The sequence below is a fragment of the Papaver somniferum genome, chromosome 5 (genome assembly GCF_003573695.1).
Source record: "Papaver somniferum cultivar HN1 chromosome 5, ASM357369v1, whole genome shotgun sequence".
Lineage (NCBI taxonomy): Eukaryota > Viridiplantae > Streptophyta > Magnoliopsida > Ranunculales > Papaveraceae > Papaver > Papaver somniferum.
This window is the reverse complement of record NC_039362.1, coordinates 69,924,508-69,996,596: the sequence shown is the minus strand read 5'-3', so window position 1 is coordinate 69,996,596 and position 72,089 is coordinate 69,924,508. Positions and strand designations below refer to the sequence as shown.

General features: G+C 38.4%; 2 protein-coding genes across 2 annotated transcripts; one reads left to right on the top strand and one right to left on the bottom strand.

The window, feature by feature from the left end:
- Positions 1–28,714: 28,714 nt before the first annotated feature.
- On the top strand, positions 28,715–30,074 carry LOC113277506 (protein BIG GRAIN 1-like E). Its single transcript, XM_026526586.1, has one exon. The coding sequence runs from the start codon at positions 28,920–28,922 to the stop codon at positions 29,934–29,936; it is 1,017 nt and encodes a 338-aa protein (XP_026382371.1). The 5' UTR covers positions 28,715–28,919; the 3' UTR covers positions 29,937–30,074.
- An 832-nt stretch (positions 30,075–30,906) lies between these two features.
- Positions 30,907–31,410, bottom strand: LOC113279153. The gene has a single exon (XM_026527858.1). The coding sequence runs from the start codon at positions 31,408–31,410 to the stop codon at positions 30,907–30,909; it is 504 nt and encodes a 167-aa protein (XP_026383643.1).
- Between the last annotated feature and the right edge of the window lie 40,679 nt (positions 31,411–72,089).

The window sequence follows — 72,089 nt, the reverse complement described above, 5'->3', positions numbered from 1 at the left end:
CTTGAGAATTATAAGCATCCTTCCATATTACAAGAAGGATGCTACATTGAGTAGTCATGTTGTATTTTGATGAGCTTTTTGCTCATCAGGAATATTGACTTCTTATCTCTTTCCTTCTTGAAGATTTTCAGAAAAATCACTAGGATTAGTAGAAAGAGATTTAACCAGAGGGAACAAGGAATACATGAACCTGCTGCTTTCCTTGCCTTTTTGATGCTTCGTTTGAGTCTGTTTATGCTGATCTTGAGCTCCGAGACTCGATTATTGATATGAATGAAATCTGGAGCAGACACCTCGGGTTTACTGTCTTCTTTAGAAGGAGATAAAGAATTTGGTTTTTATTTCTTTCTCCTATGCCTTTTTCTCTTCTAGGAGTAATTTAAGGGTTCAGTTGTCCACCCGACATTCTTCCTTCTACAACTGTAGGCATTTTTTTGTCTCAAAATCATAATGTAGAAATGACTGATTAAAGTTTTTTTCGTGGGGTTGTAGTAATGAGGTTCAAACTCTCAGACTTGTGAAGGTGAAGGATTTTTAGATTTAATAAAAATATATACAAAAATATTGACAAATTGGTAGAGAGGTACTGGGACTAATGATTCGGCCAATCTTCATAACATACGGCTCAATGATTTATTCTCAACAATAATCGCTCAAAACATATATGGACTCTTATTTTGCCAAAGTAGATTCTCAAAACATTGATTGTAAATGTTAAGCATGGAACATCAAATCACCTAAGCTAAGCATGACCCATCTAATCAAATAACACCCAATTTAATCAAATCATATTTCAATTAATTTTCAATGCAAAAGTCTTAAAAAGAATTAATAAAATTACCCATGTATGAAGCTCGGCCTCCTCCGTCGTCCCAGTGTTTGGTTCTAACTCCGCATATTGGAAACACGCTCAAAGGAATTTTTCAATGCTCAAAAGAGGTGTAAAAATGATGAAATGGAGATAATAATGAAAATCGGGTGTTTGCAACGTTTATAATTGTTGCAAACACCGTTACAAAGAACGATAAATGAAAAGTGCTGTAGTATACAGAACACTACGACCCTCAAGTGACAGTCGTTGTTACTGTAGTATGAACGACTGTCTCTGGTTGTCTAATGTTCTTCGTGTTCTTGAGTTGCAGCAGCAGAAATGGTGGCTCTGCAACTCGATTTTTCTTCACTCTGTAGCCTCCAAAGCTTCCCCAAACTCTCGACAACCCTTCTAGGACTCATGTATCTCCTATTTATACATTCCAGGCGCATCAAATCTCGCCATTAATTCCTCAAAATCTTCACAGTAAAGGAAAATTATTCTTGGGGATAATTTCTTATTTTCTTTCTCTGCATGCGTTAATTGTCTTGATAATATCCACAATCTGTTGATATGCAACCTAGGAGAATATCTGCACTTAACTTCCACAACCCATGCAGCATCTTTACGTAATTTTCTTTCCAAGTTTAACCGATATCTCTTCTTTCCTGCTTTAATCGAGAATCGATTATCTGGCCAAGTTTGATCGATCCCAACCACCAAAATATCTTCCTATATCCATATCACATATACCCATTAAGTTTCAGCGATTTAATCTCCTTATAACACCTTCATAAATCGATTGGAAAATCTACCAGTGTATAAAGAAAATTTTCCCGCCAAAATTTATTTTTGAATTTGAGAAGAAGGGTGCCCCTTATCCATAGCTGGGGTGCGAATAGCAATTGGGGTGGAAATAGTAATTTTTCTGGGTTCCTCAAGCATATTTTTGGGGCGTTTCCGGTGCATTTCTAGGGCGCTTCCGGCATACTTTTGGGGTACTTCCGGTTCACTGTTTACAGAGGTCCAAATGCCACATTTTCAGTCACTTTCGCCACAAAACCTTATTTTTCCAAAAACACTTACAAATAAATAAAATACCATAATAAGTACAAAAATGGGTACTAACAATATATACAATTGGGCTATATTAGACACATAAATGCGTCTATCAATGACTCATCACAGCATTTCTCTTGATTGCAGACACTGCCTTTTACTCCAGCAATATGCGAGACATGTTTAATTACTTCTTTAGACATCCATGCAAGAATGTTGTGAAGTTTCTCATTCCTCAGTCGAAAACGACATCTTCGTTCAAGATGTCCTTTATTTCCGCAATAATATCAGTTAAAGGATTTGTTCTTGACTGTTCTCATGCGAGCTAAATTTGAAGGAGTACAATCCTTGTTTCCAAAACCGTCGGCTGTTAGTAAGGTTTTTTCCCTTATAGGAGCGTTTATAAGGGAGCGTTTATTCCCTTATAGCCCAGACCACGTGTATCACGATGTTCTTTACATGCTCCAAGCATAGAAGATAATTTTGTAGAGATAGAATTGAATCTTTTCAGATTCTCATCCAGTGACTTTACCTTATTAAGGACAACAACAAGATCGGTCTCCAAATATTTTTCTCTGGCGAGGAGACTGAGTTCTCTGTCATTAGAACAGTTTTGTTGAGAGTCATATGTTGCTTCAGATTCCGCAAGTCTTTCTTTCAACACAAAGAGATTTCGAAGAAGATTATCACATTCAGACCTTTTTGAGCGTAAGTCTTCTTCTCGATCTTTAACGGTAGATTGTAAAAGTTTATATCCACAATCATAACCTTTAAAGAGTTTTCTCATCTTTCTGTTTTCTTGATAGAGAGGTGCCAAATATTTTCTCAAGCAATCTGTTGACCTTTTTTCTTTCAAGGCACGGTCAAAGAGCTTGATATATTGGGAGACTTCCTCATCAATAGTTTGTCCTTCTTCTGAATCACTCTCATATGAAAGATTATCCAGCTGCTCATCAAGACATTTTCCCCAGTTGAAGTCAGATTCAGACACAGAGGCAGGTACAAAAGGCTTCTTAGATGTCTCGGGATTTTGAAACATCTCATAGGAACTCAGATCTGGTGTTGAGTTATCAGAGAGATTACTGTCCATAGAGTCAGATCACTACAAACACAGACTTATGAGGTCTTTAAACGTGTTTGCCTGCTCTGATACCATATGAAAAAGTGGGGGTATAACAACCTCACCCAATATTTCGCTTAACAATCTGTATGGACTAACTCCAATATACTTTTAAGAGAATCAACTAGACAGTCAGACTCAATCTTAATAAAAAGTATATCAAAGAGTTATATCTCAGTTTCTCGATTCAAAACTTACTCAAACAAGTAGAAATCTGTGACTCTAATTGAATACAAGAGAAATTAACTTGAATGGTACCAGAGACCAATGTTCAAGGATCAATCAATTTCAATCAACAACCAAAGGTCGGATTTCCAAATTGATTGATTCAACGCACAACCTGTGATATATCTATTATAGAACAAAATATAATGCGGAAAAGAAATAACACAGACACCAGAAGTTTTGTTAACGAGGAAACCGCAAATGTAGAAAAACCCCAGGACCTAGTCCAGATTGAACACACACTGTATTAAGCCGCTATAGACACTAGCCTACTACAAACTAACTTCGGTCTGGAATGTAGTTGAACCCCAATCAATCTCACACTGATCCAAGGTACAATTGCGCTCCTTACGTCTCTAATCCCAACATGATACTACACACTTGATTCCCTTAGATGATCTCACCCACAGCTAAGAGTTGCTACGACCCAAAGTCGAAGACTTTAATAAACAAATCTGTATCACACAGAAAATTCTACGGTAATAGATAAATCTGTCTCCCACAGAAATACCTACGAGTTTTGTTCCGTCTTTTGATAAATCAGGGTGAAGAGGAACCAATCGATAACCCAGACTTATATTCCCGAAGAACAACCTAGAATTATCGATCACCTCACAATAATCTTAATCGACTAGCGAAACAAGATATTGGGGAATCACAAACGATGAGACGAAGATGTTTATGACTTCTTTTCTATCTTGCCTATCGTAGATATCAATCTCAAGCCAATCTTACGATTGTACTCGTATAATAGATATAACAAGATTAGATCATACAACTACAAGAAAAGTTGTCCGGTCTGGCTTCACAATCCCAATAAAGTCTTTCAGTCGTTAACCTACAGGGTCTCGAGAAGAAACCTAAGGTTAAAGTAGAATCGACTCTAGCTAACACAACTAGTATCACACAGGAAGTGTGGGGATTAGGTTTCCCAGTTGCTAGAGTCCTCCTTTATATAGTTTTCAAATCAGGGTTTGCAATCAACGTTAGCTTAGTAACAAAGCATTCAATATCCATGGTTAGATGAAAACCTGATTAGATTCAAGCTAATATATTTCAACCGTTAGATTGAATCTTATCTTGTTATACACAACTGAAATGTATTTCATTTAGGTTTGAGTAATCGTACCTAAACGTGTACACTTAGTTGGTTCACAAATGTTAACCAAATGGTTAGCCATATGATCATTTTCATATCAACCATATTCTTCTTTACCAAAACTAGTTCAAATGACTCAAATGAACTAGTTAAAGAGTTTTTCAATTGCTTAAATCTTTTAAAGGCACAATTGAAACAAAATCGGTTTGATTCACTTGAATCGATTCATGAACATTATATCCACGGTTTGCAAAGATTGCATTCCTTATAATTTAAATGTTTAAGTTCATGAACTGACCGATTTGATAAAGTAACCAGCTTAAGTATGCGTACGGGTATGCGTACCTAAGCAACCAGATTTGAGTTGGTTTTGGTTTCCAACCTCAGTAGAAATTCACGGGTAGAAAACTTTCGTCAGTATGCATACGGGTACGCATACTTAAGGTGACTGGTTAAGAGTTTGTCAATTCCCAAACTCAACAGATATTCACGGACGTGAACTTCCGCCAGTATGTGTACGGGTACACATACTTAACCTGTCTCCTTCACCAATTTCGTATATACACATATGCATACACTTGGTTCACGGTTCATGGATTTATACACTAATGTGCGAACACACTATATATGCTTGTATCCAAAGATGGTTACATAATCTCAACTCTACGCTTCAATCATTGAAACATTCTTAGACGATGTTATATAGTTTTTTTTCACTAACTATTTTTCATCAAAGCGGTTTTCAAGATATTGAAATGTCAACATGACTTTCGTCACGAGTAAAGATGAACTTGGATAAAGTGAAAGCTTACCAACACATATTTCGAAAAATAGATAGGCGAGTTAAACTCGGCTCGAAATAGCAAATGTGTATAATTGAAATGTATATACTTATACAACTTTTGTATCAAGAGTAGGATATAAAGTAGATAGACTTTTGAGTGATAAATAAGTTCAAGTCTCCACATACCTTTTAGTCGATGAAGTTCTACTGGTTCCTTGAGTAGTTCTTCGTCTTCATATGATATTCGCGGTGGATTCTAGAGCTCAACTACACTTAACTATCCTAGTCCGAGACTTTAGATATAAGTAGACTAGAAATCAAGACATATAGTGTTGACAACTAAATTTGATAAACAAGCTTGAGATAGCAACGCTTGCGAGTTCGACCGAGCAATGCTCTTACAGTATCTTGGTGGTAAAGACCTTAGAGTTTTACACACAATATCCTTATCTGAAGTAGTTTTTCCTAAAGCGTAAGAGGCATTCACTATTTCAGAAAGTTTTTGGTCAAACTCATCAAAGGTATCTTCTTCATCCATACGAAGGTTTTCCCATTTAGAAGATAGGGTTTGAAGCCTAGCTTCTTTTTCAGAGGCATTCCCTTCAAATACGACATTAAGAATATCCCAAGCCCCCTTTGATGTTTTACACTTGGTTACATGATGATGAAGGTCTCGATTTAAAGCATGAATAATGGCATTCAATCCATCGAAATGTTGCTTCGAAAGCAATTTTCTTCATTACTGAACTCTTTTAATTCCTTTAGTCTAAACTCAGTGGTTGAGTTATTGACTAGAATTTTTGGGTGTTCATATCCATCGATAACTAAAACCCATGTGTTAAAGTCACGAGATTGAATAAATGATTGCATTGCCATTTTCCACCATAGATAGTTTGAGCCATCAAACCCTGGCGGTACGTTAACTGAATCAACCATTTGATTCAAAACTTATAGCTTGGATCACGCCAAACATAGATTGTTAGGTCTTTTCGTGTTTGCCTGCTCTGATACCAATTGAAAAGACGAGGGTACCCAAATACACCACAATCTTTTTATTTGATCACAACCTATCCAATATCTACAGTGTATAAATCTCTTGGAGCAACAATCACTCAAGGAATATTTCAACACGGTGTCCACTTGAAATAGGGTTAGTCCGGACTGGACTAACAATACGAGAATATCAAAGTCAAGTGGAGAAATCCAATACAGTTTGTGTGATCGCCTATGGATATGAAATCGAGACAATACTACGACAAAGTTTTCACTTGATAACCAAAACCTTATAAGATAAATATCAAGTTTCTAGTTAACGTACAAGTGTAATTACTTTAATTATAATATAAAACCAATTATAATGCGGAAATAAAGTAAAGCACACACCAGAATTTTGTTAACGAGGAAAACAACAATCTTGTGGAAAAACCTCGGGACCTAGTCCAGTTTTGAATACTCAATGAATTAAGACGCTACAAAAAGTAAACCTGCAACTCCGTGTAGACAATACTAAGTAAAATAAAATCGTAGTTACTCAGCTTCAGCAGTATTCTTGTTTTGATAATATCTAGCAGAACCGAAGTTCTCAATAGATATTTGATACTAGATATCCTAGCAGAACAGTCATTCTCTTTAAGACTAAATCTAGTATACCTTCTTAATGGTTCACAACAACTTCTTCTTCAAATATTCAAAGTCTTCAATCTTCGATTTAATCTTCAAAGTAACAACCTGCAAAAACAAACTTGAGTCCTTATTGATTTGTCGCACAGAGCGGAGTCTGTTAACAATGGAAAATCAATGAATCTATCTTACGGATCTAGAAAACTTAGATCCGTAGAAACGTTAAATCTTTGATCTAGTTTGAGTGAGCCTTATATCAGAAGAGAAGGTTCTCAAGAATAAACGAACTAGGTGCAATCAAAGATTCAACAACCTCTAGTCAATCAAATCAATAATCGAAAACTAAAATAACACCGCAATCATCTACTTTCCCACCAACAGTATTCGTAAAGCTTCTTGATCCCACAGAAGTCTTTAAAAGAGCGGTCATAAGAGATTTTGCCTAATTAGGGTACTTTCCTCTCCGGATAGACGCCTCCACCAGTAAAAACACGACAAGGTAGTTTTGCTGGATCTTAGGACAGTTTTCTTGAAATGCAAACTTCAGTATTTATAGACAAGGAAGTTTGGACACTAAGGAATTTCCAAAACCGAATATTCTCAAAGATATGCAATAAGGGCAAAATCGGTTTTCATAATTCCTGGAAATGCTTTGTCCAAATATTGACCAAAATCTCAGTAGAAAATCTCCAACTAGTAAATGCACACTAGTAATTTTTATTTTCTAAAGATATGCATTTTAATTGTTGGAAATTAAAATCATACAAAACTAAAAACCGTAATTAAAAGATTCTGAATTTATTTCGACCCGGGATTCTCCTTTACCTATTAAGGAATATCTTTGAACAATAAAATATAGGAGTTACTGCACATGTTCAAAGTATGTCGACATCGTTACTTTGTAAATCCGTTTTCATATTTACAATCTTGGAACCGATTTGCCACACTTGTAAACAAGTTTAGAATTGGTTCATCTGACTTCCAAGAACTATGTGATTGATTATCCTATCAAATAACCATTAATGGGTTTCACGGTTCTACCTCAAAATAAAGTTTCAGTTCTACCTCCAAGTGGGCACTAGGATCGGTTACACTTGTTACCATAATATGGCTAACTAAGTACTAGGATTGGTTACCATTTCTTATGGTAAAACTTGTGATCGGTTGACCAGGTTATATGATCGGTTACACCAACTTACTAAAACATGTTAAGCCTCTTACAAGGATCGATTACACTCTCTCTCTCTCTTGTGATCGGTCACACCTCTTACTAGGATTGATTACCCAATGGATAGTATTTAGTCACACCAATTTCAAGATATTGATCTTACCATCTCAGGTGATTACTTAAGATCAGTTTCACTAATAAAAGTCATACTAATACAAAAGTCAGGCCTTGTGAATAGTTTTACAAAGATACATAAACAAGTTATGAGCAGTTATACTAAACACACATATTGGTAATTCAAAATATTTGCAATGAATAACAATACCAATAAGCCTAGTGATTTCCCTTTCGATTCACAAAACAAGTTTATGACTTTACTTCCTTTAAACGAATGTAAAACATTGTTTCCTAGGACGAAATCTTCACCCATACCCATACATAATCACAATAGCATTCATACGATTATGTCGATGTCTTATATACGAAGTTCAAAAGATAGACGTTATACTTCGTAATGTAATTCCTTAATACTATGTCTAACTAGAGTATAATATTCACAGCTTCGCAGTTATGTTTTCAATATGCACGACTTAAAAGATACATTAGGGAATGAAACAGTTCAAGTCAAATATTACTAACCTCAAGTGGAAGGATGATGTCGTCGTTGTAGCTCCTTACTTCTTCACATCCTTCAAGTCTTCACGTAATACTTGTAATATCTCATATCCTAATACTTTCAAGCTAACCTATACGAAGTTGACTCTAGTAAATAATCAATCGACTCTTTAAATGAGTTTTGGTTAACTAAAATATGATAACCAATCTTGACATACCAACGCTTGGTGGGTTCAACCGAGCTATGCTCTAACAGTAGTGGAATCCTCATCTCACTAAATTGAAGGTATTTACATTGATTTTAATGACTCGCTATGAAGCACCGACACACCAATATTGGTAACGTGTCCGCGTTAGACGCACGTCAGACATAAGACGCGCGTAGGACACCGACATAACGCGCGTGTAGAAATCCATACTTCATTTTACTAGTTGGGTAGCCTGGTATGTTAGAAAAATTAGTATAATAGTTAATTTTTCCACCGGTTGGCTGAACTAGCGGCATAAAATTGAGTTTTTTTCATGTATTTGCGTGATTAATATATTTGATATACTATAACACTATGATATTTGTATATAAAATTTATTTAATTAATATGTACATAAACATGTCCGCGTTGGTGATTTTGAATTTTGTGGTCCCAGTGTCCGCATCGTGTCGTGTCCGTGTCATTGCTTCCCAGATGACTCGCAATTGCAACCTTTTATAGACAGACAAACTTTCATTTATGATAAAATCCCAAATCAAACTTTCATTCATTGATTTTTGTGATTTTTGTGTATTTGATTTTTGCATTTACAGAGTCACAGTCCGCACAGTATCATGATGAAGACAATGTCGACTTAGAAAATCGATATAAAATTCATCACAATAATATACCGACATTTGGTATTCCCCCAATATCCATCAACAGTCCACATTTTGTAGTTTTTCTCGAGCATGCCGACTCATTTTTTCGACTATGCCGACTCATTGTGTGGTGTATGTGTCGACATAGAATCTAACCTAAAATTCAATACCGACTCATAAGTCGTCACTGTATTCAATTTGATTTCTATACCAATAGAACAATCGACATTGAATTCATCCTAAATATCTATGCCGACAGCTCAGTCGGCATTGAACCCATCATGCAATTAATGTCGACAGAGACATTGTAACTAGAGAAGTTATGAAGAAGAGAAGAAGAAGAGTCGGCAGTTGTGCAAATAATGGGGGATGCCAAAGATAAAATAATTTAGGTTTTTTTAGTTTTTATTAGGATAAAGAGCAGTATTGATATTTCATCTTTAAAAAAATACCCTCTTAGCCAAAATTCAGCCCCATGTAACCGTTAGTGTCTCCAATTTGTGGGGATATCCCCCAAATTGTGGGTTCTTTTGTAAGGCTCAACATAGTCATGCAAATTATATTGCGGGTTGGAAAAGGTTTTTATTTTTGATTCCCGTTATTATCCGAGAAACCAAATTTCATACAAAAACATGATGTCTTCTCTTAATGCCACTGGCAAAACTGGCCACATGACTATTGGAAAAGCTCTAATCTCTAATGACAAACACAATGACATGTTAAACACGAGTGTCATTGGGTACTGACATATTTGCGGGGAAAAGTTAGGCAAATTTTGAAGGTGGAAACTGGATTCGTAAAAAGTCACCGACATCTAAATTTCTTGCCCGGCTTTGAAACAAACCCGCACTCTCGGTTCTCACATTAACCAATGATCTACAACTGATTCAAAAAATAAATCAAAGATTCTTTTTTTTCCTCGGAAAATGGGTCATTTGTCCAAATATTTTTAAAACATGGTTCTAATGGACGAGTAAAAATTAGTATGGATTAAATGGACACCAAAAAAATAGCAAGAATGAAACTGGATTCATCCTGGCTTAAACTTAAAAAAGAGCGAGGATGAAACTGGATGCATCCTGATGTTAATTAAAAATAAGAAAAAGTATTTGAAAATGGGTAGGATGAAGCTGTTTACATCCTGACTATTTTTACATTCTCGTCCATTTAAACAGTATCAAATTTTACATGTCTTTTTGTAGATGGGGCGAAACGATTTGCTGGTTTTTACGGAATTAAGGAGACGACCGTACGGAGGAGACTCCTTGAACCGAGCGAAATTTTCAACCTCACACAGATGCACTGCAAGAAGGGAGTGCTTTGAATTCGAGAGATCAGTCTGTAGTACTCCGGCCTAAACCAAGACAATGGCCGTTCCAGAGTAAATTCGTTCACAAGAGAGGATGGGTCGATCTGTAGGAGGGAAGCTGAGAAATGTGTGGAATCAATGGTAATCAAAGATTGTAGGTGTGTTATGTATTCTGAATAAGATAAGTTCTGAATGATTGAATCTCTGTTGAGAGTGATTACTCAGATGTTGAGTTGTTAATCTCGTGTTGTCTGTTTGACGTGAGATTCTTGTATATTCAATCATGATTCAGAGACTTATTTATATTGCTGGAATTGTAGACACCATGATCCCATAAAGTGTGACAGTTGATGGAATCAAAGAGTGGGGAAATGGAAATCGTGTTTGAAACCAGTTGCTCATCGTGCGGAGACTTGGTCGATTTTCCATCCACTACTTTGTTAACTCCTTCAACTGATTGCACGACTTTCTCACATTTCATCGTGCGTATGAAAACACGTGCGTATCCACTACTTTGTTAACTCCTTTATGGGACGATGAGTCCATGTATTTTCTGAGTTGAACATGATCTTACAAAATGTCCTGAGACTCATGAATTGAATGTGCCTGTTGAGACAGAGGTATGATTCTTAAGTAAACGTTGATAGTTAAGGTGAGCAAGTATTGCTCATTCGATGAATTGTTGAATATTGATAGTTGAACCAATATTCCTTGGTTTGAGCAAATATTGCTCATTTGAGCAAATGTTGATCATTTGATGAATTATTGGTAGCGTGACCAAGATAAAATATTAATTTAAAATACTGGTAATTGAACCGAGCATAATTAATAAAAATACTGATCATGAGATCGTCGTAAAGTTATTGGTGTTTGAATCTGGAATTATGATCCTTGGACTCAGAAACCCTAATTCGATCAATTGATGACCAATTGATGGTTTATTTGAAAATTAAGCATGGAATGAAGGAGGGACCGGCTACATGGGATCATGTATCGGCCATGTAGCGCCCATATGCTCGAGTGAGCAAATACCAAGGTCTCTTGAAGAGTTGGTGATTTTTTGATGAAAGAATGATTAAATGCTGGTTTAATCATTTATTAGAAAAATGCTCGTCTGAGCCTTAGGTGATAAAACCTAATTAATTATGAAGAGGTGAGGGATCGACCAAGGGGTCATGAAACCGTCCCTGGATGGTCACGGGATCAAATGACGATCACTCTATGAAAATTCCAAAATTATTTGGAGGAGTTTTGGACCTAATACGTGCAATTAGGTTAAATCATGAAAATACGTGGGACCGGATCCTTGCGAGCCAAAGAGCCAACCTTGGTCGGTCAAGGTAACATGCTCACGTCGTCAAAATGTTTGTGTCTCAAGCCTGAGAATTTTTATATTTTCTGGCGTGTGTTTGAGCAACCATTTGAGAAAATATGACAAAATCAGGGTTTTGCTGAAACTGAGGAAACTTCATGAAATGAAGGAAAATAATTATAAAATGAAGGAATGATGAGGCGTGGGACCCCTGAGGCCAAAGCATGGTCGGCCGTCCAGTGACCACGGTCCCATGGTGCCTTTTCCTAATTTTATATTATTTTTCATGATTTTATGAAAATATCATGAAATCAAGGAGTTTGTTGAAATTAAGGCCTTGAAGTGAAGGAGTTTCCATGGGATCAAGGAAACAAATAATATTAAAATAATAAAATAAGGGCGTGTGAGACCGGCTTTGAGCATGGTCGGCCGGCTGGGGCCAGGTCCCGTGCGTTTCCCTAATTTTATGTAATTTTTGTGTATTATTTCCATGATTTGAAAGAATTTTCATAATTTGAGAGAAATACCATGAAATCAAGGAATTTCATGGGATCAAGGAAACCTAAAATAATAATAATAAAATAAAGAGACGTGTGGGACCGGCTAGGGAATGGCCGGCCGGCTAGGGCCCGGTCCCACGAGTTTCCCTAATTTTATATTATATTTTTCATGATTTTATGAAAATACCATGAGATTAAGGAGTTTTCATGAAATTAGGGAAATATTAATAAAATAATAAGGAACTATGAGGTGTGGGGCCGGCCGGGATCAAGGCATGGACGGTTGGCCAATAAACACGACCCCACGATATTTTTCCGAATTTTATATTATTTCCTTGGTGCGAAGGAAACACCATGAAACTGAGGAGTTTCCTCAAAACGAAGGATATTTGTTCAAATGAAAGGATTTTCATAAGATCAAGGAAAATAACAAAAATATGATAAAATATAAAACTGGCATGGGACTAGCCACAGCACGGCCGGACGGCAAGTGGGCCCAGCCCCCCCATCACCTTGGTCAATATTTTATTATTTATTATTTTCTTTCCTATTTTGCATAGGTTCATCGTTTCGTCGTATTTTGAAATACTCGTTCGTGCGTTCAGGTGATTGTTAGTGCATCATCGTCGAGTACACTTGCACCTTTTGAGTCGGGGCTTACTCGAAGGTAACTCAGACGCCCGTATGTTGAATATTTATTACTAACCCATGGAATTCTACTGGGAAGAACCATAGATTGAGGTAACGAAATATTACGAAAATATTTGAATATTTTCAAAAATTCAGTGGATGAATACAAGAATTTAGGAATAATTAATTGATGGATCTATACTAGTACGATCGTCTAGGAGCATTAATTATTCTGAGCGACATGAGCTAGTTGAAGCGTCATATCCTTTATATAGTCAGGGAAAACTGTTGTTTGTATCCTGAAGACGTTATTGCTCTATACTAGCAGGCAAGCTGTCTAGGAGCCGTCCAATCTCGTGATTCTATATAGAAGTAATTACTGAAGTGTTCAGTATTCATGAGATATGCCGTTGCCTAGAAGAGAGACTACATATCTGCATGTACTCTGAGAGACAGTATTCTCAGTCAGAGATTCAATGAGAGACCCGTGTCTCGATACTCGCGTCTGATTCCTGGATCAAAAGTTCGTATAATTATGGGTTTACGATTTTATCCTTTGTCGAAAATCCACCATCTATATTAAGTCCCCTGCTTAGTGAGGAACAGTCGTGTTCCTCAGTCAGCATTAAATGGTGATTTTCCGGTTATAACAATATAAGTAATTGAACTTAATCGTAAGTTAAGACGTTACCGGATTTCTGATAGTACGAGCAAACCACGACTTGAATGAAGACCCCAGTGGCATGATATAACATCGTCTAATGAGTATAAATTGGTGTTGAACCGCTGATTTGGACGACGGGACCTTGGTCGTTTAGGATTCGCGGGGTCGGGGCCGATAAGGAAATCCTTGTGAAATTAGGTTTTGGAAATAAAATTTGATATAAAAGGGAATTAATCCTTTTTTTTACTTCACCTAAACCGACCACCACCTTCATAATGCCTTCATCACCTTTACGCCAGGGACGAAGAAATTTTTGCCGGAGTTTCCAGCGTCGCCGACCGTCGCCGCCACCGTCCGACCAATTTCCGGCCGGCGCCGACCAGGTACGGATTATTTTTTTATTTTTTTTAAGTTCATAAGATTTCTATGAAGTGATCATGTTTGGGTTATATATACATGTGCATATATATGAGTGTGAGTTTTGTTGAAAAACCCCTTTTTCTTTGAAAACGTATGTTTGTTTGATCGTTAGTTTGAGAAACTAATAAAAATCCCTGATTTAGGAGAGATTTTTTTTTATACATAGACCGAGGTCCAGTGATAAAACTTTGTTTATCATCTTTCATGAGAACCAAGGTTTTATCATAAAAGGAGTGAACTTTCACTAAACCGAAATAAACCCTCGTTTTAAAGAATGACGATAGCACGAAGGAAAAGATTTCTTTTTTATATATAAGATCGTGATCTGTCTACGAAAAATATCTTTGTATACAAAACCGTGACATGCTCACGGATTTTTTTTTTTTTGCGTGAGTTATCACTCACAAAAATAAAAACGTGAGTTATTTTTCATGTTTTGTAAACATATATTTTCAAAAACCCAAATTTGATTTTGAGTAATATTCAAAGTAAAAAATTATTTATGATGAAATAATGTTTTAGTTTTCATAATTCCATGGTGAATGTTCACACAATAGAAATGTTCATGAATTTATGAAAATATGAGTTTCGTTCGTTTTTTGTAGGTTTCGAAGAGACGAACGATTTTTGAGATGTTTAACTCTCGCATTACTATCACTATTGTTAGCGGAATCGTGAAAAGGTAAGAGTTAACAATTACTATTTTGTAGATGATAGTATTTCCATTTGCATGATTCCATCATCTTGTTGAATTTCATATCCGGATGATGTAATGAAATAGAATGCAGTGTGAATTTTACAGCTACTCCGCAAAGATGTCCAACTCCCAGGATAATGACGCTTCGAGAGATGAGATGTGCGTTGATGATGATATCTCCAGAGATGAAACATGTATGGATGAGACTTCCGTTGGCGAAGAAGAGGATGAAGCCCCTGGAATTAAGAATGTCCCGAATGTGGATGATGCATTTTTTGAGGTTCAGAAGGAAGCTGAAAAACATCTTAAATCTCCAGCGTATCGTCTTCTGATAAATCCCAGAAATGTTACTCAGAAGAAATTGGTGACTCCTAAGACAATGATCCGGTTTTTCCTTGAACGAGGGATCTTCTTCGCATCAATCATAGAGTTTAATCTTTCTCGACGAACTTTGGAAAAATTCTCTGGATGGGCAAGACATATGCTGGGTTTCCCTCATGTCAGGGCTATGCTCGATCAGGCACAAGTGATGAGAGCTATTCAGGCTTCTGGAGACTTATTCATTTTTCATGATGCGAGAGGTATTGTGGCTCTACTTGCTCGTTGGTGTATTCCCACTCACACCTTCATATGTAGATGGGGATAGTTTATCATTACCTTAGAGGATGTGGATGCTTTGATGCATCTCCCAATCACGGGAAATCTCCTTGGGGATCTTTCATATGAGGAGACTGCAGTTTCTAACATCCTGACAGCTGCAATGGAGGAAGTGAATAAGGCGTCTGGTAATAAAGGATGCTATGCTCACTGGTTAACACGCTGGTGGGTAAAAGACGAGGTTTCTGATAGTCCCATCGGCGGTATGTTACCCATTGCTGCTTTCTTATGTTTATGGCTGTCCAGAGACATATTTGAAGACAGTGTAAACTTGTTGAAGCCCTTCGTGATCCCCTTTGCTATCAATATGGCTCAAGGTGAGCAACTTCCGATAGGTAGCTTATTCCTGGGTTCTTTGTATTCTAACTTGGACTCCTTGATAATAGACTCCAGTCTGTCGAATGGCTTTATGAAGATTGAGTGTTATGCCAACACGATGTTTCTTCAAGCTTTGATATGGGAACACTTCAAGAACTATGCACCTATTCCACGTAATATTTTGCAAGGACCGAATGTTGATGCTCGTCACATCTTCTATGAGAAAGATAATTCCAGGATCATGCGCTGGTCTACAACGCATCCCCGGTCTAAAGCACGCCTCATTGATGTGTTAGATGATGAATCTGAGTTCAACTTCCGCCCGTGGGTGTCATTTCCTGCTTATGTTTCTCAGCCGACAACTTTCAATACTGGAGAGAGTGTGGTTCTGACGTCTGGTGCGAATCTGAATGATGGCGAGAGATCTTTCATGTTGAGTTGCACCCCCGGTCATTTGCTATCGGCCATGTATGAAGATTTTTCAGTGGAGGACTATAACATTGATAGGGCGGCTCGACAGATGGGTATGGATCAGTGTGTTCCAACTATACGGAGAAGGAAGCCGTCAGTTGAGCAGCTTATGACTCATTTGGACCATACTCATGTGGAAGGAAGTAATTACTGGTTTCCTTGCTCCGAGAGATTTGTGTATGTAACTCCAGGTTATGTAGACTTTTGGGATCAACAACTTGAGCGGCTGCATGAATTCGTGATGGTTGGTCAGCCTCCAGTGAAGGATCCCCATTCTACTGAGATGATTTCTGGTCGACCAAGATTGAAGTATCTCTCTGGTGATAAACGAAAATCGTCTCCAGGATGTTCTCAGGTATGTTTCTTCATACAATCTTCATGAAATTATGAGAACTGTATTCTAATTATGTTACTGAATTTTACCACAGGAAGGTCGTAATTTAAGACCTCGAATCCGTGTAGATTTCTCAGAAACTAAGGCGATTGTTCACGGCGGAGAAGGAAAGAACAAAATTTATAAGTTGTTACCTAATATCATAAAGTCCCCAGTTGGTTCTTTGGTGAGTTCTCAGTATTTCCCTTGTTGTGACTTTTTCTCGCCCGCATTATTAGGATCATGAAACCAATGTTGTTATTCCGTTGCAGAATTTTACTCCATCAAGTATCGGCGGTCTTCGGTTTTCTGCTACTGAGCAAACAATTCCTGATTTGAGCGATGAAGAAGAAGCCATAAGTATTTCTTCGCATATTCAATTATGATGCTTTATAGATAAAATGTTTATTGTTGAGGATGTATCCAGGAGGATGTCGTCATGGAGACAGAGAGTGCTGATACCCGGCCATCCTCTGAGAATAGAGACGAAAGCACTTCCAAACATTCGGAGCCGAATAGAAGTAATGAGCCTTTTGTCGTTAACACGGACAATCCCAATTACTTGAATACTTCGGAGACCCCCCAAGTAAGTACATATCCTGTATCCTATTCATAGAAGTATGAAAGTGCTGATTTATGAATGAATGAGAATCCATGTGTATACACGAAAGACTTAGTCAAAATTCGTCGTCAGAAAATTCAGAACTCAGTTTTTTTAGCAAAAACGCCGTAAAACCTTCACCTGGAGTCGGATTTTCATGATATGCATATGCATATTCAAGCCCGGAAAATTTCCAAGCTTTTTTAAAGAAGATTTTTAAGTTTTGATCACGTTCAGGTCCTGAAAAAGGCGAAACAATAAACTCCCAGGAGACTTTCAGAACTTTTTCAGATGGTATGTTGCTCAATATTTTGACCACATCTCCTTGCTTTTTCATCGGATTGTCATGAAATTTTGACACTCTGTAGAGTACATCCATACTAAGAGAATGGTATATAACCCATCCTCAGTTTCCTTGTATATTTATCCCAGTTCGTCTTTTAGTACAGAGCAGAGTACAGTTTTTTCAGACGAGGTTACCGTAAAATGTATTTTCATGACTTTCATGCTATTTGATCGTGTCTTGGGTGTATAATGATGAAATTTGTTGGTGTTGCATTGCTTATATACTGTATTTTATAATTTCACTTGGTTTCATGCTTAAATGACTCCAACCTCATGTAATCTTCGTATTAGGTGTCAAATACCGAAGTTGAGGATATTGAAACCAATGAGGATAACTCTAACTGCCCTGGAGTAATTGATGAAGAAAAAACCATCCCTGCACTTCAAGGCCATGAGAAGGTTGTCACTGAAGTTATGGAAACCCAGATTGTTGCTGCTTCAGTGATAGAAGAAACCGAAACACCAGTAGTGAATACTGAAGAAACTGTTGCCCCGATTGTAGAAGCTGCTCCAGTAATTGAGAACCTTATAGTGGTGCATGAATATCCAAGTGAAGGAGTTTCTTTTGATCCTCCATTTGATGCTTCACTCCCGTATCATGAACTAGTTGGTGGATTCAGCATTCCCATTGGATATGCAGGCTTGTACGAGAAAATATGGAAGAAGTTTGGTCATCTAATTGTTTACAGGGATCCTGGACGTGCTTATCCTTTAACAATGCAAGTAGGTATTATCCTGCGTGTCGTAAGTGATATATGCACTAGGGCCAGAAATACTGTGACTCCAGATATACTCTTTGATTGGGAGTTTAACTTGGAGAATTCAGAAAGACTTGGCTTCAATGTGAAGTGGCTTCGTAAGCAAATGAACGCTATCAAGGACTCATGTGAGAACAACATACCCTTTCACAATGATGCTGTGATGGAGAAAGAAGACAAGATTGCCAGACTGGCTGAAGAGTTGAACAAGGAGAAGGTGGCTTTGCAGGTCTTGAAGGATGCAGAGGAGCGAAAATCCTTTTTTGTTGATTTTCTTTGATTTCCATTTCATAATCTCTTGAACTCCTGAACTTCTGAGAGATGTGAGGTTTTTATTTGGGTTTTGATATTATCTGGTTTTGGATTGGTAGATGGTTAAGGATTTTCTTTTGGATTTGATAGAGATTTTCTTTTAAGAAATATGAACTGAATTTTGATAAATTGCTGAATTCAAATACTGATTGCAAGTATTGCAAACGTTTTGGAGGAATTGAAATACAATGAAAGAAAATCCTAAATGCCAAATCCAGACGCCATGAATGCTCAAACGCCCAGTACCTCAAATTCCTAATAATTTCAGACGAACGCCTTAAGCCAATTCTCATGAATTACTGGCAGGGTTCTTCCCTGTGTTGATTAATTTGTAGTATCCTCCGGTTATGGATTTAGCAACCATAAATGGTCCTTCCCAATTGGAGTTTCTTGCAGAGTGAAGACTGCATTGAACTACTTTGAGAACCAGGTCTCCTTCATGAAATTTGTTAGGTTTGGTCGACCGCGCCTTGAATATCTTTTGTTGATTCGGAATTCCTCGTGTGATGAGATTCCGTGGTTGTGTCACATATGGACACTCGTGCAGAAAGGAGTATCCTTCGTAATGTCTGTCATGCTTAGCCACATCCTCCGCAATGAATATTTTGATTGGATGATCAACTTGAAGAGATTCTGGACCCAACCATTGGGTGAAATATTGTTGTGGCGAGATTATCCACTCATAGCATTTTGCAATTGCTAAATTTTTTTAGGAGTGAAGCCCTTGGACCAAATAAGCATATTTGAAAACTGACGATATGGGCGCATGAGAAGGAATAAGACTTGCCTGAGTGCGAAATCTCTTGACGAAAGCGTTTGGATGTTCCTCAGGCTTTTGTGTGAGTTCTATCAAGGATTTGACCTCCTCCAGATACTCGAATGGTGAGATATCTTCTTTTTCTTCCTCCGAGTAAGAGGTTTCTTCAGCAGAGAGATGTGTAATTGAAGGTGTCAGTGTCACCTTCCCATCATGAATCCATGTGCGTCCAAGAATCATATCATATCCTGGATCTTCTCGGATTATGTAAAACTTGGTCTCAGTGCAGACCAATTTTTCTTTGACTTTGAGGATGACGTTGCCATACGCATCTCTGGAAACTCCTTCGTCATCTCTGATTTCCATGGGGGCATGAGTAGCTTCCTGTCGAGTAATGCCAGCGGCTCTGAGATTTTTCGAAGGGATGATGTTGACGGCAGTGCCGACATCAACAAATGCTCTCTTGAACTCGTTTCCTTTGATGTGAACTGTGGTGAGCAATCCCCAGTCATATATTTCTTTGTCCGTTGCTGGAGGCTCAGTGAGTGTCTCTTGAATCAAAAAACGCTTGCCTGACACGATGTGGTTTAATGTAGCAAACATGTCTTTCCTTTGAACTTTTGATAAGTATAGCAATTCGCAGACATGCTCAATTAAGGATTGAACTGCTTCTTTGACGGGAGGTTCATAGATAGTAAAGGTTCTGACTGGAAGGGGGTTTCTGTGTACTCCTTCAGTCCCCAAGTTGAGTTCTCCCGATTCGACCTTTTCTGTAAATATGTGCTTCAAAGTTTTACAATCACTTGTAGGATGGCTGACAAATCTATGAAAGCGACAATACCGAGGATTTTCCATGGCCTCTTCAGTTGGTTCCTTCTTGACATACGACAACTTCATTGCACCATCTTGAATCCAAGCATCCAGCAATTCGATAACTTCTTCAATGGAGCAAGGGAAATCAGGTGCTTCTGGATCTTCCGTGTGTTGAGGAGGAGCTTGCACGTTATCCTTCTTTTGCGCCTTTAAAGGGGTCGAGGAAATATGCTTACGCTGTGGTTCAGCTTTCCGTTTGATCCCTTCCGCGACAACATTTGTGGAAGGTTGAAGGTTGTATTGTTTGTTGATTAAACGTCTACTTCTGCCTCTAGCCTCTCATGGTTCTTCAGCTTTTGCAGCCTTAATCCTTTCTAATAGAGCAGGTGCAGTGGTTGCCGACCTCTTGGCTGCTTCATGGAGTTCTGAGAAAGTATGAAACCTGAGATTCTCCAATAAAGCTCTGTAGACTGGAATCATTCCGTTGATGCATAAGTCCACAAGTTGTTGCTCCGTGACATTTGGATCATGGCAATCCAACGCTTGAACTCTGAACCTTTTCACATAATCGTTAGGATGTTCGTTGTTCTTTTGAAACATCCTTCCGAGATCAGAGAGGGTAATTTGCTCTGAAACGAAGAAATACTTCCTATAGAAAGCATTAACCATTTCTCCCCAACTGTTGATAGTTCCTGGTGCGATGTTGTTGTACTAGGTGTATGCTCTGCCTTTCAAGGATTTTGAAAATTCTTTGAGGCGAACAACATGGTTATGCTCATGTTCACCCAAATCTTTCAGGAACCGAGAAACATGTTCCCGAGCATTGTCGGTTCCGTCGTACAAAGTAAAGGTTGGAGAGATATAACCTTTTGGAAGAGGAATCCTTTGCGTAGCAGAAGGGTATGGAGGCTGGTGACGATGTACATGTGGGGTCTTGTCTTTTCCACGGTTCTCCAGAAGGCGTTCCAAATCTTCCCGAGCGATGAAGTTTGATGACTCCTTCGGTGAATCGTCCGCAGCTTTGCAGACTTCATCATCATCTACTGTGTGAATCGGAATTACCTCAGGATAAGCGTCTGAGGATTTTTCCTTCTCTTTTCCTTTTCCTTGGGTCTTCCCTGACATTGTATCAGTGAGAGCCTTCAGTTGATTAAATAGCTCCTTCTGTGTTGTAGCCATATCTGTTTGATTCTTTGCAAGAGTCTCTTGCACTTTGATTGGATCAACAATGGTAGGTGGTGGATTTCCTCTGACTTCCTCAGGGTGTCGGCCGAAAAAAGGATGACCCTCCGCGTTGACGTGAGGAGGAGTAACATCACCACCGTCAGTGTTAGAGGCCGGAATCGTTCCCGGGATATCCTCGTTGTCGTTGTTGTTGTTGTTGCTAGTGCTAGCTCCGTTTGCGTTGGAACTTGTGACTAACCCAGACCTAAGACCAGCCATCTTGTGGAGTTGTGAGATTGAAACCGAGAGAATGATCACCCACTGTGGTCGCCAATCTGTAGATGGGGCTAAACGATTTGCTGGTTTTTACGGAATTAAGGAGACGACCGTACGGAGGAGACTCCTTGAACCGAGTGAAATGTTCAACCTCATATAGATGCACTGCAAGAAGGGAGTGTTTTGAATTCGAGAGATCAATCTGTAGTACTCCGGCCTAAACCAAGACAATGGCCGTTCCGGAGTAAATTCGGTCACAAGAGAGGATGGGTCGATCTGTAGGAGGGAAGCTGAGAAATGTGTGGAATCAATGGTAATCAAAGATTGTAGGTGTGTTATGTATTCTGAATAAGATAAGTTCTGAATGATTGAATCTCTGTTGAGAGTGATTACTCAGATGTTGAGTTGTTAATCTCGTGTTGTCTGTTTGACGTAAGATTCTTGTATATTCAATCATGATTCAGAGACTTATTTATATTGCTGGAATTGTAGACACCATGATCCCATAAAGTGTGACAGTTGATGGAATCAAAGAGTGGGGAAATGGAAATCGTGTTTGAAACCAGTTGCTCATCGTGCGGAGACTTGGTCGATTTTCGATCCACTACTTTGTTAACTCCTTCAACTGATTGCACGACTTGCTCACATTCCATCGTGTGTATGAACACACGTGCCGTAGATGATAGACACTTTTTTGTGTCTAAGTTGTCCTCAATTTTCTATATTGTTAGCACTCAATTTTGTACTAATTTTGGTATTTTATGTGTTTGTAGGCATTTTTGGGAAACAAACATTTTTGGAAAAATCGGCTCGAAAAGTTGTCTACAGCACCCCCTGAGGACATTTGCTATGCGGACTCTCACTTTGGTTAAGGGGCACCTCAATTACTAAGGGGCACCCTAATTACTATTTACACCCCAGGGGCACCAACTGCTATTCACACCCCCATCTCTGTTAGGGGGAGGTCGTCCCCTTCATTTGAGTTTTCAGTTTGGCGGGAAACTATGTGCATCAATGGCAGAATTTAGGGTTCGCGTTTTGGGCAGAATTGAAGGAGACTCAATGGATGAAATTTCATGGGAAGACCTGTTTAGGCTTAACAGGCATGGTATGATCGACGTTCTGAGTTATAATTGGCTGGAGATTCAGATTGAAGAAGTCAGGGATTTGCGTATTTTTCTTTTAAAAACCCGATTATCCCTGTTTTGGATTTGGAGGAGTTTTAAGGAGATTCAACGACTGAAGTTGATTAGGTTTGTTCCTCTGAGTGTAACAGACGTCGTACAGTCGTTCAGTTCAGCTAGATTTGACTGGAGAATTTGTTAGAAGTAAAACAGGGCAGTCATACACGGTGGCTTTATTCTCGGGATTTTGGTGATATTTTTGGGTAGCTGGCATGTGGATAGGCAGTGTTTTGCTCCGACTGATATGAGGATCAACGAGTATGGCGTGTGTAAGCCTCCAATATACGCATGCATTGAAGAAAAAGGAATAAAAATATAATCCGGAGCTGGCAGAGTTAATGAGGATTATTCGGATTAATGATCGAAGATTTTTGATGTTGTCCAGTATATATGGGCTGCTGGGATGTTGTAGAGGGGGATGGAGAGTTTGGGAGAGGAATAGAGCACCACAGAGTCGAAAAATCAAGCTGCAGAAACTCCAATTCTGCTGCTGCAAAGCTGAAGAACATGAAGAACAGACTTACCAGGACAGCCGTTTTCCAATAGTGACAACGACACTTAGCCGTGGGTCGTATAGCTACAGTGGTTGCGACACATAGAAGCTACAACGTCAGTAACAGTTTATTGTTGTATCTGTCACAATTATAATTGTTACAAAGGCCCTGTTTTATACCTTTTCTCCTTGCAAACACCTTTTTAAGCAATGAAATGAGTGTGTTTTCACCATGCGGAGCTAGACCCCATCACTGGGACAACGGATGAATCAACTTTTCATGATTATGGTAAATGAATTAATTCTTTTATTGACTTTTCCATAGATTTAATTGTTTTATGATTTCTATTATTATTTGTTATTTTGTTAGATGCCGCATGCTTAGTTCTAAATATTTTAGATGCGTCATGCTTTTAACTTACAAATAATATTTTACGAAATCTATTTTTGGCAAAGAACTAGAGTCACAACTTATTTTGTTTGAGCTATATTGTCTAGAGTTAATGACTGAACCATAAAAATATGAAAAGTAGTGGAATCCCGCGTCTCAGCGTCTCTTCATCTTGTGACAAATTGTGTATATATATTTTTCCATATTTTCTTTATTAAGTATTAAAACAAATTCTCAAGAAATCTGAGTGAACGAATCATCTTATTACAACATCATTGAAAAATACCATCAGTAGACCGCCAGACCAAAACCCTATTTAATATCCCCCTATGTGACACGATTGACGTCTCGTGGTTAATTAGTCAGTTGTTGACTTCATGACTTTATGGGACGATGAGTCCATGTATTTGCTGAGTTGAACATGATCTTGCAAAATTGTCATGAGACTCATGAATTGAACGTGCCTGTTGAGACAGATGTATGATTCATAAGTAAACGTTGATAGTTAAGGTGAGCAAGTATTGCTCATTCGATGAATTGTTGAATATTGATAGTTGAACCAATATTCCTTGGTTTGAGCAAATATTGCTCATCTGAGCAAATGTTGCTCATTTGATGAATTATTGGTAGCGTGACCAAGATAAAATATTAATTTAACATACTGGTAATTGAACCGAGCATAATTAATAAAAATACTGATCATGAGATCGTCGTAAAGTTATTGGTGTTTGTATATGGAATTATGATCCTTGGACTCAGAAACCCTAATTCGATCAATTGATGACCAATTGATGGTTTATTTGAAAATTAAGCATGGAATGAAGGAGGGACCGGCTACATGGGATCATGTATCGGCCATGTAGCTCCCATATGCTCGAGTGAGCAAATACCAAGGTCTCTTGAAGAGCTGGTGATTTGTTGATGAAAGAATGATTAAATGCTGGTTGAATCATTTATTAGAAAAATGCTCGTCTGAGCCTTAAGTGATAAAACCTAATTAATTATGAAGAGGTGAGGGACCGACCAAGGGGTCATGAAACCGTCCCTGGATGGTCACGGGATCGAATGACGATCACTCTATGAAAATTCCAAAATTATTTGGAGGAGTTTTGGACCTAATACGTGCAATGAGGTCAAATCATGAAAATACGTGGGACCGGCTCCTTGCGAGCCAAAGAGACAACCTTGGTCGGTCAAGGTAACATGCTCACGTCGTCAAAACGTTTGTGTCTCAGTCCTGATAATTTTGATATTTTCTGGCGTGCGTTTGAGCAACCATTTGAGAAAATATGACAAAATCAGGGTTTTGCTGAAACTGAGGAAACTTCATGAAATGAAGGAAAATAATTATAAAATGAAGGAATGATGAGGCGTGGGACCGCTGAGGCCAAGGCATGGTCGGCCGGCCAGTGACCACGGTCCCATGGTGTATTTTCCTAATTTTATATTATTTTTCATGATTTTATGAAAATATCATGAAATCAAGGAGTTTGTTGAAATTAAGGAGTTTCCTTGAAGTGAAGGAGTTTCCATGGGATCAAGGAAACAAATAATATTAAAATAATAAAATAAGGGCGTGTGGGACCGGCTTTGAGCATGGTCGGCCGGTTGGGGCCCGGTCCCGTGCATTTCCCTAATTTTATGTAACTTTTGTGTATTATTTCCATGATTTGAAAGAATTTTCATAATTTGAGAGAAATACCATGGAATCAAGGAAACTTAAAATAATAATAATAAAATAAAGAGACGTGTGGGACCGGCTAGGGCATGGACAGCCGGCTGGGGAATGGTCCCCACGAGTTTTCCTAATTTTATATTATATTTTTCATGGTTTTATGAAAATACCATGAGATTAAGGAGTTTTCATGAGATTAGGAAAATATTAATAAAATAATAAGGAACCATGAGGTGTGGGGCCGGCCGAGATCAAGGCATGGCCGGTTGGCCAATAAACACGGCCCCACGACATTTTTCCCAATTTTATATTATTTCCTTGGTGCGAAGGAAACACCATGAAACTGAGGAGTTTCCTCAAAACGAAGGATATTTGTTCAAATGAAAGGATATTCATAAGATCAATGAAAATAACAAAAATATGATAAAATATAAAACTGGCATGGGACTGGCCACGGCATGGCCGGCCGGCCAGTGGGCCCAGTCCCCCAGCACCTTGGTCAATATTTTATTATTTATTATTTTCTTTCCTATTTTGCATAGGTTCATCGTTTCGTCGTATTTTGAAATACTCGTTCGTGCGTTCAGGTGATTGTTAGTGCATCATCGTCGAGTACACTTGCACCTTTTGAGTCGGGACTTACTCGAAGGTAACTCAGGCGCCCGTATGTTGAATATTTATTACTAACCCATGGAATTCTGCTGGAAGAACCATAGATTGAGGTAACGAAATATTACGAAAATATTTGAATATTTTCAAAAATTCAGTGGATGAATCCAAGAATTTAGAAATAATTAATTGATGGCTCTATACTAGTACTATCGTCTAGGAGCATTAATTATTCTGAGCACATGAGCTGGTTGAAGCGTCATATCCTTTATATAGTCAGGGAAAACTATTGTTTGTATCCTGAAGACGTTATTGCTCTATACTAGCAGTCAGGCTGTCTAAGAGCCGTCCAATCTCGTGATTCTATATAGAAGTAATTACTGAAGTGTTCAGTATTCATGAGATATGTCGTTTCCTAGCCGAGAGACTACATATCTGCATGTACTCTGAGAGACAGTATTCTCAGTCAGAGATTCGATCAGAGACCCGTGTCTCGATACTCGCGTCTGATTGCTGGATCAGAAGTTCGTATAATTATGGGTTTACGATTTTATCCTTTGTCGAAAATCCACCATCTACACTTTTTCACTCAGGAAGTGTTGATTTTGGTCTTTTTAACCAATTTTGTGTTTTTTTTTTGATTTAGTACAACTGGGCTTTCTCTGCTGAGCAAACCCAGCCAGCTAGACCAGTCCCACTGCTGATCCAATCCCCATATCCTAACAACATGATTCTAGACGGAGAAAATAGGGGATCCCATCTCAGTCGGAAACATATCTTATGTTTTTTTTTATGCTGCTTTCCAGAATGCTACAAAAAAATTTGCTTATGGAATTGTTCAAACTGATAATTCAAGTTGCATTCTTGACTTTTCGGGAGGCACAAGATGGTGTTCAAGTTCAGAAGAAGCAGAGTCCAGAGCCTGTAGAGAAGCTGTCAAGTGGATGCAAGGATTCGGAGATGAAGGAATAGTTTTCCTCAATGACAACAAAAATGTAATTAGCAGTATGAAGAAGAACAATTTTGCGGTTGATTGGAGGTCCAAAGCAGTTCTGCAGCAAGCCTTAGATTATAACAAGTTTCTTCCTAGTTCTTCTTTCGTTTTTATTAAAAGGAAATGTAATTTTGTTGCGGATAAGTTAGCTAGAATCCTAAATAGACACAAGGATCTGTATATTAATTCCAGGTACCCGGATAAGTCTAGAAAGGATGCTTGGATTCTTAGACTCCGTAATCTAAACAATGTACCTTTAGCTTCTTAGTTTTTATAAAATGTCCGTTTATCAAAAAAAAAAAAAAAAATCTCAGTCGGAAACATGGGAAATAGGGAAATCACCACTTTTCCAGTGGGAAACCCTTACCTATATAGACGAAAAGGAGTGTGTTATCGGTTGTACTCGACACTAGAATACATTGAAGATTGTAATTATAGCTTCCCTTTCCACTAAGCCTACTTTGAAATGTTGATTAAATACTAATGATCAAATTAATCATTTTTTTTCCAACACCTCATTAACAACCAAAACGCATTCGTTACTAGTCATTACAGTATTGCAGTTTACTTTGCTGACAGTGGGAAAGAGATGGAAGAAGATGTAGTCAACCTATAAATCAGGTGCCCAACAAAATGCAATAACAAGTTTTTCCAGTAAAGAGAAAAAAAGGACATTGCAAGTTCTTCAATCATCTTACTTCTATTCTCGTGGACTCATATGGGAATATGTGGTATATTTTTTTTTTCTTTTGAATGGCTGGTGTAGCTAATGGCCTAGTAGCAAAACTAGGCTTTCTAGTTGAAGAGGAATGTAGAGCTTTAAATGTATCTCAAGTCAAGTCTCATGATATATGCAACCAGGGAAATCCCCATCAAATCTCACAGCAGTAAAACTTTTGCTTGAGAAAGATTTAACTTTCTCTTGAAACCTACAGTATATGGCACTCATATTGGTCCTACTACACATCCAAAACACGGTGTGTGGTGTGTCCACTTAGACCAAACACAAAGTGATGGGATATTACTCTTTCAAGCTACAGAATCAATTAACTAAACCCAAAAATATCTTCAAAGATAAAGTGAAAAAGTAGTTGTTGTTTTCCTTTATAATTATCTCAAAATTTCACATGTACAAAGTTCCTATAATACATTCTGATCGCGAAGATACACTTAATCTACAAGAACTGAATCATCATTTTGTTGAAACTCCAACAATAATGGAATAAGCCTAATAATATATTTGCAAGCCAGCTCTCATATATTAACGCCATTCGTGGTAGTTAGTCTTCAAGGCCCATAATTACGAGCCTAGATTAATTGTTGGCCATGGTCGTGGAAACTGTGGGGTTCATACATTGAGCAAGCTAACCAACTCCCTAGTTACAGGATCCCTCCACCCATACACATGCACACACTTGTGCTAAACATAGAATCCAAGGAGACAGTTTAAAAAGTTCTTATATACTTTGCTCAACATCCACAAAACACATGATCTTTCTTTCTCTTATTTAGTTTATAACTTTTTTGACAGTAAGAAAGGATGATAAACTGTCTCCTCCTCCACTTTCTCACCCTCTCTGTCTCAAACTATAAAAAGAATCAAAAGATAAAATGATTTCAAATCAAGTGGGGATCTCCCTCACTCCACAAATTTAAAAAGACTACTCAAAACTCTCCAAACATACATCACTATAAGTGTATGCATTTCACTGTGATCTCTTACTACATATATATCTCAATATCTTGTACAAACCCTTCCATATCCCTCCTTCTAACTCTTCTCATAAATCGAGATTACCCGAGTAAGAATTTCGATAGCCATCAAGCATTCTCAGTTCCATCTCCATGACAGGAGTTTCAGAAGCCACTCTGGAGAGGCTCTACAAAAAATCGACCCACCGAAGAAAAGACTCCGGTGAACTCGATGTCTTTGATGCAACAATGTACTTTTATGGAGGCATTGAAACTAGTATTGGCAATGGTGGTTGTGCAAATATTACGACCGCTACTCGTACTACTCTTCCTCATAAGACGATGAGAGAGGAGCTAAAACAAGATCCAGGAGGAAGAAGGGTGAGCTTAGATATGAATATAAGCATGGCGAGGAATACAAATACTACACAATTACCTGATCCTACCCTGGAGAATAGTACTCGTAGAGTTAGCTCAAAACAAACTAAAGAGAAGAAATATAAACAACCCATGTCTCCTGGTGGTAGACTAGCTAGCTTTTTGAATTCTCTTTTCAATCAAAATTCTTCGAGGAATAAGAAGAAATCTCAGTCAGTTAAAGATTATCCCAATGATCGTCAAGAGGAGACTAGTGTTGAAGGGATGCGAAGAAGAAGTAGTGTCAGTCATTTTGGAAGTGTTTGGACGTCAGACTCAAAGTCGCTGCATTCATCTTCGAGCTCAGGTTTTCGAACACCGCCTCATGCCAAAAATGCAACAAAAACCCATGCCACAGATGTTAGAAGAAATTCGGATTACAAACAAGTATCTTCATTTGACAGAAAGGTGGTAAGCAATAATGGTATTGCTATGGGTTCGTCAAAAGATGCAATACTGGAAACTGAGAAGAGAAAGAATATGGATTTAGCATGGTTGGATGAAAAGTTGAAACTCATTGATGGGTTATCAGAGAATAATTATAAAAGGAACAGTACTGTTAATCCGTGTAACGGGTTGTTCAAGAAAGACAAAATTTGGATTGACGATGAATATGATGGAGAGAGTGATTCAAGTTCTGATTTGTTTGAGTTACAGAACTATGATATAGGAGGCCTTTACTCAAATGGTTTACCTGTTTATGAAACTACAAACGTTGATAGTATTAAGAGAGGACCACCAATTACAAATTAATGGTCATCCTAATTTTTAACATATACTTCTCTGTTTGTGTTTGTAATTTCCGATTTCTAGTGATTGATATATTCTTTCCTTACTGTTGTAAATGTAAAGAATGTCGAGGAAATTTCATTGTGTATTAAAGAGTTTCTGAATCCCTTAATCCTTTTTGCTCTTACTCTTCTTTTTCGGTTTACATTACAAGTCTCTCGGGAACTAACAGGGGTGCGCATCGGGTCGGGTTGGTCCGGATGAGTTTGCCTCCGGCGATGTTGTATGTCGAGATCAAGCATTTTTCACCCACGCCTCACTTATTTCATGGGGTTGGTTAGGTTGTAGAAAATTTTCACATGCAAAATTTCAAGCATTTTTCACTCACCCCGGGCCCGGGTAAAATCAGATGCGTCCCACCCGACCCATTATTTAGTCGGGTCAAGTCGGGCTGTTATGGGTGCAAACGTTTTTCCGTTCAGATAACTGATTCTCAACCTTGGTGACCAATCATCTGCTGAAGAGACTTGGAACCTAATGATAGTAACTAAAGCTAGCACTACCGGATCGTTTGGTATGATTGAAATTAAGGAAATCATTTTCCACTAAAAAAGGGTAATTTAAATGAGTAAACAAATGCATCATAACTCCGTGCGGACAATGCTATTGGAATCTATCATTTTTTTTTTTTGAGAAAAAAAGGGATATATTAAAAAGAAAAGAACTGTACAAGGTATTTACAGGAAGCAATAAGTGCTTCAAATCCCAGAAAAAAACTCAAAACCAGATGATTATCTCATCAACATAATTTCCTCCCACTGAAACAAAATTTGATTCATAGAGCAACTTCTAAAGATATCAGTGTTTGAGCTCCACAAGTGTAAGTCTTGCTGCACCGCCACAATCAACTCCTCTTTAGTTTTTGCCTTCCACCATGATATATGTTACTCCTTTCCAGCCACAACTCCCAGCACACTGTGAATGGGATTAAGTGTCAAACTATCTTTAATTTCTTCGGAACTCCCTGTAGATTCCAGCTCTGCAAACATCTCGTTAATTCAGCATGCAAAACCCACTTCATCTGCACAGCACTTATGAAGAAATCCCATATTGTCTTTGCCCAGCTGCAATGCAAGAAAAGATGATCTTGCGTTTCAACCTGTCTATCACAGAAAAGACATAATAAAGAGTTCACTGTCACACCCCTGTGATGTAACATCCACCTTGTTGGAACAGCCTTATGCATAGCAGCCCACATAAGAAACGTCACCTTCGGTGGAGCATATTTACTAACTGCAACATCTGCCAACTCCCAGTCTTCCTCCGGTTCAATCAGCTTGTTGTATAACGCCTTCGCTGTGTACTCGCCTTCAATAATATCTTCCTCATCCTGACTTAAATTGACGTTCCTTAAATCATGTTTGATCTCCAAAAGGTCAATACGTTTAGCAGCATTAAGCTCTCTAACGAACTCAAAATTCCAAACCCTAGTTTTCATATTTGCCACTGTTTCAAATTTTTGTTTGCTTAACATGTAAAGCGTAGGGTATTTATCCTTAAACGCCCGTTTCTCGTTCCACAAGTCATGCCAAAATCTGGTTCTCTTCCCATTCTTTATTTGGAACGAAACTGCCTCATGGAAATCTGCATTGGTTGTGAGAATTCCGTACCAAAGACTTCGCCCCCTTGGTTCCTTTCTCTGCAAGGGAACTAAACAAGCCTCATCCGAACCTGTTTTTTCATTCACTATCTTTCTCCACAACGCAGTCGTCTCCTTCACATATCTCCCATGCCACTTTGCTAATAACGATCTATTAATCTTCCTTCAGCTTCTTACTCCTAATCATACTTTTCTTTTAGGTTTGCAAATATTTTCATAAGCTACCCAACTCACCTTTCTACTCCCTTCCTATTCACCCCATAAGAATTTACGCATGATACTGTTCAATTACTTTTCCACCGAAACTGGCAGATGATAAACAGAAACAAAATAAACTGCAATGCTCTCAAGAGAAATTTTGATTAAAGTTACTCTACCTACTTTGTTGAGAAATCTTCTCTTCCACGGTGTAAGTTTTTTCTTCATTCTTTCAATCACAACATCCCAAATAGCCGCATTCCTATTACCAACACCAACATGCATCCCTAGATATGTGATAGGAAGCGTCTCCCTTTTGCAGCCTAATTCCAAAGCCAGATCTTCAACCAACTCATATGCTCCTATACTTGTCATCGAGCTCTTCTCCAAGTTTAATTTTAAACCTGTCAAAACCTCAAAAATCAACAAAATAAGAAGTAGTGTTCTAACCTCCATCCTTGTAGAGTTAATCATAATAATGGTATCATCCGCAAACTGCAAATTTGATATTACTGTTCCACCTTCCACCACCTGAAAACCCCCAATCCTGTTATCCGCCACCGCTTCATTGAGTAGCAAAGAGAGAACTTCTACCACCAGTAAGAATAAAAAAGGGGACAATGGGTCTCCCTGTCGAATCTCTTTTGAAGGCCTTATCAAATTTGTTGCTTCACCATTCACCAAAATAGAAAATTGTGAACCTGTTACACACCACTCGATCCATTTAATCCACTTTGAGCCAAATCCATTTTTCTTCAAAATACTGAAAAGAGAAGGCCAATTGACGTTGTCAAAAGCCTTTTCCATATCGATCTTGCATAGAATCCCCGGTTTCTTCTTCCTTAATCTACTATCAATGCACTCGTTTGCTATAAGAATTCCGTCAAGAATTTGCTTGTTCTTCATGAAAGCACCTTGCGCACTAGATATCAGACTAGGCATAACAAGCTTGATTCTCTCCGCTAGAAGCTTTGAAATAATCTTATAGAAACTGCTTATTAGACTAAGCGGTTTAAAGTCCTTGACTGTAGCCGAATCTTCCTTCTTTGGGATTAATCTCATGAAAGCCACATTCAACCTCCAATCCAACTTTTCCTTACCATGAAATTCATTCACTTCCGCCATCACCTCTACTTTTAGAAAACTCCAGCAAGCTTTGTAGAATTCTAAAGTATACCCATCTGGCCCTGGTGCTTTGTTATTACCACAACCCTTTATTTCCTTCCACACCTCATCTTCCTCAAAAGGACGCTCCAACCACGCCTGTTGAGTTGCATCAATGGTCTTAAACTGCAAATTACTAAAAGTAGGAGAAACTGGATTCCTAGTTGTGAACAGATCAGTGTAGTAGTTCTGAATTTCATTCTTTATCACCTCCTGATTAAATACATCAACCCATGCCGCCTCCAACTTAGTTATACAATTCCTACGCCATTTAACATTTGCAATTCTATGGAAATATCTAGTATTTTTGTCCCCCTCTCGAAATCCTTGCACCTTTGCTCTTTGATAAGTCATCCTTGCCCTTGTCACTTTAACAGAATTAAGTTTGCTCAGTAAGTTTACCCTCTCCTCCAATTGATTGTCACTAAGTCTAGCTACCTCTTCTGCCAAGTTTAGCACTCCAATCTTCTCAGTTAAAACACTCTCTTCTTTCTTCACATTCCCAAACACCTCCCTGCTCCATGGCTTGATAAAAAACTTCAAGTTTTGAAGCTTGCGAAACAACACATAATCAGGCCTGCCCTCAAAAGTCATAACTTTCCACCAAATTTCCACTTGCTTAACAAAATCCGGATGATGTAGCCAGTGATTTTCTATCTTAAAACTTGAGAAATTCTTAAGTTCTGGGTTTAACTCCAACAAAAGAGGGTTGTTATCCGAGATTGTTCTCACTAACACCGTTTTTGTTGAAGTAGAGAATTTAGCATCAAAAACTGAGCACACCAAAAACCTGTCTAACCTGCACAGTAACGGTATGTCATGCTTATTACTCCAAGTGTAAGCACCACCACCGAGTGGTAAATCAACCAGTTCCTGCTCCAGAATGAACTCATTAAGAAATTTCATATTCCGAGTATCACCTCCAGCTCTGTTCCTCTCCGTGTCACTTCTAACAGCGTTTACATCTCCAATAAAACACCAAGGTTCAGTTGACCATAGTCTGATTTCTGCCAAATCTTTCCAGAAAGCTTCACGCATGTTGTACTCACATGGTGAGTAAACATTAGTGTGTATAAATTTGAATCCGTTACTGCGGAACCTGAATAAACAAGAAATTGAATTAATCCCCATTCTTCTATCTAACAGCTCCACCACCGAGTTATCCAAATCGTAAGCATTCCCCCACTGTTCCCTGAGGTGCCTTGAGAGGGGATGAAAACCCAATCAAATTCATTATCAAACCATAGCTGTCTGACAAACCATCTAGACAAAACTACTGCTTCTTCTGTATTTCCCTCAACAAATTTGAGTGACAAATGTTTTCAAGCAGCTTACGAGAAAACCGAGACAACCCCATCTTGCGGGCTTACACTACTAAGATCTTCTCCAATGGAATGTGTGTGAAGAAAAAAGTGAGTGTGAATTCATTCACACTCTTTAATGAGTGTATATTTCACATTTTAACCTCTACCCTTGATTTAATTTAGGGATTTATGTAACGAGGGCCGTGATTCTAAACATGGAGGGTAATGGGGTCATCAGTTAAATAATCAACCAATCAGAAGAATATGTGAAATATACACTAGTTAAAGGAGTGTGAACAGATTTGGACTCGAAAAAAGTCTTCATCCACATAGGATACACTATCATATTTATAAAAAATTATCTCCAACCCATTGATGTGAGGATGATGTGGCAAAAAAATAATTAGACATCCTCTAAGTGAACCTCTAGTTTTAGACATTCACTTAAAGGATGTATTCCCGTCCTAGTCACACTTTTGTTAGAAAAAAACATTGAATACAAAAATATAAATATTTTTAACCAATCATGTACCTATAAATAAGTAAAAGAGCGATATAAAACTTTATGTGTTGGAGATAAAATTTATCTTTTCCTAATATTTAGGATTTTATATCTAGAGGATTTCTTAAAAGTGATGCCACATATGAAATATCCACATTCACCATTGGAGAAGCTCTAATCCACGAAGGCACGAAGTTTGCTGCACAAACTCAAAACAATTGAGTGTCGTTACAACTTATTCACTAAGCCCATGTGTTGGCCCATGCAGAAAAGTTTTCGTTTTTCCAGTTTTATGCTAACTTATTGTGGATTGTCCACTGAGTAGGAGATTCTTACACTGGATCCCCCTCTCACTGCTCCATTTTGGAGGCCGCCGTGAATAATTTTGTTGAATCTAATACTCGTGACAAATATTCCTGGCAAAAATGAATAAAAATATACAGCAAAAAGTAAATGGTTTTTAGTTTTTCACGATTCAAATAATAAAAGGAGTGAAAAAAACTTCAAACTAATTTATTAAATTACCCTAAAATAATGAGAGCACCGTGGCCATTACTGATAATACATTGATAAGGGTGTTTTTGTGTGAAAAACTATGTACTGTAAAAGTACTTCTTTAGGATAGAGAAATCGTACAAGACGAGCCTAAACCAAAAAATGGTCGTTCATGTCTTGCTTCGGTCACCAAGGTTGAGACGATTGGTTGATCTTAGGGAGGTGGGAGGGAAGCAGAAATGGTTGATAAATCATTGTGTGATGAATTTTGCAATGTGGAGTTGTTGAACTACGATGTGAAGGATAAACTTATTAACGGAAGTCTGTAACTGATCTGAGAGATCTTCCCTTTTAACAAATGGAGTCATTCATTTATGGTTGTAGAGAACACACTAATTCCTCGTAAGTTGTGAAGATTATGAAGAAGTATAGAAGTGATGGTCATGGAGGTAGCCGTAAAGTCGTGCATGTTATGTCAGGGAAGACTATATGACCAATATTTCATCATTCTCTTAAATTCTCTCTACCTTCCAACTACTTGTTACCTTCTCGTCATGGAAGTGTTGCCACATCGCATGTTGTTGTAAACCACCAGAGCAATACCCTAATGAGAATCTCTTCATGTGACATATTTGATGTCTCGTAAAAAATAGTAAATTCATGGGCTACTACTAATTTTATTAAGTCATGACAATAACTTGCTAAATCGTGAGGCAAGTGGATCGGTTCACTATGTGGTTAAGTAGTCTGATCAGTATCAAGCCTAGTGTAAATAGTAAGTTTAGTAGTAGACTCTATGATATGATTTGAGAGTTGAGGTCTGATGATGTAGTAAGTGTTAGAGAAATGCTCGGTTGAACCCACTAGCATTGGTCTGTCAATTTAGTTGTCAAATTTAGATGCAAAACACATTCTTGATTTAGTCACAAAAGTCAGTTTCAGACTATGCTAGGTTTAAGAAGTAGAGTACAAAATCAAAGATCCTTGAAGAATGAAGGTTGAAGACTACACGAAGAAATATTGGAGAACTTCATTAGAGGTTAGTAACAAGCTCTTGATTCCATTATTTACTCTAACTCTCTATCTATCGAAACAAGTGTTCACCCTATGGAACAATTCCTATGACGGTAAATATATATTTATATATACACTCAAGGATATTTGATCCCATGACTTTTGTGAGAATGACCTTTATCACTAGAAAGGTCCTCATGTTGTAGTGAATGAGAATATGAATGCAACGAGTGATAGACACATTTTTGTGTCTGATATAATCTCAATTGTATATATTGTTAGTACTCGATTTTGTATTTATTATGGCTTTTTGTGTCTTTGTAGGTGTTTTTGGAGAAATAAGCTTTTGCGACGAAATTGCCTCGAAAAGTGGTGTTTGCGCCCGTGGGAGAAAATTACTATTCGGACTCTCAGTTTGGATAAGGGGAACCTAAATTACTAAGGGGTTTCCACTTGCTATTCGCACCCATCAGCAGGATAAGGGGAAGTCATCTTCTACGTTTCAAAAAATCAAAAAGGCGGGAAAAAGAACCAGGTTGCATACCAGACTTTGGGTTGGATTTCTAGGGTGTTTTAGAGAGATTCAATCGCTGGAATTTGTTGGGCTGAACGTGATTGAACTTAACAGGCTTGGTATGTGCGCTGGAATCGATCAAATTGGGCTGGATAATCCGGAAAAAGGAAACAAAGGTTGAGTTGTATACGGAAACTGTGTGGAATTATTTTAGGAATTTCAGGGAGACTAAAGGCGTGATATTGTTTCCTAAGGTGAGATTCTATCTAAGGAAGAGTTTCGGATGATTTGGAAGTCTTAGAAACGCGTAAGGAAGTTGGCAGAGAAGATTATTGCCGTGGCTTGCACGAAAAGAAAAAGAGAGAATTAATCGCTATTTTTAGGTTTCGGAGCAGTATAAAAGGTGTGTTCGAGTTCCAAGGAAGGTTACAAAGTCATTGGAGCAGTCGGAGAGGAGTTTGTAACACCACAAAGCTGAAGAGATCGAGTTGCAGGAAAACCCGCGTTTCTACTACTGCTGCCGAAGAACAAAGGTTGCAAATAAGAACACTGTCTCAAATTTTAATGCTGCTACAGTTACTTCTTTGTAACATCCTTCCATCATTTTGGAACGCCACTACACCGTTGCAAACAATCAGTTTTATAGTTTTTCATTCTTTTAATCAACTTTTGGGCTATGAACAAATATTTTGAGCAAGTGATTAATATGAGGAGCTAAACCCCATTGCTGAGGCGACGGAGGAAGCCATTTTTCCAATTATTATGTGGTAAATTCTATTTAGTTTAATTTTTGCAATTCTTTTATGATTATTTGCACTGAACTGAAATTGAATATATGGTTCTGATTAAGTGGTTGTGTTCTCAATTAATGGGCCATGCTTAGGTTAAGTCTTTTGATAGTCCATGCTTTCGATTTACAATTATTGTTTTGAGAATCTATTTGTCTAGGCGAAAATATTAGAATCACTTTAAACGTAAAGAGTTGCATAAATATTGACTAGATTAAATCACATAAAAATTGGAGATTGGTGGAATCCTGAGTCTCAGTTCTTTTTATAATCTTGAATACAATTTCTTTTTAAGTTTTCTATTTTAATTTGAGTCTAAAATCGAGTCTACACAATCCGAGTTGAACGAACTTTACTACCACTTAAAAACTACATCAACTTTTGGCGCCGCCGACGCGGATTTATATTAGGTTTTAGGTTTTAGATTTATTTTATTTCTTTTAGAATTTTTGTTCTCTTTTACGCCTTTGGTATTTTTCGATTCTTTTCAGATTGGAGCGAAGCTACAAGGAAAGAAAAAGTACTATAAAAGGAAAGCATCGCCAAAGAAGGAAAGAAAAGAGGAATCCAAAAGGAGTGAAGAAGAAGATTTTGTATATAGTTATTTTGTTTTATTTTTAGAAACTGTAAATAAGGTTTTATTTTTTGTAATTTTTCTTTTTATTTTTGGACACTTTTTGGACTTTATTTTTGGACTGGGACATTATTATTTTTAAGCCCTACGGAAGGGTTGGTTTAAATAAAAACTGTGTGCAGAGAAGGACGGTGATTACGATATGTCCTCGGCCTCTCCGGTTCGTACATGACATAGGAGTCTGGTACGGGAGGTAAGTTTTTCGAAACACCCGCGAATCCCCTGTCAGCGGGTTTACTGTATTCCTTCGTTTGCATATATGCTGAGGACTTGAAAAGGGCTGCTTTAATTTCCTAATAAAGGGCAAGGACTGGCCATACAAGATAAGGGTTCGGATTTCATCACCGTTCTCTTCTTGTCCGCCTTAGGAAAACGAAACCAAACGCGAACCTAAGCCTAAAATTTTGACTAGAACGAGACCGATAGGGTAACGAGCTTAATAGGAAAGTCGTTCGAAAAATATTGGTTACTCTTTTGAGCATACTTCGAAGTTCATGATGGTTTCTGTGAGTTGAATGCGTGACTGCGCCGCCTTGTAACCGGTGAGGCCTTGGGTATCAAAGCTCCACTGAGCTTCCCTCGCCTCGATTCAACTTACTTTGACTCGGATTGATTCCAGAGGGGTTTGCTCAGATTGTAATGAGTTCCTTTTCGAAAGAATAAAAGCTGGTCTAGAAAAAATCTAAGTGGAACCATCATGCTTTTTGTTTGCTAGAAAATTAGGTTTGATTTGGTTGAGTCAGCCTTGTTTGTGATTGCATAGAATCCCAAATATCCCGATAGTGCCAGAAATGGCAACTTTAAAAGCTTTGTTGAACCCTATAGGACTACTCGTCCCTCCTGTATCAGGTTAGCTGAAACTGAAGCAAATTATGAACTTAGGACTGGGACCCTACAGATGCTCCCAATCTTTTTAGGGAAAGAAAATGAAAACCCATACTTCCATGTTAGGGACTTTGAGGAAATTTTTAGTACCCTAAAAATTAGAAACCTTGATGATGATGCTTTGAAACTCAGGTTATTCCCCTTTTCATTAAAAGATAAATTCAAGTCGTGGTTGTATAGTTTGGCTCCGAATCAATCGAAACATATGAACAACTTACATCTGCCTTTTTGAACAAGTTTTTCCCTACGCACAAAAAATCGTCTATTAGGACGCAAATCTGCACATTTTCTCAACAGGAGGGAGAGTCTTTGTATAGGTATTTGGAAAGGTTCGATGACTTATTAGCCCAATGTTCTCATCATGGTTTAGAAAAGGTTAGGCTAGTTCAAATCCTTTATGAGGGTTTAGATTATTCGACAACAACCATGGTTGAGTCTCTATGCACTGGTGGTTTTGAAAACCAAACTGTTGATGCGGCGATGGAATTTTTGAATGAAATCGCCGAATAGACCCAGCAATGGGAATATAGTAGGGAACCCAAGAAAACAATTCTTCTAGGTAGAGGAAACGTTAATAGGGTAGAAGGAGGCTATGAATCAGATGCCAAAATTGCTTCTATAGCAAAAAGGTTAAAAGCCTTGGAATTGGGTCATACTAGTGGTAGAATAGAGCCTTTTTGGGAAGGCCAGAATAATGAAGAGCAAGCCAATGCTCTCTATAATAACACTAGGTTTGATAACCGTCAGAAGTTTGACCCATATTCAGAAACCTATAGTCCTGGTTGGAGAAACCATCCGAACCTTTTATGGTCTAAGGGCCAGAGTCTAGGTCAGTTTAGTAATTCTAATGCTCCCCCAGATTTTGGTTACACTAAGAATTCATCAGGCCCAGAAAATAAAACGACTAGCTTAGAGGAATCTATTAAGATGTTAGCAAAAACTCAGGATATGTTAGCACAGAGCCAAATTAGTTTTCAGCAGGAAACCAAGCAGAACTTTCAAACTAATGCTCAGAGCCTTGCTAAGCTAGAACTTCAAGTCGGCCAAATAGCTAAGACCTTAAGTGAGAGAGATAACGGAAGGCTCCATAGACAGACTACCGCCAACCCTAGAGGAGTTCATGAAGTAGGTGCAAAACCATTTAATCAAGTGAATTCTGTCACAACCCTTAGGAGTGGTAAAACGGTAGAAAATAGGGTAGCCAAGCCTAATAGTGGACATACTGTAGATCCACCTTCTAGTTCCCAAGATGAGCCCCAGAAGGAGCCACTAACTGAAGAAACCGATAAAATTTCTAGTGATGCCAATGTGGTTCCCGAAAGGGCTCATTTTGTACCCAAAGCCCCATATCCACAGTTGTTAGCTCCAACAAAGAGAGAGTCGACTTTCAACGAAATACTAGAGATATTTAAGCAGGTAAAAATTAACATCCCTTTATTAGAAGCAATTAGGCAAATGCCTGCTTATGCAAAGTTCCTTAAGGACCTTTGTACACGAAAGCGTAAGCTTAATGTCCATAAGAAAGCCTTTTTAGCTGGTCAGGTAAGTTCAATCCTTCTGAACCAAACATCCCCTAAGTATAAAGATCCTGGATGCCCCACCATATCTTGTGTGATCGGTAATTATTCAGTAGATAAGGCATTGCTTGACTTAGGAGCTAGTGTGAACTTACTCCCTTATCATGTATACAACCAGCTAGGTCTTGGTAAGTTGAAACCGACTAAAGTGACATTGCAATTAGCTGATAGGTCTGTCAAAGTACCTCGTGGTGTCATAGAGGATGTTCTGATTGAGGTTGATAAATTTATTTATCCAGTGGATTTCGTTGTTCTAGATACTCAGCCTGTTCAGGATCCTAGTGCTCAAATACCGGTGATTTTAGGTCGCCCATTTTTAGCCACAGCTAACGATGTCATCAACTGTAGGACCAGACTTATGAACATCTCCTTTGGTAATATGACCACTGAACTAAATGTCTTTAATGTTAATAGACAACCTTATGATGATTTAGAGGAAGTGAATATGATTAGCACTTTAGTTCAGGATCTAACTCAGGATAATTGGGACGACACTTTATTTGGTGATTCCTTAGATGAACTTGATGAGGAAATTCTCTTAAGTCAGTTAGGTGACCAAACTTTTGAACTAGAAGAAGCTCTTGAGTATTTTAAAGACTCTGAGGATCCAGAAATTCAAGCAATAGTTAGAGGTTTGTCCGAGAATACTGACTACCCTAAGTTTGGGGGTAGTAATGGTCAATTATCCCCATTAGAAGTCCCTAACTTGGGATTCGAGCCTAGTGTACCTGAGGTATTACTTGAGTCACTTCCGACTCTGCAACCGGATCCTCCTGATATTGTCCAGGAGGAAATTCTAAAGACTTGTTGTTCGAATGAGTCAATTTTTCAAGACACTCATATGAGGCCCAAATGGGCACAACAAAAAAACCCACTTGTCTTGCAGGAAACCTTGGATGAGGATGTGCTATGTCTGTTCATTTTTCTGATTTGGTGCAGTTGTCTGATAATTGTGGCAATTTTATTTGCTTTTGTTGACCCACAGTTGTTTCGACTATTGATATATGATTTGAAAGGTAATTAGCCATTTTGTGGTATTTGACGTCTGGCTGAAGACTTTAAATTTAGCACTTTTTAGGAGGTAACCCAATCTCATGCAACATGGTAATATCTTTCCTTATCTCTTCTGCTTCAAATGGTAACAGTTTCTCCTTGTTCATTCTTTTAATTTTATCTTTAGAACATTGAGGACAATGTTAGATTTAAGTTTGGGGGTATGGGAGAAACTTTTTAGTTGCAATAAATAAACTCCAGAGCCTAGAAATTTATGCCTATTAAGGATGGCACTAACCAATCTAAGTGGATGGAAGCATTTTGATTGTAGGAGTCGAGGAACCAATCTGATTAGATGGAAACATCTAGAAGAGTCTATTCATAAAAGCACAAAGCTCAGGTGTTAGAAATAACATGATAGTTTCACCATATCTCGTTGAGTCATTTTCACTTCTATTTTTATTTTATTTTGTTTTTAAACTTTGTTTCTCTAAGTGATAGGTGGGGCCCACGATTCAAGTTGTTACCAATACTAGGGTGAACTAGAGTGATTGAGTTACAAAGAAAAAAAAAAAAAAAACCAGACCAATTAGACCAAACGGAACAGAAAAAATAAAATAATAATAATAATTCAGTGAATAAAGTCGACCACTGGTTCCCTTGTATATGCCAGTTGTGTTGAACTAGAATTAGGATTACCGACCACTGGTTCCCTTGTATATGTCAGTGTGTTGATATTAGTCAGACTAGTATCTCAATCCATTATGATAGGTTCATTTTGGCGGAGGCCTTCAGACAGATATGGGAAACGTCGTTCACTTAGTAAACATCAAAACCATCTATGTTTTTCTATATCCATCTTCTTGATATATCCATGTGATTAGTTTTGACTCCGGATATTGATGTCCATAGTGAAACTATCTGAGTAGAGATCTGTCACTTTATATGAATTTTAGTATGCTTGAGTGCAAACTCGTGTACAACAATTGGGATTTCGCATCAGGGTACTTCCTCCTGTAGTCAATAAGTATGCCAACCAAGGAGATTCTTTAGTTCCTTCCAAGGTTCTGCGTAGATAGCTAAGGTCTGGAGTAAAGGTTTTGTGGGTATATCTCTGGTAGGCCCTCCCGAGACTATAACTCGGCCACTAGGGCCACCTAGGGGTTTAAAGGCTTATTGCATACGCTAAATGCAATCGACGATGCCTGCGTCAGTGAGTTAGGATTTTATTTTATTTTATTTTTTCTCGAGGACTAGCAAATAATAATTTTGGGGGTATTTGATAGACACATTTTTGTGTCTGATATAATCTCAATTGTATATATTGTTAGTGCTCGATTTTGTATTTATTATGGCTTTTTGTGTCTTTGTAGGTGTTTTTGGAGAAATAAGCTTTTGCGGCGAAATTGCCTCGAAAAGTGGTGTTTGCGCCCGTGGGAGAAAATTACTATTCGGACTCTCAGTTTGGATAAGGGGCACCTAAATTACTAAGGGGTGGACACTTTCTATTCGCACCCATCAGCAGGATAAGGGGCAATCATCTTCTACGTTTCAAAAAATCAAAAAGGCGGGAAAAAGAACCAGGTTGTATACCAGACTTTGGGTTGGATTTCGAGGGTGTTTTAGAGAGATTCAATCGCTGGAATTTGTTGGGCTGAACGTGATTGAGCATAACATGCTTGGTATGTGCGCTGGAATCGATCAAATTGGGCTGGATAATCTGGAAAAAGGAAACAGAGGTTGAGTTGTATACGGAAACTGTGTGGAATTATTTTAGGAATTTCAGGGACACTAAAGGCGTGATATTGTTTCCTAAGGTGAGATTCTATCTAAGGAAGAGTTTCGGATGATTTGGAAGTCTTAGAAACGCGTAAGGAAGTTGGAAGAGAAGATTATTTCCGTGGCTTGCACGAAAAGAAAAAGAGAGAATTAATCGCTATTTTTAGGTTTTAAAGCAGTATAAAAGGTGTGTTCGAGTTCCAGGGAAGGTTACGAAGTCATTGGAGCAGTCGCAAAGGAGTTTGTAACACCACAGAGCTGAAGAGATCGAGTTGCAGGAAAACCCGCGTTTCTGCTGCTGCTGCTGAAGAAAAAAGGTTGCAAATAAGAACATCGTCTCAAATTTTGTAATGATGCTACAGTGACTTCTTTGTAACAGTCGTACGTCGTTTTGGAACGCCACTACACCGTTGCAAACAATCAGTTTTATAGTTTTTCATTCTTTTAATCAACTTTTGGGCTATGAACAAATATTTTGAGAAAGTGATTAATATGAGGAGCTAAACCCCATTGCTGAGGCGACGGAGGAAGCCATTTTTCCAATTATTATGTGGTAAATTCTATTTAATTTAATTTTTGTAGTTCTTTTATGATTATTTGCACTGAACTGAAATTGAATATATGGTTCTGATTAAGTGGTTGTGTTCTCAATTGATGGGTCATGCTTAGGTTAAGTCTTTTGATGGTCCATGCTTTCGATTTACAACTATTGTTTTGAGAATCTATTTGTCTAGGCGAAAATATTAGAATCACTTTAAACGTAAAGAGTTGCATAAATATTGACTAGATTAAATCACATAAAAATTGGAGATTGGTGGAATCCTGAGTCTCAGTGCTTTTTATAATCTTGAATACAATTTCTTTTTAAGTTTTCTATTTTAATTTGAGTCTAAAATCGAGTCTACACAATCCGAGTTGAACGAACTTTACTACCACTTAAAAACTACATCAACGAGCCAAGAGTCACTCAATTCCGAGTTATAACGAAGAAGTTATGAGTGATTTATTAAAGCAACACTTATAAGTGTGGATAAGGTTGATTTCGTGAATGGGAAATTGTACACGAACTTTTGGAAACAATTCGTGAACCTAAACCATAAATACGTGACTAAAAGCTTATTTTGGTCAAGTATATGGGTGTTACCTAATCTAGAGAAGGTCGCACAGGGAAGCTATCCTCTTTGATGTTTCGGTTCCTGTTTCTAGGTGTTTTTTTATAAACCCTAGATTTGATAAAGCAAGATAACCCTAGTTTTTTCTAGGTGATCTTGTGAGGAAGATTCAATTAGGGTTTACTGTCTCGTAACCTAATCGTGGTGAATATCTTTTGAAGAGAATTAACGTTCTGTTAGAATATTTAAAGAGTATCTTCTGAAGAGAATTGGTAAATGCTAGAAGATTTACGAGAATAATTGCTAAAGAGAATTGGTGTTGTACTAGGAGTTTTACGGGTGCATGAATACAACTGAAGCAGGTATTACATTTAGTCTGAAATATGGTAGTAGGTAATTGGTGTAACAACTTAAATCAGTGTGCAGGTTTTTTCTACAAGATTGTAGTTTTCCTCGTTTTCAGTAAGCATTGCCCTAACTGAGCATTGAGATCTTATGATGTAGTAGATGTGCCCTGAGCGTTGAGCTCTAATGATGGCGTAGAGATGTCCTGGGCGATGAGATCTGATGATGCAATATACATGTTATGAACGTTGAGCTCTGATGATATCCCAGACATGGCCTGAGCGATGAGCTCCGATGATGTTATATACATGTTCTAAGCATTTAGGTTTGATGAATAGGATGTGAGCGATGAGCTGTAAGTAGTGATGCCAGTGGCGGGTATTTGAGTAAGCTGGGTACTCAGTGATAATATAAATTACCAATGGTGGTATTTAGGTAACCTCAATTGAGAGGCTCACTTGTAGAATATTCGCGACTCGGGATATCAAGTGAAGTAGTTCGAGATCATGACGAAAGTGATGCAAATGGTCTTGCCGATGCATCAAGTCAAGTATAAGAGTAGTTCTGGTGCTAGAAATGTATAACACCAGAAGATAAGTTTTCTCAACATGAAGCGAAATACGAGCCAGTGCTGGTGTTAGCAAAGGAGGGTCGTTACTCGTTAGCGTTAGGCCAGCAACAAAGGCAGAAGGGTTACTGGATCGGTGGCATTAGGTCAGTGACAAATACTGAAGGGTCGCTAGGTCGGTGGAATTAGGCTAGTGAGAGGGACATAATTTTCGATGGCATTAGGCTAGCGACAGAGTCGGATATGGCTAGCGCTGGCAGTAGGTAACTCCATGAGTAAGTTATGTCGTACTTTGGAAGAACATGGTACTGGATATTGTTGTGAAAGTTTGGTGTTGGTGCTAGATGCGCCAGCCTTTAATGGAAAAGTTGGTGCTTGCCTGCACTAAGCTCCACGAATTGTTGCCACGCCCAACTTATCTCTTAGTGGCATTTTTAGCCCTTAACTGTTTTTCTGTTTCTTAAGATACTTCGTGCATTCAAGTGACGAACATGTAAAGTTTATTAGATTTTTTATTAGAGAGAATTCATGGAACCCACCTGGGAATAATCATGAATTAGTCCAGTGATTCATTCGAGTAGACCAATATATAATTGGTAAGTAGACTTCAAAGTATTGAAGAGTTATGGACACAAACTTGGGTTCAGAACAAGTTCAGAGATACTGTGAGCATAGTAACAAATCAATATTACTTAGTCGAAGTCTACATATTGATGTAAATATATAGAACGAGTCAAGGAATCCAGTTGTGGAATTATTGCTACTGGGAAATCAAGTTGCTTTGTACTAGTGGATATCCCTCTAGGAACTTTGATATTCATTTAAGAACAAGAGTACGTCTTTAATGTATAATCTATAGCCAGAGAAAATCTGGAGAGGAGTTGCAACCAGCATTAGCACCAGCGTCATCCTGAGATCAATCCATCCAGGAGCTTCCCAATTAATGTAGATTCGACATATAGGTGAGTAGAGTATTATTATTGAAATATGTAGTCGGTAAATATATTAAATACATATGAATTGGGTGGAGACCAATGTAGTCAATATCGGCCGTATTGGCCGATATATCGGGGATATTTCGGATATCGGCCCAGAACGATACGATAAGAAGGATATCGGGGATACGATATTCGCCCGATAATATCGGCCGTATCGGTCGAATATCGTCCGTTTCGGTCAAATATCGGTCGTATCGGTCGATACGAAATTTTCCTATATTTCCCGATATGAGACGGTATTGGTCGTTTTCTATAAAGTTTAAGGGTAATTTTGACGAAGAAAGTCTTCCAGGTGGTAGTAAAGGTGCATGTAGCTCTCGAAACAAGTTACTAAAGTTACTCTTTTGTTTTTTTTGATAAAATTGATGTTATCTATTATATCTTATCCGAAAATGTGTGGAGAAAATGTTTAATATAAAATTATACTCTCTAAATCTAGAACCGATATTATACCGATATTTCAATGATAATATCCCCGATATAAAATCGTACCATTGTATCGGTCCCGGCCGAGATGAACCGATATCCGATATTAACTACATTGGTGGAGACCTAGCACATATATACATAGATAGGTCATAAGGACCGGTATAGAACTGGCATGGCCATCGACGTTGATTGTGAGCGTATACTATGTATTTCTGATACGGGTTCATATGCACGATTTCTTCCTTTGTCAAAAATATACCATCAACAAAGGTGTAGATGGGGAAAAACGATTTGCTGGTTTTTAAGGAATTGAGGAGACGACCGTACGGAGGAGGCTCCTGATTAATAATTTTTCGTGGGTTGTTGTAATGAGGTTCAAACTCTCGGACTTGTGAAGATTAAATTTAAAGATTTAATAAAATTATATACAAAATTATTAACAATGGGTGCGAGAGGTAACCAAGACACTAGATTCCACTATTATGCAAAATTGAATGATAAATATTTCAAAACTCTATTCAATTCTTAAGTCCTCTTTTATCTTTAATTCACTATCAATCATACAAATTCTCAAACATTATTTGTAAACCTTAAGCATAGATTATCAAGAGATTAAACCAAGTATAACCTATCAAACTGAATAACAAATAATTAAAACAATCATTCAAATAATTTAAAACTCTGCAAAAGCAGCGATTAGGTGAATTATATAATTAAATGAAATAGTTACCCATTTATGTTGCGTGAATAGCTTCCTCCATTGCCTTGGTTACGAGGGAATTAGCTCATCATAGTAAAAATGCTCTCAAAATAATTTACTATGGCTCAAAAATGGTTTACAAATGATGAGAAGAAGAGAAAATGGTGTAAACAGCTAATGTGCGACCCACATGAAGCGTCACACAAGAACGATACATATAAAATGCTGTAGTCTTTGGGAAACTACGACCCACACTCCGCTGTCGCTGTTATAGTTGAAGAACGACTGCTCTGGCGGGTCCGTTCTTCATGTTCTTCATCTTCATCACGAACAGCAGCAGCAGCAGAGAGAATTCGTGATTCTTCCTCTGCAGCTTCCTCTCTTCTCCTCCCAACTCTCGACACCTTCCCAAACTGTTTTGCCTTGTATTTATAGTGAATTGGAGCCAAAAATCCGACCGTTGATTGCATATATTCTCCATTTAATCCAAATATTCTCGGCTGCCAATAATAACGAAAATTTCCATTTTTAATCCCATGCACGCGTTAACTTTGATCTTGCACGCTCCCATTCGACTTATTCACGCCTCAACACTCTTCCAACGCCAGCAGAACTCCCCCATGCACACAAGAACTTCAATTTTGCTCGTGTTACAGTACACGTGCTCTGTTTTGGGTGTGTGAATCATACCGCAAATTCCAGCCAAATTTGATCGATCATGTCACCCATACTATGTTCCTTAACCTATATCACATCTCTATACCAAATTTCAGCCATTGAATCGACCCATAACCCCTTCATTTTGACGATCGAAGTTCTGCCAGAACTGTTTAGAAATTTCCCGCCTTTTTCCAAAATTTGAATTATGAGAAGAAAAGTGTCCTCCCCCTAATCCTGTACGGGTGTCCCTTTAGCAATTGGGGTGGAAATAGTAATTTTGTGGTGGAAATAGTAATTTTTCTGGGTTCCTCTGGTACATTTCTGGGACACTTCCGGTGCATTTCTGAGGTGCCTCCGTACATTATCCTGAGGTGTAAAACACTACTTTTTGAGCTCATTTCGCCGCAAAGGCTTATTTTTCTAAAAACATCTACAAAAACACAAAATAACACAATGAGTACTTAATCGAGTCTATCAATACAGAATATTGAGAATAAAATAGACACATAAATGCGTCTATCAGCTCCTCGAACCGAGCGAAATGTTAAACCTCACACAGATGCACCGCTGCAAAGGGGGTGCTTTAGATTCGAGAGATCAATCTGTAGTACTCCGGCCTAAATCAAGACAATGACCATTCCAGAGTAAATTCGGTCACAAGAGAGGATGGGTTGATATGTAGGAGGGAAGCTGAGAAATGTCTGGAATCAATGGTAATCAAAGATTGTGGGTGTGTGAATTCTGAATACGATAAGCTCTGAGTGATTGAAATTGCTCAATTGAGAGTAGTTGCTCAATTGATGAGTTGATGATCTCGTGTTGTCAGTTTGATGTGAGATTGATGATGATGATTCAATCCTGATTCAGACTTATTTATATTGCTGGAATTGTAGACACCATGATTCCATGAAGTGTGACAGTTGATGGAATCAAGGAGTGGGGAAGTGGAGATCGTGTTTGAAACCAGTTGCTCAACGTGTGGATACTTGGTCGATTTTTGACCCACTACCTCGTGAATTCCTTCAACTGATTGCACGACTTGCTCACATTCCATCGTGTGTTTGAACACACGTGCCATAGACCGCCAGACCAAAACCCTAAGTGATATCCCCCCAAGTGACACGATTGACGTCTCAGTGGTTTGTTAGTCAATTGATGACTTCGTGGTTTGATGGGACGATGAGTCCATGTAGTCGTTGAGTTGAACATGATGTTCTGAAACTCGTGAATTGAACATGTCATGAGACAGAGGTATAGTTCTTACGATGAAGTGAGCAAGTATTGCTCATTCGGTGGACCGTTGAATATTGATTGTTGAACCAATATTCCTTGGTTTGAGAAAATATTCATCATCTGAGCAAGTGTTGCTCATGTGATGAATTGTTGAATATTTGATCGTCTGAGCATGTGTTGCTCATCTGATGGATTATTGGCAGCGTACCAAAAATATTAATTAGAATACTGGGTGGTGAACCGAGCATAATTAATAAAATTAACGACCATGATTTCGTCGTAAAATTATTAAGGTTGGAATCTGGAATGATGATCCTTGGATTCAGAAACCCTAATTTGATCAATTGATGATCAATTCATGGTTCGTCAGAAGTTTAACCATGGGACGAAGGAGGGAGCGACTACATGGGACTATGGATCAACCATGTAGTATACATATGCTCACGTGAGAAAATACGAATAATTCCTGAAGAGTTGACGATTTGTTGGTGAAAGAATGATCAAATGTTGGTTTAATCATTTATTCGGAAATGCTCGTCAGAGCCTTAGGTGAGAAAACCTAATTAATTATGATGAGGTGAGGGACCGACCATGGAATCATGAAATCGGCCCTGGGTTGTCACGTGACCGCCTGACGATCACTTCATGAAAATACAAAGTGTTTGGGAGAGTTTTGGACCTAATATGAGCAATTGTGCAAATTAGGTCAAAACTGTGAAAATTGATGGGACCGGCTTCCGTGAGCCAAAGAGCCAATCTTGGTCGGTCAAGATAGCGTGCTCGTGTCCCCAAGGTGTCCGCGTCTCAGTCCTGAGAATTTTGATATTTTCTGGCGTGCAATTGAGCATCCATTCGAGAAAATATGCCAAAATTAGGGTTTCAACGAAACTGAGGAAAACACCATGAGATGATGAAAAATAATTATAAAATAAGGAATGAGGAGGCGTGGGACCGCCGTGGTCAAGGCATGGTCGGCCGGTCATGACCACGGTCCCGTGGTGCCTTTTCCTTAATTTTATAATATTTTGATGATTTTATGAAACATTCATGAATTTTGAGAAATTTGATGAATTTTGGGAGTTTCCATGAATTGAAGGAGTTTTCATGAGTTCAAGGAAGAAAAAATATTAAAATAATAAAAAAAGGGCGTGTGGGACCGTGGAAGGCATGGCCGGCCGGCTAGGGCCTGGTCACACGAGTTTCCCTAATTTTTTAATATTTTTAGGTATTTTGATGATTTGAGTGAATTTTTCCTAATTTGAGAGAAATACCATGAAATCAAGGAATTTGATGAATTCAAGGAAAACTAATAATAATAAAATAATAAAACAAAGGGGCGTGTGGGACCGTCTAGGGAATTGCCGGCCGTCCAAGGCCCGGTCCCACAAGTTTTCATAATTTATTTTATTTTATTATTATTTGATGATTTGTGCAAAAATACCATGAAATCAAGGAGTTTTTCATGAAATTAAAGAAATTATACTAATAATAATAATAAAATAATAAGGAACCGTGGGGTGTGGGGACGGTTGGACCAAGGCATGGCCGGTTGGCCAATGGTCACGCCCCACATTCCTTTCCTTAATTTTATATTATTTTTTATGGATTTATGGAAGTACCATGAAACCGAGGAGTTTCCTCGAGACGAAGGAGATTTGATAAAATGAGAGAATTTTCACCAAATCATGAAAAATAATAAAAATGCATTAAAAATATAAAACTGGCGTGGGTTTGACCACGACACGGTCGGTTGGTCGTGTGTCCGTGCTCCCAGCACCCTGGTCAATATTTTTAATTATTTATTATTTTCTTCTCTATTTTGCATAGGTTCATCGTTTTGTTGTATTTTTTGAAATACTCGTTCGTGCGGTGACTGTTAGTGTATCGTTGTTGGATACACCTTTACCATTTGAATCGGGCTTACTTAGAGGTAGCTCAGACGCCCGGTTGTTGATTATTTATTACTAATTGTGGAATCCAGTGGAGAATAATTCACAAAACTGAGTAATAAGATGTTTATTATTAATTCATAGGATTAGTTGAGGATTCGACTACGAATTCAGAATAATAAAGTGAGCACTACCATTCCATGGGATCGTAGATTCGACCATAGAATCGGAGTAATTAAGATTTATCTATTACCATTTATGGGACCAGTTGTGGATTCGATCATGAAATCGGAGTAATGAGATAATATAGTTATTGATATTCTATGAGATCAAGCCGTGGATTCGATCATAGAATCAGAACAACTGTTATTGCCATTCCATGGGACCAGTCGTGGATTCGACCATGGAATAAGAGCAATTTTAATTAGGAATAATTAACTTTGTGGCTCTATACTAGCAGAGCAAGCTGTCTAGGAGCATTAATTATCCCGATATGAGCTTGTCGGTAAGTCATATCCTTTATATAGTCAGGGTAAACTTGTTTTTTGTTCCTGAAGACGTTATCACTCTATACTAGCAGAGCAAGCTGTCTAGGAGCCATCCATCACGTGATGCTATATAGAAATAATCACTGAAAGTATTCAGTATTCATGAGATATTTCGTTGTCCAGTTGTGAGACTACATATCCACATGTACTCTGAGAGAAGGTACTCTCCGTTGAGAATTCGATGAGAGACTCGTGTCTCGATACTCGCGTATGATTGCTGAATCAGAGCTTCGTATAATTATGAATTTTTGAATTTAGCCTTTGTCGAAAATCCACCATATACATTAAGTCCCCTGCTTACTGAGGAAAGTTGTATTCCTCAGTCAGCATTAAATGGTGATTTGCCGGCCATAAATAATAATACCAATAATTGAACTTAGTCGTAAGTTGAGATGTTATCGGATTTAGAGAGCATGAGCAAGCCATGACTTGATGAAGGCTTCAATGCCATGATTGGAGCGTTGTTTGACGAGCATAAATTGGTGTTGAACCGCTGGTTTGGACGACGAGTCCGTGGTCGGTTAGGATTCAAGGGTCAGGCCCAATAAGGAAATCCTTAGAAAATTAGGTTTTGGAAATAAAATTGATATTAAAAGGATTAATCTTTTTTTGTTTTATTTTCCTCACACACGACCAGCACCTTCATCACCTTCACGCCATGGAAGGAGAGTTTTCCACCGGAGCCGATCGCCGTCGACCGTCGCCGCCACCGTCCAGCCACTTTCCGGCCGGCGCCGACCAGGTGAGCGAATTTTTTTTTTGATGTTTGCTGTTGTTTACATGAATTTCATGAAGTGATCATGTTAAAATCACATACATGTGTATACAATTGATGTGAGTTTTATGAAAAACCCTAATTTTTGTAAACGTATGTTCGTTCGATCGTTAGTTTTGCAGACTAACTATAATCCCTGATTTAGGAGAGATTTTTTTTTTTAAATATGAACCTAGGTCCAGTGATAAAACTTAGTGTATGAGATTTAATGTATACCAAGGTTTTATCATAAAAGAAGTGAACTTTCATGAAATCGGAATAATCCTTCGTTTTAAAGACAAATAACGATGACACGAAGGAAAATATGTATGATGAACTTGTGTCCAGTGATAAAATTTTTTTTTGCTTATGAGCTTTCATGTAAATACAAAACTTTATCATATGTATGAGATGTGATCTTTCACAATATTTTTTGAAATAAACCTTCGTTTTAAAGACAAATAATGACGATACGAAGGAAAAATAGTTTTTTATATATATATATATGCAGCCGTGACATATATTGTGCAAAATATGATGATATATTTTATTTGCATGAGTTTGTTTTCGTTAGATAAAATCCTTGAGAATTTATGTAAGCAATGTTGCATTAATTGTTGTTTTTTCGAAAAATCAGAAACGTGGGTTTTGAGGAACCTTCGAAGATAGACAATATATTTATGATGAAATATTTTATTGTTATGAAATTCGTAGGTCAGTTGTGTGAATGTTCACATTATTTTTATGAACTTCATAGGTCAGTTTCCGGTTCCAGAAAATGTCGACCAACAATAACAGCAATTACGATTACTGGTATTCCTCTTCTTCCTCTGGCTCTTCTGATGAGGATTCCGATGCTCCGGTAGAGAAATCAAAGGCTAGGGTTACCCAGTAAGGGGCGAAGCGTAATGTTCCTTTGGGTGAGCGAAGAGTCTCTTTTGCTGAACTCGGAAAGAAAAGAGCTGAAGACAAAAAGGAGGATGCCCGTCAACGTGAAAAACATCGCACCCGGCGTAAGAGACAAAGGGTTGAGGAGAAACGTCAATTCTTGGATGGGGTGCCTTCTGATTCTGATGCTGATGCTTCTGAAGGAGAGATCACATGGGAACCATCCGAGCGTTACATTAAGCCTGATCGATATGAAAGAGAGCATCAGAGGACGATGAAGAAAATTGAAGCTGAAGCTGCAGCAGAAGATAACTCGGATTCAGATGATGATGTTATCTTCCATCCACCGGACTTCACTAATGATTCTGACAGTGACTCTGAAGAAGATGATTCCGAGAAGGACAGTGATGATGAAGCTGATAATTAGGATGAATCCGACGAGTAGTTTTACTTCCATCTTCTTTAGACGTTAGAGCATTCCCTTTTAGTCTTCATAGTGGATATCTTTATTTTGACTGTTTAAACGACTTTACTTCAATTATACTTTTCTTCTGAATGATGAACATTTTGTTAACGTCAATTTCTTCTAATCCATGACATGGACCAATGTCCATACATCTAAATTCATCATGACTTGTCGATTTTCATGAGAAGTAACATAACACACGGCTGAGAATTCATGACGTGTACAAGGCCGCGTGGCCTATCCTTTGACCCGTGATGTTCAGTACCCAGTGCGTTATTTTCCTCCGCGTCTTCAGTATCGATCTTTAAAGCCTAGGGTTTCAGTGAAACTCGTAACTGAGTTGACTATTCGCGAGTGATGACTATCGCCTGATATATATATCTTCAAGACTCCAAATCTATGATCCACGCAAATATTTCTTCCATTCCTGAGTCAGTTTCATCGTGCAGAGAAGTTTTGATCCTACCTCCTTGTCGTCATGTCGAGCAATAACATTTCTTCTCAAGATGATCTTCAGTCGAAGCGTGAAATGGCAACGTCTATCTCATTAAGTTGTACACTTCTTATTATTCTTCTTTCTTGTCTCTGTTCGATTGTTGATCACAAGAAAATGATTTGTCGTAGGACTGTAAGAAGAATGCTACTCCTCATAATGCAAGGCCTAAGCGGACTGTTAGAGCTCCTGCCCGGTATGGATCGGCTCGTGCTGAAGCTGGATTGTCTGTAAGTAAACTTATGACTCTTGAGATTGTATTGAGAGTCCCGGGATTAACACTCTTTCATTTCATCATAGGCGTATGTCCGTGTCGTCGTCGACGCTAGACGAAGAAAGAGTGGAAAGTCCGTGACCGTGGTTGAGGTTGAGGAAAGCAGCAACCAGGCATGTGAAGATTCTGCAGGATCCGTGGATACTGAAGACAGTGTCCATGCTCGTGAATACACAACCACTGGACTTTTATTCGAAGCCCCATTGATTAATACCTTCTCAGACAATGAAATGGTCGGCGGATTCGTGATTCCCAAATGTTATGTGTCTCTGTACACCAAGATATGGAAAAAGTATGGTCACATTGCTACCACAGAAGTGTGGAAAGGTTTTCTTCCAACCCTTTTAAACACGGTAGCGGGGCTATTGCCGATCATCGAGGAAATGAATCAGATGCACTTGCGAGACGTCAAAAACCATGAACTGCACCAATGGGATGAAATGATCTCGAATTGTGAGATATTGCGATTCAATGTAAGCTGGCTCCGTCGTCGTCTTGAGATAATCAAGGTTCATAAGGCGGCAGAGGCTGCTGATGCAATTTCCATGAATGCAGCTTTACTGGATGAGGAGAGGATACTGGCTCTGGAGTCAGCAAGGGTTGAGAAAGCGGTCGAAGACTTGAAGGCAAAGACCAAGATTTTTCAGAAGAAGCTTGACGAGGCTTCTTACAGGGATTATCCGTTGCTGGATGGTTTGCTCTGAGTGAGCATTTGTGGTTGTTGTTTTTTGAGTAAATCTGAGTTTCTAGTTAGGTGAAACAGTTGATCATGGTATGAACGAATTTTGCTCATTTATGAAATGTTTAATGAACAAAGGAGCATTCGCATGCTCTTTGGAGGAATGAAATTACATTTTTGAAAATGCTTGAAATGATGAAGAGGTAGTTTGTTTCATGGATCAGGCATAATAAGCTTTGAGCCATTTGCCATTGATGATGTTTCCTTCCTTTCCTCCATTGATTGCTAAAATTTTGTAGTATCCGCTAGACACTGCTTTGATAACAACATATGGCCCTTCCCATTTAGGAGAGAACTTAGGAGCGGACATGTCTTGTTGAATGTGCTTTGCCGTCTTTAATACCAAATCTCTACTTGAAATGTTCGAGGTCTTACCATTTTGTTGTAGGCTCTGGAGATCCTCTGTTTGTAAGCTTCCACATATTTTTCCACCTTGGTTCCTTGATTCCAGCATATCTAGTTCAGCGATTCTTGATCTGGAGATTTCGGCCTCATCCCATTGTACACCACTGGATGCTGCAATCCTGGCTGAGGGAACTTTGATTTCTGCTGGAAGTATGGCGTCGGCTCCATAGACAAGGGAATATGGCGAAGTACCGATCGAGCTCCTTGGTGCAGTTCTGTAAGCCCATAGAGCCATGGGTAATTGCTCATGCCATGATCGAGGATTGTCATGAATCGTCCGACTGATAATCCTGACCAAAGTCTTGTTGGTACTTTCTGCTTGACCATTTCCTTGTGGATAGTAAGGCGTGGAGAAGATTTGTTTGATCCCATATTTATTGAGCAGCTTCTCAACATCTTGATTGGCAAAAGGAGTTCCGTTATCTGTGATGATATGCTTAGGAACTCCGAATCTGCATATTATGTGCTCTTTGATGAAGGCGGCAATCGTAACTCCAGTGGTGCTTCGAAGAGGAATAGCTTCGACCCACTTGGTGAAGTACTCTGTCGCAGTGATGTATTCATGTTGTTTTGAAGATGCTGGATTGATCTTCCCAATGATATCTAGTCCCCAGCTGTAGAAAGGCCACGGACTATTCACAGAATTCAACGGGAGACAAGGAGTGTGGATGAGATTACCATGGGTTTGGCATTGGTGACACCTCTGAACGTGTGCGGCTGCATCATCTTCCATGGTTGGCCAATAATATTTCTCATGAATTTGAAGAAATAGTTTTCTTTCCTTGATGTTCTCCATCATGTACTTCCTTCAGGATTGTAGGGATTTCATGTTCGGCTAAGCACCTCAGTAAATTTCCACCAAAGCTTTTGCGGTATAAGATCCCATCGAGATAGACGAATCTCTTAGCTTTCTGAATGAGTTTGACTGCTTGCTTCTTTTCCAGTGGTAGTTCGTTGTCCCGGAGGTATTTGATGTAAGGCTCCCTCCAGTCCCCAGTGTGGTGGACCGTCAAAACCTCCAAGTGATGAGGAGGTGTTTGGCAATCAGGACAAGATCCTTGTAAAGCTCTTGACTGAGTCTCCATGGATGGCCAGTAGTACCCCATTCTTTGAAGCTTTCTGTAAAGTGTTACCACTAACGTTTGCCCACAGACTTCCTCATGTATGCGCTTGAGTTGTTCTTCCGCTTCGTCGCTCCCAAGACATCGTGATAGAGATCCATCAGGGTTTCGATAGTATACCCTCCATGAAGCAAGAAGTAGTTCTTCAATTCCTTGAGGCTGACTTGGCCTTCTGAAATAGAGCTGCTCAATTCATGAATGATGGGTGCTCGCCAATCGTTCGCTGGAATGTCTTCGATCTGAGTGAGCCAAGTGAAGATATGTACGCCTCTGTACAGTGATCGTTTTCTGTGCTCCTTCGAATTGCAGCTTGGAGGCGAGAGTTGCTAGGCAATCAGCATGCCTATTGTTAGTCCGTCCAGTATGGACGATCGTTGCGTCAGCAAAATAGGTCAACAGTCGCTGAGCTTCGGTTCTGAATGGAGCAAGTGTGATTTCTTTGAGAGAATACGTTCCATTCATCTGGTTGACCAATAATTTTGAATCTCCCCTTATCTCGAGGTGTGTTGCTCCTGCTTGCTTGGCCAAGGATAATCCTAATAGGAAGGCTTCATATTCCGCTGAGTTGTTGGTGCAGTGGAAATCCAACTTGAACGAATGTGAGAAAACTTCACCAGATGGAGACACCAGCACTATGCCCGCTCCTCCGGTGTCACTACTAGGGGTGGCAGATCCATCAAAGTATAGAAGCCATGTTTCTTCCTTGATGACCAAGATGTCTGGGAATTCGCCGGGCACTTCTTCATGTAGTGTTGTTGTGTCTTCCCCTGGAAAAGGCGAGCAAGTCTGCGACCGCTTGACCTTTGATGGCTTTAGGTGGCGTGCAAGCTATGTCAAATTCTGACATCTGGAGTAGCCACTTCGCTGGTCTCCTATCAAGGCTGGCTTTGATAGCAAGAACTTTATGGGATCAGCTTTGGAGATGAGTACGACCCTGTTAGATAGTAAGTAATGTCTGAACTTCTGGATTGCATGTACCAATGCCAGGCATGCCCTTTCGGCCTTTGGATATCGGAGTTGAGCATCTCTCATTGTGCGGCTGAAGTAGTAAATCGGTCGTTCGACGCCTTCGTCGTCTTCCTGAGCGAGGAGTGCGCCGATGGCGACGTCACTGGAGGCTGTGTAAAGAATCAAAGTTCGTCCCTGCACTGAAGACCTCATGACAGCCGGTGACAATAATATCTGTTGTATTTTATGGAAAACTTCTTGTTGAACAGCTGTCCAGGTGAAGCTTGCTCCTTTCTTCAGCAGAGGTGTGAACGAAGCAATGAGTTGAGCTAATCCAGGAATGAAGCGTCGAATGTAATTTACCTTGCCCATAAAGCTCTATAGTTCTTTCACGGTACGTGGAGGAGGCATGGTGGTAATAGCTTTTGCCTTGTCTGGGTCGACTTTGATCCCTTCAGCCGTGACCAGGAATCCTAAGAATTTTCCGGAAGAAACTCCGAATGCTCACTTTAGAGGATTCATTTTTAATTTGTATTCTCTTCACCTTTCAAACACTTGCCTTAGTACTTCCAGATGAGATGCTCGAGTCTTCGATTTTACCAACACATCATCAACATAGTCTTCTACTTGCTTGTGCATCATGTCGTGGAATATGGCAGTCATGGCTCGTTGATAGGTGGCACCAGCATTCTTTAATCCAAAGGGCATCACAGTGTAGTGAAAATTCCCAATGGGAGTACGGAACGCAGTCTTGTTGGCGTCATGTTCATACATCTTGATCTGGTTATACCCACTATAGCCGTCCATGAATGAGAACATACCGTGACCAGTGGTTGCATCGACGAGCATGTCAATGTTGGGTAGAGGAAAATCATCCTTTGGACAACATTTATTCAAGTTCCTGAAGTCTACACAACATCTGATTTGACCATTCTTCTTCTTAACAGGTACCACATTTGCTAGCCACGTTGGATGAAGAATAGGCTTGATGAACCCTGCTGCCAACAGTTTCTGGATTTCGACCTTGATTTGCTCCTCGACTTCGTGTCTAAATTGCCTTGGCGGTTGTTTGACAGCTTTGGAACCAGGGACGATGTGCAGGTGATGGGTGACGAGTTTGTCATCTAGACCCGGCATTTCTTCGTACGTTCAGGCGAAGACATCTTGATATTCTTTCAATAATTTTACCAGCTCGGTCCGCTCCTTTGGTGATAGTGCTGAACTGATCAGGATTGGACTTGGATCGTCTTCAGTCCCAATGTTGATTGTTTCGAGATCGTCAGTGGTAGAGTCAGTGCCGTCCTGTAGTTGTCGTGGGGCATCTTGGACTTCTTCTTCAAGTGATAGCTCACTCTGACACGATTCTTCATGGTGGGGAGAATTTTCATCGTTCTCCCCGATTAATTGATAATCTTTCCGTCGGCGATAAATGACTCTCCCTTCTACGTCCCGATCGGTCGTGGAGTTTGTCCCTGGAGTTGAGACTTGATCATTATGGAGTTTAGTCGGTGTAGTACGTGACTTGATCATTTTAGCAGCTGAGGACGACGGATCGTCATCATCCTTCTCGATAGTCTTCCATCTTGGAAGTGGAGTACTGCGAATCCTGCTTGGAGGTTCCGGGACGTCTTTTTGAGATTCAAGGAACTCAGTATTATAGACGGGAGCATAAGGATATGATGAAGCCGGAATGTGAACGATCTTGTTGTCGAGAAGGGTCTTCATGCATTGATGGTATGTTGAAGGAACCACCTTGTTATCATGGAGCCATGGGCGTCCCGATATTATGTGGTAGACAGGTTCTTGCTCGATCACATGAAACTTTGCTTTCGATCGAATCGGCCCCACCCTCAAATCTATGTATGCATATCCATATTATGGCTTTGACTTCCTTCAAATCCTGTCATTAGGATGGGATAGCGAACGATTTTACCTTGTGGGAATCTGGCCATCCTGAGAGTCTTCATAGTGAAAATGTTGGTGGAAGCACCGGTGTCAACAAGATCTCTTCTAAATTTGGTGCCTTTGATGAAACCAGTGACATACAATGCTCGGTTGTGTCCTTAATCCGTCATGCGATCTTCTTATCCAAAAGAGATGTTGTCGATCAAATGTCCAGGCACTAGGGAGACTTCTTCAACTGATGGTGTTAGTGGTGTTATTTGTACGCTGGATGATATCTGGTTAAGTGCTGAAAATGTGTCTGTGCGCTGATCCCTGTAGAACTGCAGGAGTTCGCATAGATTTTCAATCAAATGCGTGACCTCTTGTTCCACCGGCTTCTCGTATGTGGTGAAGCTGTTGTTTTGAGGGTAAGATGACGTCTCAGTACCCGGTGTTGAGGCTTCTGGAGCGGAGATACTGCCTAACTCGGATGTCAATCTGATGAGAAAGTCGAGGATGTGGTTTATCGTCTCCTTCATCGGGTCCATGTTCCTGGTACGGACCTCTAGGATTTGAGCCAACTATGCCAAAGTCGGGATCCCTATGCCCTCCATGCCGCCAGGTGTAACATGAGGAATGTTTCCGTTTGAAGTATTCTGATCTGAATTAGTTGAATTAGTCCTAAGACCAACCATCTTATGATATTGTTAGATTGCAACCGAGAGATTAATCTCCCACTGTGGTCGCCAATCTGTAGATGGGGAAAAACGATTTGCTGGTTTTTAAGGAATTGAGGAGACGACCGTACGGAGGAGGCTCCTCGAACCGAGCGAAATGTTAAACCTCACACAGATGCACCGCTGCAAAGGGGGTGCTTTAGATTCGAGAGATCAATCTGTAGTACTCCGGCCTAAATCAAGAAAATGATCGTTCCAGAGTAAATTCGGTCACAAGAGAGGATGGGTTGATCTGTAGGAGGGAAGCTGAGAAATGTGTGGAATCAATGGTAATCAAAGATTGTGGGTGTGTGAATTCTGAATACGATAAGCTCTGAGTGATTAAAATTGCTCAATTGAGAGTAGTTGCTCAATTGATGAGTTGATGATCTCGTGTCGTCAATTTGACGTGAGATTGATGATACTGTTGATGATGATGATTCAATCATGATTCAGAGACTTATTTATATTGCTGGAATTGTAGACACCATGATTCCATGAAGTGTGACAGTTGATGGAATCAAGGAGTGGGGAAGTGGAGATCGTGTTTGAAACCAGTTGCTCAACGTGTGGAGACTTGGTTGATTTTTCACCCACTACCTCGCGAATTCCTTCAAATGATTGCACGATTTGATCACATTCTATCGTGTGTTTGAACACACGTGCCGTAGACCGCCAGACCAAAACCCTAAGTGATATCCCCCCAAGTGACACGATTGACGTCTCAGTGGTTTGTTAGTCAATTGATGACTTCGTGGTTTGATGGGATGATGAGTCCATGTAGTCGTTGAGTTGAACATGATGTTCTGAAACTCGTGAATTGAACATGTCATGAGACATAGGTATAGTTATTACAATGAAGTGAGCAAGTATTTCTCATTCGGTGGACCGTTGAATATTGATTTTTGAACCAATATTCCTTGGTTTGAGCAAATATTCATCATCTGAGCAAGTGTTGCTCATTGATGAATTGTTGAATATTTGATCGTCTGAGCATGTGTTGCTCATATGATGTATTATTGGCAGCGTACCAAAAATATTAATTAGAATACCGGTCGTTGAACCGAGCATAATTAATAAAATTAATGACCATGAGGTCGTCGCAAAATTATTAAGGTTGGAATCTGGAATGATGATTCTTGGATTCAGAAACCCTAATTTGATCAATTGATGATCAATTCATGGTTCGTCAGAAGTTTAACCATGGGACGAAGGAGGGAGCGACTACATGGGACCTTGGATCAACCATGTAGTGTCCATATGCTCACGTGAGCAAATACGAATAACTCCTGAAGAGTTGACGATTTGTTGGTGAAAGAATGATCAAATGCTGGTTTAATCATTTATTTGAAAATGCTCGTCTGAGCCTTAGGTGAGAAAACCTAATTAATTATGACGAGGCGAGGGACCGACCATGGAGTCATGAATCGTCCCTGGGTTGTCACGTGACCGCCTGACGATCACTTCATGAAAATCCAAAGTGTTTGGGAGAGTTTTGGACCTAATACGAGCAATTGTGCAAATTAGGTCAAAACTGTGAAAATTGATGGGACCGGCTTCCGTGAGCCAAAGATCCAATCTTGGTCGGTCAAGATAGCGTGATCGTGTCCCCAAGGCGTCCGCGTCTCAGTCCTGAGAATTTTGATATTTTATGGCGTGCAATTGAGCATCCATTCGAGAAAATATGCCAAAATTAGGGTTTCGACGAAACTGAGGAAAACACCATGAGATGATGAAAAATAATTATAAAATAAGGAATGAGGAGGCGTGGGACCGTCGTGGTCAAGGCATGGTTGGCCGGTCGTGACCACAGTCCCGTGGTGCCTTTTCCTTAATTTTATAATATTTTGATGATTTTATGAAAAATTCATGAATTTTGAGAAATTTGATGAATTTTGGGAGTTTCCATGAATTGAAGGAGTTTTCATGAGTTCAAGGAAGCAAAAATATTAAAATAATAAAAACAAGGACGTGTGGGACCGTGGAAGGCAAGGCCGGCCGTCTAGGGCCCGGTCCCACGAGTTTCCCTAATTTTTTAATATTTTTAGGTATTTTGATGATTTGAGGGAATTTTTCCTAATTTGAGAGAAATACCATGAAATCAAGGAATTTGATGAATTCAAGGAAAACTAATAATAATAAAATAATAAAACAAAGGGGCGTGTGGGACCGGCTAGGGCATGGCCGGCCGGCCAAGGCCCGGTCCCACAAGTTTTCATAATTTATTTTATTTTATTATTATTTGATGATTTGTGCAAAAATACCATGAAATCAATGAGTTTTTTCATGAAATTAGAGAAATTATAATAATAATAATAATAATAAAATAATAAAGAACCATGGGGTGTGGGGCCGGTTGGGACCAAGGCATGGCCGGTTGGCCAATGGTCACGCCTCACACTCCTTTCCTTCATTTTATATTATTTTTTATGGATTTATGGAAGTACCATGAAACCGAGGAGTTTTCTCGAGACGAAGGAGATTTGATAAAATGAGAGAATTTTCATCAAATCATGAAAATTAATAAAAATGCATTAAAAATATAAAACTATCGTGGGATTGACCACGACACGGTCGGTTGGTCGTGTGTCCGTGCTCCCAGCACCCTGGTCAATATTTTTAATTATTTATTATTTTCTTCTCTATTTTGCATAGGTTCATCGTTTCGTTGTATTTTTGAAATACTCGTTCGTGCGGTGACTGTTAGTGTATCGTCGTTGGATACACCTTCACCATTTGAATCGGGGCTTACTTAGAGGTAGCTCAGACGCCCGGTTGTTGATTATTTATTACTAATTGTGGAATCCAGTGGAGAATAATTCACAAAACTGAGTAATAAGATGTTTATTATTAATTCATAGGATCAGCTGAGGATTCGACTACGAATTCATAATAATAAAGTGAGCACTACCATTCCATGGGATCGTAGATTCGACCATAGAATCAGAGTAATTAAGATTTATCTATTACCATTTATGAGACCATTTATGGATTCGATCATGAAATCGGAGTAATGAGATAATATAGTTATTGTTATTCTATGAGATCAAGTCGTGGATTCGATCATAGAATCAGAACAATTGTTATTGCCATTCCATGGGACCAGTCGTGGATTCGACCATGGAATAAGAGAAATTGTAATTAGGAATAATTAACTTTGTGGCTCTATACTAGCAGAGCAAGCTGTCTAGGAGCATTAATTATCCCGATATGAGCTTGTCGGTAAGTCATATCCTTTATATAGTCAGGGTAAACTCGTTTTTTGTTCTTGAAGACGTTATCACTCTATACTAGCAGAGCAAGCTGTCTAGGAGCCGTCCATCACGTGATGCTATATAGAAATAATCACTGAAAGTATTCAGTATTCATGAGATATGTCGTTGTCCAGTCGTGAGACTACATATCCACATGTACTCTGAGAGAAGGTACTCTCCGTTGAGAATTCGATGAGAGACCCGTGGGGAAAGTTTTGATTATTTCCACCCCCAACAGTATAAGAAAGGGAAAATAATCGTTTGGTCCTCTTTTAGGTGGTCCCAAGACTATTTGGTCCAGCGGGAAAAGGCGTTTCTTATTTGGTCTATAATTATTTGAAAATATTAAATGGACAAAATTACCCTATCGTATTAATTCCTACGTATTTCTTGTAGCAGTTCATTATGTTTGATGAACTATCAGGCTTTTTGTAGATTTGAGTTCATTATGTTTCATGAAAATTCTACACTTCATTATCTTTTTTTGAACTTCATTACTTCATTATATTTTATGAAAATTTCATTATTAAGAACAATAAGAGTTCATTCTTTCAAATGAACAAACAACAAAAACTTCACTTTTCTGAATAAAAATAAGAGTTCATTCTTTCAAATGGACACCTAATAAAAGCTATATGAAAACAGAGTTCATTCTTTCGAATGAACACCTCTTTATACCTATAAGAAAATAGAGTTCATTCTCTCAAAGGAACACCTAATTAAACCTATAAGAAAACAAAGTTCATTTTTTCAAGTGAACATACAACAAAAATTCCACTATTATGAACAAACATATGAGTTCATTCTTTCAAATGAACACCTAATAAAACCTATAAGAAAATAGAGTTCATTTTTTCAAATTATCACCTAATAAAACCTATAAGAAAACAGAGTTCATTTTTTCAAATGAACACAAAACAAAAATTCCACTATTATGAACAAAAAAAAGAGTTCATTCTTTCGAATAAACACTTAATCAAAGTTCATTATAACGAACAAAAATGAGAGTTCATTCTTTCAAATGAACATCTAATAAAGGTTCATTATTATGAAAAAAAATAGAGTTCCTTCGTAAAATTAAACACACTACAAAACCCAAATCATCAAAAATCAGATCGGAGAACAACAATAAATGATGAAAACAAACATAGATCTACAAGAAATCATCATCGCATCGTCTTCGTCGTGTTCATCTTCTCCATCATCTTCATCGTGTTCATCGTCGTCTTCATCATCTTCATCGTCTCAATCATCTTCAACAGCAGTAGAGAACAAAAATACACAAATCTTCATCATCTTCATCATTTTCATCATTTTTAAAAACAACAAAATCGATCTCGTAATCGTCAAAATCAAGCTTTATAGATCTGTAAATCAATTTTCATCAGCGTCTTCATTATCATCATCATCATCGTCGTTCTTTATCACAAAGATCTTCATCAAAACAAAGAAGAAGAAAAAGACAAAGAAAAAAAGTAGATCTAGAAACAGGAGAGCGAAAAAAAATGATTCTCTTTCTCTTAATAATTGAGTATATATATGGTCCACCAAAAGGTTATTTCTGCCACTATAAAAAGAAAATTACATCATCCATGACGTCATCCCGCGTGGGTATTGTCCACCATAGGACCAAACAATAATTTTCTAGGACCAAATAGATTTCTAGTATATATATTTTAAAAAAGGACCAAACAGACAGTTGACTAGGTCAACTAGACCAAACTCACTCTTATATACTATTTCTAGGACCTATTGGTATTTTCTACTATAAGAAAGCTGTGGAGGCTCAAGCAAAAGAAGGCAGTACTGATATCATGGAGTATGATCCAAGAGGAAAAGTGAAAAAGCGGGGGTCTAATAACACCACCCAATATTTCGCTTAGCAATCTGTATGGACTAACTCCGAAATACTTTCTAGAGAATCAACTAGACAGTCAGACTCAATCTAGGTAAAAGTATCTCAAGGAGTTAATATCTCTCTCTTGTTTTGATTTACTCAAGCTAATAGAAATCAGCGAGTCTTAATCAAATACAAGGAATAACTCGGATGGTACCAAAGACCAATATCTGAGGATCAACCAATGAGAACCAACAACCAAAGGTTGGATTACTCTAATTGATGATCTAACGCACAACCTGTATTATTTCAATTATAAAGATAAAACAATATAATGCGGAAATTGAAATAACACAGACACCAGAAATTTTGTTAACGAGGAAACCGCAAATGCAGAAAAACCTCGGGACCTAGTCCAGATTGAAAACACACTGTATTAAGCCGCTACAGACACTAGCCTACTCCAAGCTAACTTCGGACTGGACTGTAGTTGAACCCCAATCAGTTTCCCACTGATCCAAAGTACAGTTGTACTCCCTACGCCTCTGATCGCAGCAGGATACTACACACTTGATTCCCTTAGCTGATCTCACCCATAACTAAGAGTTGCTACGACCCAAAATCGCAGGCTTTGACAATAAACAAATCTGTCTCACACAGACAAGTCTATCAAAGGATCAATATGTCTCCCACAGAAAAACCCTAAAGTTTTTGTTCCGTCTTTTGATAATGATCAAGGTAAACAGGAAACAATTGATAATCCGGTCTTATATTCCCGAAGAACATCCTAGATTAATCAATCACCTCACAACAATCTTAATGGTATGGTAGCGAAACAAGATGTCGTGGAATCACAAACAATGAGACGAAGATGTTTGTGATTACTTTTTATATCTTGCCTATCGGAGAAATCAAACAATCTCTAGCCAATCAATATGATTGTACTATTACGATAGAAGATGCAAGATCAGATCACACAACTACGATAAAAGTAATATCGGTCTGGCTTCACAATCCCAATGAAGTCTTCAAGTTGTTAACCTGGTTTTAGAAGAAGAAAACCAAAGGTTAAAGGAGAACCGACTCTAGCACGCAAACTAGTAACTCACATAAGGTGTGGGGATTAGTTTTGTAGAGTTGCTAGATGTCCCCTTATATAGTCTTTCAAATCAGGGTTTTTCCTTAGTTACAAAGCAATCAATATCCACCGTTAGATGAAAACCTGATTTAGATTCAAACTAATATTTCTCAACCGTTAGATCGAAAACTTAGCTTGTCATACACAAATGACTGTACGCTTCTAGATTTGTAAACCGCACCCAAACGTGTATATTGTTGGTTCAACAATAGTTTACCAAAAAGGTTAACCATAAGAGCATTTCATACCAACCATGTTCTTCTTCACCATAACTAGTTCAAATGACTCAAATGAACTAGTTAAGAGAGTTGTTCAATTGCAAGGAAATCTTATGTAACTACACAAGACACAATTGAAGCAAAGATGACTTGATTTACAAGAATCGGTTCATGAATTTTAATATCCACGGTTTGCAAAAGCATTCCTTAGTCTTTTAAGATTAAGTTCAGAGATCATCTTTAGATATATAACCTTCTCAAGTTCGCAGACTAGGTTCGTGGACTTGGCTCATGCAAGTAGTTTATCAACTCCAGCAGAAATTCTCGGGTTTGAGAACTTCGGCAGTTCACGGACTGAGTTTGCGGACTTGGAACTTGCCATACTTCCGGTTCTCTTGATCAACAAAGTTCGAGAATTTCGGTTCAAGGAATACATTGGTTATGTAATCTAAAATCTCATTCCAATCATTGAAACATTCTTAGAGGACGTTATATAGTTGTTACACCATTTCTCGTCAAAGCAATTTCCAAAGTGATTGAAACATTCATTACTTTTGTCACTAGGTAAAGATAAACTTTCTCAAAGCGAAAAGCTTACCAACACATATTTAGAGATATAGATAGGCGAGGTATACTCGGCTCGAAATACCAAATGTGTATGATCTAGTCTATATACATAGCATACGACTTTTGTCTCAAAGAGAAGGATATAGAATATATATACTTTTGAGTGACAGATATGTTCAAGTCTCCACATACCTTTTTGTCGAGAAGTTCCACCGGTTCCTTGAGTAGTCCTTCTACTTGTATGATGAATCGCCATGAAGTCTTTGAGCTCAACTACACTTACTATCCTAGTCCGAGACTTAGCTGTAAGAGACTAGAAATCAAGACTTATAGTTTTGATCACTAACATTGACAAACATGCTTGAGATAGCAACGCATGCGAGTTCGACTGAGCAGTGCTCTAACAATCTCCCCCTTTGTCAATTTTAGTGACAAAACTATCAATACATATGGAATACAAAAAAGATAATGAAACTTTAGTAGATCCTATTCCACATGTCTAATCTTCAACATTCCTCGAAATCTTCGTCACTTCCAAGTACTCCAATGATCCCAAAAGTTGTAAGTTTAGCACCATCGTTGTTGAAGATCCATAGCTATAACAATGAGAAAGCATCGGTCTCGATCATTGTTATACAATGTCATAGTATTATTACACAGTGTCAAATCTCAATTGTATCATAACTTCAACAATAATACTATGGTGATATGTATCACTCCCCCTTAGTCAATACTCCATCTCACATGAAAACCACTCCCCCTTACACAATGATCCGAAAACCATATGTATTTGTAGTGTGAACTACATATTAATTCTCCCCCTTTTTGTCAATAAAATTGGCAAAGGTACAAGAACGGGTTCATAATGAAATTTCCGTAAGAGACATTTCATGACTGAGAGAAAGAAACACATATCATCTTATTTAGATGCAATCATATAGCCGAAGCTAACGGCATTCATCAAGGAGTTTAAAGATACAATATAACCCCTCTAAAATTCCACAGCCGCACACCCCTCAAGATATGACCATTAAGCACAAGTTCAAAAGAACTCTTCCCCATTTGATGTCATTCCCGAAAGAACAACAACGGGCGACCTTAATTTCAAGAGAAAATAAGGATTTTTATTGGACACCAAAACCATGAGAATGATTTTTATATCCAAAACTCAATCAAATTAATCATAAGTAAACCCATGATTAATTTAATCCGAATACATAATCAAATTAAACATAAAAGTGATCAATTTAATTCATTGTGCTCAACATAAGTAAACTTACGGAGCAACGACTAAGTTAACCATACAAGAGAGTGATTGGATTAATCGTTCATATACTCAACACAAGAGAAACTTGTGGAGTAATAACTAAATAACCAACAAGATGATTAATTTAGTTCTAATATTCTCAACATAAAGTATATTACGGAACAACCAACAAGGCTAATCAAAAATAATCAACTTTGTTGTATCGTGCTCAACATAAGACACATTACGGAGCCTCACGGTAATATAAAAAGGATGGATAAATGAAGATCAATATCGTGGAATACACAAGGATTCATTCTTTTGCACAAGCATATACAATAGCAATAATCGCTGGATACAAAAGATTTTAACCTATCTTCCGTCAAAGATTGACAATATAGGCTTAACTTTTGTATTTGTCAAAAGTCTATTCATTCTTAAACCAATAAACGAATACCGATCATGAACGACTTTACTTTTGACAAATTATGGGACAAACATAGTTCACGGACGTAAACACCAATATCCCATAACAAGTTGCAATATAACAAATCATAAAGATTATATACTGCAAAAACATCATCCTCCAAATATTTTTAAAATTTAAACCAATAAATCTAAAAACATGAAGATGAAACCGTTGGACATAGCAATGTGAAATCACAATAAAGGCTATTCCAAACTCTAGTATTCCTTCTCAAAAATAAGAATAAATTCCCATAATAAGTTTCCTAGGAAACAAGACAAACTCGTAATGCACATACAAGATGATTTGTCCTTAGAGGGTAGAATCAATCTTTTTCTCCCGGATTTATACCGAGAATAACTACCAAAGGTGTATAAAAAGATTTTCTTAACAAAGAAGAACATACAAAGTCAATAACGACCATGCACCATAGTTCACATTGGATGATTGTGAACATTCAAGAATTCCAAAGCAATGCATACTACATCCTGTTCTTGAAATTCCTTCTTTTCGATTCACCAACAACATTCTTGTAAAAGCTACAATGATCTTAGAAGAGTAGTACTCCAAGAATACAAGTTCCCAAGTCCAAGAGAAGTGGAACAAGTGCAACGAAACGGAGCAAAACACTCAAAAACAAGAGACAGGACAAATATGAATCTTAACTCAACCAAATTCAGAAATTCTCATCTCCATTTTTAAGATAAATCTAAGAGGAAGAGAATGCAAAAAGAATGAGGTCATTCCGAGTTCGGACGAAGAAGTTACGGCCAAACAAGTTTACCGAATATCGACGTCAAGTATGCATACGGATTTGCAAACGAATTTTCAAGTCCGCGAACTTAACCCTTTAAAAGATGTTATGCATACCTGGTAGGTGTACCATGAAATTCAAATATCTCGACTACTATTTTCAAACCTAAACGTCTAAGAACCTTAAACACATATCAAGTTAGGTAGAAAAGAACGATAAGAAAGGTACGTGAATCATTATAAGTTCTCTAAACAAATAAAAGCAAAAATCTTGCTCAAGTTTATAGACATACCTTTTTAAATGAATCCAATTGAATTCTACAGCCTTACCGAACATAATCTGTGCGCCCCAATTTTCGTGCTTCCCTCACCGTATACATAGCAGGGCATTTCTTGGTGAGGATGCACTTACAACACAATCAAGTTGTGTTGGGGTGAACAATGTCTTGTTCACCACAATTTACCTTTGGATTATCATGAAAGGGATCACTTTTAGAGCCTTTCACATCCAATTTCATTTTTCCAAAAAACTTGTTAAGTTCCAACATCATGGATACTGCCTTCTCCATAGTCATGGAAGTTTCTGGAAGATCATTCCTTTTCACACTCAAAGCATCATTGGATTTCTTTGGTACCCACTTCTGAGTGCGTTTAGGAACAACCGGAACCTTCTTCCCATTACGCTCTTCAAGATTTCTCGGAAGAGAATTGGATTGACTATTCTTTTGCAAGTTAGTATTTCTCCAATTGGGAGCATCGGATCTTATCTTCGTCTTTACAAAGTTATTCTTTCAATAATCATTACAATTGTGAAAATACTTCGTATGACGTTTATAGGAAAATCTAGTATTATCACAACACTGATTCCTTTGCCTAAAGGTTGGATGTTTACAACCCGTAATGTCAAGAGTGTTAGCCTTAACATATGATCCCGGTTTAATAACTTCTTTTGACACCCAAACAACAATATCATGAAGTTTTTCATTCCTTATACGAAAACGACATCTCCTTTCCAGGTGACCTTTGTTTCCAAAATAATGACAAATATAAGGAACGTTCTTACCCGGATTCATGTGTGCTGGTTTTGGAGGTTGATAAACTTTGCTCTTTTGCACCTTAACTGCCGGTGAAGGTATTTCACTTTTGCCATCAGTGGAAACCTTTTGTTGAGAAGAATCACTAGCCTTGACAAATTTTACCTCTTTGCTAATACTTGGAGAATTTATTCCCTTATAGCCCAATCCTCGTGTATCACGATGATTTTTACTTTCTCTTAGCATAGTGGTTAATTTGCTTGAAATAGTATTGAACTTTTTCAAGTCATCTTCCAACATCTTGATTTTATCAAGAGCAGTAGCTAAATCATCCTCAAGGCGTTTTTCTCGAGCGAGATAAGCACTTTCTTTGTCATCAAAACTTGTTTGCTGGGAGTTAAACATTGCTTCAGATTCTGCAAGTTTCTCTTCCAAGAAAAAGTACTTTTGATAAAGATTATCATATTCAAGTGACTTCATACGTAGTTTTTCCTCAGAATCCTTGAGGATCGATTCGTTAGAACGATTCGAAAAATAAACACCTGCATAACATCTTCTCAATTTCTTGTTTTCTCGACATAGAGGAGTCAGAAGAGGTGAGACATGAGAAGTTGTAATCTTCTTCATCTTCCACGAATCCAAAAACTTAACATACTCTGAGACTTCCTCATCAACATCTCTACCAATATCTGAATCACCTTCATCAGAAAGTTCATCCAACTGTTCTTCTAGGAGAGTTTCTCAATCAACAATTTTTACATCAAGAGAATGTTTAGATATTGACTTAGATGTGATAGTTCTTTCAGGTGAATCCAAGATTTTAGAATCATCTGGTAATTTCTGAACTGGTACGTTATTAGAGATAGACTCTCCCATAATCATATCACTACAAACACAGACTTCTAAGGTCTTTAACGTGTTTGCCTGCTCTGATACCAATTGAAAAGGCGGGGGTCTAACAACACCATCCAATATTTCGCTTAGCAA

Excerpts from the sequence above, each read along its gene's own strand:
- LOC113277506 (XM_026526586.1), top strand. The coding sequence starts at position 28,920 with ATGACAGGAGTTTCAGAAGCCACTCTGGAGAGGCTCTACAAAAAATCG.
- LOC113279153 (XM_026527858.1), bottom strand. The coding sequence starts at position 31,410 with ATGAAAACTAGGGTTTGGAATTTTGAGTTCGTTAGAGAGCTTAATGCT.